At 48.6% G+C, this 71,686-nt stretch overlaps 1 protein-coding gene across 1 annotated transcript; it reads left to right on the forward strand.

Annotated features, from left to right (window-relative positions):
• Positions 1-1,292: 1,292 nt before the first annotated feature.
• Positions 1,293-48,158, forward strand: LOC144671495 (exocyst complex component 3-like protein 2). The gene is made up of 12 exons (XM_078533449.1): positions 1,293-1,342; positions 14,419-15,098; positions 17,016-17,652; positions 19,114-19,228; positions 20,529-20,633; positions 22,379-22,479; positions 28,500-28,610; positions 31,213-31,348; positions 32,123-32,245; positions 34,322-34,477; positions 38,187-38,308; positions 45,804-48,158. Exons 2-12 carry the CDS (start codon positions 14,441-14,443, stop codon positions 46,054-46,056), a joined length of 2,517 nt encoding a protein of 838 aa, XP_078389575.1. The 5' UTR covers positions 1,293-1,342; positions 14,419-14,440; the 3' UTR covers positions 46,057-48,158.
• Positions 48,159-71,686: the final 23,528 nt, after the last annotated feature.

Genomic DNA, 71,686 nt, shown 5'->3' on the forward strand with positions numbered 1-71,686 from the left:
CAACCAATCGGCACTCGTTTCTCCTGTGGTATAAATTGCTGTGATGGTTTGAAATTTGGCATTCTTGCATTTGTCCTGATGAGTGCGAGACCAAAAGCTTCAGCAATATGGCTCTCTTTGCAGCAAGTGCTTTCCAACATGGCCCCTGATCGGCTTGGCTCTAAGTTGCCTACCTACCTTGTTCTGGACTCCCTCACCAGGGGAGATAGTTTCTCTCTACCTCCCCCATCAAACCCTTCCAATAATTTAAAACCCTCAATCAGATCGCTCCTTGGTCTTCCGGACCCAAGGGATTACAAACCAGGTTTGTGCAACCAACCATCACAATTTAACCCTTTAATCCCTGGTTTCGTGCTGGTGAATCCTCATTGTAGCTCTGCCAAAGCTAACGAGGTGTGGTGCCCAAGAAGGCTAGAGCAATCATTTTTAAATTAATATAGGTCTCCTGCAACAGCACCTTTCAAACCCATGACCACTACCATTTAGAAGGACAAGGGCAGCAGATAGATGGGAACACCACCACCTGCAAGTTCCCCTCCAAACCCCTCACCACCCTGACTTGGAAATATATCGCTGTTCCTTCACTGTTGCTGGGTCAAAACCCTGGAACTCCCTCCCTAACAGCACTGTGGGTGTACCTACACCACACGGGACTGCAGCGGCTCAAGAAGGCGGCTCACCCACCACCTTCTCAAGGGGCAATTAGGGACGGGCAATAAATGCTGGCCCAGCCAGAGAAGCCCCACATCCCCTGTGATTGAGTTTTAGTTTCAAATGAAGGGGATTAAAAGAAAAATAAGGGTAGACGAAGAGCTAAATGAAAGGACAGCGGGGGTCAAGGCAGAGATAAAGGTGAAGAGGGGATCGAGATTGATAAGAATAGAGAAGAATTTGGAGAGGAGCAGAATTGAGAGGGGAGAGGATTTTGCGAGAGGCAAAGGGAGGGAGAGATGAGAGGAAAGGATTGAAAGAGGAAATGAAAGAAAGGGTATATACAGAAGAGAGTGGGGGTGGGTGGTGGGGTTGGGGGGCATTAAGAGAGCAGCACATGGGCTTGTGTCCCTCTGACAGGACATGTCACAGAGTTAAGCCCCACTCTAAGGAACCACAGACGCAATTGTTGCGTGTTTATTTGGGCACTGAGGAGTGCTCCAAACAATATACAAACTGTCTTCAAGACGGGTCATTGGGGTGGTGCCAAATGTGGAAAGCTCCGCTGACATCAGGGATACATTACAATCTTGACTGCACCAGGCACAGGCTCCTCCACAAACTCGCAGCCAGGGTTCCGAAGAAGTTTGACTTCTGCTTTCTTTCTCCACCTCTGCACTCTCCGATCCAGGTAAAGCAAACCCTCCTCTTGCATGCAATGTCCTGCCCGCGACTAAAGATTTTCTCTTTCTTTCTCTCTCTCTCTCTCTCTCTCTGTCGGAACTGTTGTTTGGAATTTAAATAGACGGCTCTCTGGAGTTCCCACTTCCCCCGAAACAGGAGTGGAAGAGCTCATTGAATTGATCTGAATGGAAAAAGCTGTGTGTTTCTCTCTCTCTCTCTCTCTCCTCCGTAGAGTTGGCAATTACCAGATAATTGGAGATGATTAAAAAAAAAAGGGTCATTCACCCACCTCCTAACCCTCGAGCATTGGAGAGTCTGATTGTCACTGAAATTATCCCAGACTTTGCTGCTGTCACTGGCTTCTTAAGCTCACTTTCTGTGCGAGGATTAATTCCCTGATGTCAACCCCAAATGCACCTGGATCCAAATCTGCTCCTCTCCTCTCTCTCTCATTTTAATTTAAAGAAACATTCGACCTTTTAAGTTTAACCATCCTGTGAGGCTGTTTCCCTCTAGCACACCCCCCCACCCCCGACCTTGCTGAAAAGCTCAGTCTTTTCTCTCCCTGCTGGGTCACTGGAGGGTGAGCCCTGCCAACCTGCGTTGCTCTGCCTCCAGTCACATCCCCTGGGCCTCCTTGACCAGTGACGGGGCCGGGGCTCTTAAAGCAGAGCTGTTTGATGGCGGCCTCCTCCAGCTGTCGGCCCTGGGTCAGCGGGTCGAGGGGCTCGAGTCCCGCTCCAGCCGCTCGAGCGCAAAATCCAGGCCGGCCCTCCCAGGGCGCGGGTGCTGCACTGTCAGGGGTGCCGTCTTTCGGGTGAGACGTTAACGCGAGCTGCCCTCCCAGGTGGGCGTCAAAGAGCTGACTGCAATATTTCGGAGAAGGGTCGGGGAGACCTCCCTGGTGCACTGGCCAATATTTATCCTTCAGCCAACATTGATAAACCAGTGGTCCTGGTGTTTTTTCCCCTCCCCATTGCTGCTTGTGGGATCTTGCTGTGCACAAATTGGCCGTCGCGTTCCCTTCGTTACGGCGGTTGTGCCGCAAAATCACTTCGCTGGCTGCTATTGGAGGCTGTGAAAGGCGCTATACAAATGCAAGCTCTTTCTTCCTTGGCAAAGCTGTCAGGAAGCATTCACTCATTGACTATTTCAAAACTATTTGTGAAGTTTGCCGGTCACCACCCCCCCGCCCCCTCCGTGTGTTTTTATTCATTCACGGGATGTGGGCTTTGCTGGCTGGGCCAGCATTTATTGCCCATCCCTAATTGCCCCTTGAGAAGGTGGTGGTGAGCCGCCTTCTTGAACCGCTGCAGTCCATGTGGTGTAGGTACACCCACAGTACTGTTAGGGAGGGAGTCCCAGGATTTTGGCCCAGCAACAGTGAAGGAACGGCCGATATATTTCCAAGTCAGGATGGTGAGTGACTTGGAGGGGAACTTGCAGGTGGTGGTGTTCCCATGTATCTGCTGCCCTCGTCCTTCTAGATGGTAGTGGTCATGGGTTTGGAAGATGCTGCCTAAGGAGCCTTGGTGAGTTGCTGCAGTGCATCTTGTAGATGGTACACACACTGCTGCTACTGTGCATCGGTGGTGGAGGGAGTGAATGTTTGTGGATGGGGTGCCAATCAAGCAGGCTGCTTTGTCCTGGACAGTGTCAAGCTACTTCAGTGATGTGGGAGCTGCACTGATCCAGGCAAGTGGAGAGTATCCCATCACACTCCTGACTTGTGCCTTGCAGATGGTGGACAGGCTTCGGGGAGTCAGGTGGTGAGTTACTTGTAGCAGGATTCCCAGCCTCTGACCTGCTCTTGTAGCCACAGTATTTATATGGCTGGTCCCAGTTCAGTTTCTGGTCAATGGTAACCCCCCAGGATTTTGATAGTGGGGGATTCAGTGATGGTAATGCCATTGAACATCAAGGGGCGATGGTTAGATTCTCTCTTGTTGGAGACGGTCATTGCCTGGCACTTGTGTGGCACGAATGTTACTTGCCACTTGTCAGCCCAAGTTTGGATATTGTCCAGGTCTTGCTGCATTTGGACATGGACTGTTTCAGTATCCGTCTCTGGCACCTTACCTCAACCAGCCTCAACCTCCACCTGCTATTGTTCTGCCCAGTTGCAGGTTGTGCCCACACATTCCCTGATTTCTGAACTGCGTCCTCTGATGTTAGTTCCTATCGTTTGGTGCTCTTAGTCCGATGATGTAAATCTGGAAATATCACAGAAAATGCTTTGTTCGAACCAGCAAGAAAAACCTACATTTCTATAGCACCTTTCACCTCCACAGGGCACCACCAAAGCACTTTACAGCCAATGAAAACACTCTGACGCGCAGTCACCCTTGTGGTTTGGAAACGCAGCAGCCAATCTGTGCACAGCAAGATCCCGCAAGGTGCAGTGTGGTAACGATCAGATATTCTGGGTTTTTTTTCTGATATTGTTTGAGGGATGAATATTGGCCCCCATATTAGAACCGGGGGATAACCACCCCCTGATTTTGTTCAAAACAGTGGCTGTGGGATCTCTCACATCCACCTGGGGGGGTGGGGGGGTGAATGAGGCCTCGGTTTAGCATCCCATCCCAAAGACGGCACCTCTGGCAGTGCAGCACTCCCTCAGTGCTGCGCTTGGGAACATTCTGGCCATAGAAACCTGAAATGACGAAGGCACTAAAAAGGGTCTTTTACATCATCCACACTGGAACGCTTTCCTTTATTACTTTTGAAAATCTTGGCGATGCGGAGAAAGGGCTGTTCGACCAAGTAGGGCATTTGGAGGTGGGGATGTCAGGCGGTGAAACCTCCAGGAATATGTCCCATCAGGTGTTGGCAACCTCGCATCGCCCACTGCGGTGCAGATGAATTCAGAATACAGGCTCCCTCCTGACACAATACAAAGTTTAAGCAACCCCTCTTGTAACCGAGTCTTGGTACAACTCCTGTGACCCAACAGCGAAACTCCAGCTGTTTCGGGATGTCGGTGGGGGAAGCCACACCCTGCACGCCCAGGAGGGGCGTACGATGCTCTTAGTCTCACTTACGCAGTAACCCACAGCTGAGGAACAAGACCAGGGGCTATCAGCTCGCAAATGTCCAACACAGTGTAACTTGCTCTCAAGTACTCTCTTCCTTGCTAAGGTCCGCATGCAGGAACTGAGTGAGTGCATTGTATGTTTCCAGGTTCAGGCTATTGGTCTCACCCATAAAAAGCAGAAAGTAAAACTCCACTGAGTTAAGAAGGGTTAAAATCAGTCAGCATAATCTACCCTGATTGCTATCTAATGACTTCTGCTCTATGTGTGTTTGTGCACGTGTGCTTCTATGCCCATGTATGTGTGGTTGGGTGCACATGTGTATAGTCATATGTGTGCATGTTTGTGCATGGTTGTCCTGCGTAGTTGTGTGTGTGTGTGTGTGTGTGCGAGTGTGTGAGTGTGTGTGTGTGAGTGTGCGTGTGTGTGAGTGTGTGTGTGAGTGTGCGTGTGTGCGTGCGAGTGTGCGTGTGTGTGTACGTGCGAGTGTGCGTGTGTGCGTGTGAGTGTGTGTGTGTGTGAGTGTGCATGTGTGCGTGTGTGAGTGTGAGTTTGTGTGTGAATGCGTCTGTGAGTGAGCATGAGTGCGTGTGTGTATGTGTGAGTAAGTGTGTTTGAGTGAGTGTGAGTTGTGAGTGAGTGTGAGTGTATATGTATGTATGTGAGAATGTGAGTGTGTTTGAATATACATGAATGTGTGTATTTATGGATGAGTGTGTATACGCGTGTGTACATGTGAGTGTCTGTGTTTGTGAATGTGGGTATGAGTATCTGTGAGTGAGTGCATACGTGCGTGTGTGTGTCTGTGTGAGTTTGTGTTTGTGTGTGTGTGAGTTTGTGTGTGTGTGAGTTTGTGTGTTTGTGTGTGTGTGAGTGAGTGCATACGTGTGTGTGTGTCTGTGTGAGTTTGTGTTTGTGTGTGTGTGAGTTTGTGTGTGTGTGAGTTTGTGTGTTTGTGTGTGTGTGAGTTTGTGTGTTTGTGTGTGTGTGAGTTTAAGTTTGTGTGTGTGTGTTTGTGTGTGTGTGAGTTTGAGTGTGTGTGTGTTTGTGTGTGTGTGAGTTTGTGTGTTTGTGTGTGTGTGAGTTTAAGTTTGTGTGTGTGTGTTTGTGTGTGTGTGAGTTTGAGTGTGTGTGTGTTTGTGTGTGTGTGAGTTTGAGTGTGTGTGTGTTTGTGTGTGTGTGAGTTTAAGTTTGTGTGTGTGTGTGTGAGTTTGTGTGTGTGTGTGTTTGTGTGTGTGTGAGTTTGAGTGTGTGTGTGTTTGTGTGTGTGTGAGTTTGAGTTTGTGTGTGTGTGTGTTTGTGTGTTTGTGTGTACACCAGGTAAGCACTAGACTCCACTGCCCTCTGTTGCCACTGTCCAGACCCCTGTATTGAGGACAGTTACTGATAAATGGCCCGTGCTCTGGATTCCAGTGGGGATTAGTGTCTTCAGGAGGGGAGTGAAGGGGGTGGGTGCCAAAAGCTGGCAAAATCACCAGGTGCTTTCTCATTCCCTCTGTCTGTGAGGTTCTCACAATGAGGTGAAAGTGAAAGTATTCTTTGTGGTTAAAGATTAACATTCAGCAGCTTTTTGTCAGTCAGTGTTCCTGCTTCTCCAGAAGGTAAGATCCATCTACACCTCTTTGCAAAAAATGTTGATTGTAGAAATTCAATTCTTTCAGTAAATCTCAGCGACAGAGTCTGAATTGAAACTCAGCACGAAGAGAGGGATGGAGTTAGGGTTAGAGATCTCTTTTTCACTTCTTCCTTATATCTCTCCTATTCCACTTTCTCTTTCCTGCTCTCTCTCTCTCTCTCCTCTCCATTGTCTGTCCATCTAGCTCTCCTCTTCACTTTCTCTGACTGCTCTCTGTCTCTCTCCATTTCCCTCTCACTCTCCCTCTCTCTCTTCCTGTTTCACATTCTACCGCTCTCTGCCTTGTTTTCGCTCATATTCTCCCCGTGTCCATCGATTTACTTCTCGTTCTCTGAGTTGCTCTCGCCTGCTGCCTGTCTCTCTCTCTCTCTCTCTCCCTCTCTCTCTGCCCCCCTCCTGCACCGCTGACTCCGCCCGATGCACAATAGGGGCTGAGTGGCCCCTTTAACCGCAGCCCTGCGGCTGAGGGGTGTCAAGGTCTGTGCTTTGTGAGCAGGGCTCAGCGGCCACGGGTTTAATGATTAAACAGTTTATCAAAGTGGTTTTGTCTGAGGCGCTACAGGATTGTGGCCGGGTGGTGGGGGGGTTGGTGGGGGGACGTGTGGGGGGCAAATGTTCTGTCAACGTGGATTGGGAGGGAGTCCCTGAAGATTATAGCCTGCGGGAGAGGGAGAGATGAAAGATGGAGGGCTGGATTTTTCAATGGGCCGAGGGATCCCAGGGTCGGGACTAAAGGTGGGGGGTGGGGTGGGGGGGTGCGCGCCCAGAGCCCAACACCAGGGGCAGCAGCTCTGAAGCCTCAGCAGCCCCAATGGGAGAGAGGAGGGTGCTGCTGAGGCAGGCTGGGGATCTGGAAGGCACCCCCCCTCCCCGCTCCCCCCTGCCCCCCCCACAACAAGGAGGCTCCTTATGCACCTTCAAAGAGGGGAGTTAAAAGTAATCACTCGGTGGGGCCTGGCCGGAAGGCCCCCTCTGATCGGAAGGGAAACCCCCTCCGGATGACTCGTTCGGGCTGTGTGGGTGCGGGCGTTCCTGCCCATGGCCCCCCTCTCTGGGAGTGGGAGCCTCTGGCTCCAACGGAACCCTGGACTGCCGAGGGGAGGCCCACCTCCATTCAGCAGCTGGCCAAGCCATCTCGTTGGCCCCTGGCGCCAGGAAAATCCAGACCAGCGAATCAGAGAAGAGAGCGAGAGAGAAAGAAGGAACAGTGGAATTAACAGGGTGGTGAATATCTATGATGCACCATGCAGAGGTTTAGCAGAGGAAAGGCATAATACAGATGAACCCATGAATGCAGTACCCCTTTAAGAAGTTAGTACCCCTTTAATAAGACAGTGCCCCTTTAAGAAGACAATGACCTTTAATAAGACAGTGCCCCTTTAAGAAGACAGTGACCCTTTAATAAGACAGTGCCCCTTTAAGAAAACAGTGACCCTTTAATAAGACAGTGCCCCTTTAGGAAGACAGTGACCCTTTAAGAAGCCAGTGCCCCTTTAAAAAGACAGCGTCCCTTTAAGAAGACAGTGACCCTTTAATAAGACAGTGTCCCTTTAATAAGACCGTACCCCTTTAAGAAGACAGTAACCCTTTAATAAGACAGACCCTTTAAGAAGCCAGTGCCCCTTTACGAAGCCAGTGCCCATTTAAGAAGACAGTGACCCTTTAAGAAGCCAGTGCCCCTTTAATAAGACAGTGCCCCTTTAATAAGACAGTGTTCCTTTAATAAGACAGTGCCCTTTTAAGAAGATAGTGACCCTTTAATAAGACAGAGCCTTTAATAAGACAGTGCCCCTTTAGGAAGACAGTGCCCCTTTAAGAAGACAGTGATCCTTTAAGAAGCCAGTGCCCCTTTAATAAGCTAATGGCCCTTTAATAAATCAGTGCCCCTTTAAGAAGACAGTGCCCCTTTAAGAAGACAGTGCCCTGTGACATTGGGGCTTGACATTTGCTAGCCAATAGTCAAAAATATGTCAACAGCCCAACATTCAGCCATCAGCTGAGGCACATTTCTGGGAAATGACGTGGTGTGTAGACTTTGTACAATTTGTCAACAATGTTCATATATCTCAACATCTTAAGTCAACGATGATTGATCTCAAATTGCGCTGTTTGGGTTTGCTGGCAAGGTAAGGCTGCAACATGTTTGGAAAACCAAACCGACTGGTTGGATCCGAAACATCGAATAGCGCCCAACAGCACTTTGCATTTATGTAGTGCCTTCACCGCGGACGTTGTGGGACCCAGGAGAGCTGGAGCAGGTTGCAGAGAGGAGGAGGGAGGGAGGCGAGGCGAGGCAATGGTGGGATTTGAACACAGGGATGAGAATCTGAAAAATCAAAACGTCACCGGACCAGGAGCCACAGCACAGAGGGGCAGAAACAAAGTGGGGGTACAGAATTTTTTTCCCAGTCGTTAGCCAGTGATAATGGCATAGCAGGAGGCAATTCAGCCCATCGAGTCCATACTAGCCCCCCTGTAGAGCAATCCAGTGAGTCCCACCCTTAACAGGTTTTCAGGTGAAATGGTAAATACTTTTGGGTCAAAATTGTTTTTTTTTATATATTCGTTGACGGGACGTGGGCGTCGCTGGCTGGGCCAGCATTTGTTGCCCATCCCTAATTGCCTCTCGTTGAGAGGGCATTTAAGAGTCAATCACATGGCTGTGGGGTCTGGAGTCACCTGTAGGCCAGACCGGGTAAGGACGGCAGATTTCCCTCCCTAAAGGGGCATGAGTGAACCAGATGGGGTTTTTACGACAACCGGCGATGGTTCCATGGTCATCATCAGACTTTTAATTCCAGATTTTTATTGAATTCAAATTTCACTATCTGCCCGTGGTGGGGTTCGAACCCAGGTCCAAGGAGCATCGCCCTGAGTCTCTGGAATACTGTAGCCCGGTAACAACGAATTTGTTTTCAAAATCTACCCATTTCATGTTGTTACTAATCTGATCTCCCCAGGGAAGCGCGATGCAGGCATTTTTTTTTTATATTTCGGGATCAGTTCGTTCTGAGTGATAAGGGAAAAATGTAAGGAATTAAAATAAAACGAGGTGAGCTATGACAGCCCTGATGGCATGGTAAGGCTTTACAAAATCTGTTCAGATCGTCACGAAATGCTTGAGCGAGCAAATTTCTTCCTGTCCTGTGGGAAGGTCATCTCAAGTCTTTTATGCTTAGTCACATGGCGAGGGGGGAGAAAAATACTTTATCAAACCCACATCCATCAGGTTCCCTACCCAGCACCACGGGAACAGGAGGAGGCTGTTCAGCCCACTCGGGCCCCTTCTGCCATTCAACTGAATCATAGCCAATCTGCATCTTAACTCCAATTTACCCACCCCGTTTCTGTTAGCCCTGAATAACCCCCACCAAAATCAAATCTCCATTTTGACATTTTTCAATTGACCTCCGCCCGCACACCGACCCCCCACCCCACCCCAGCCCCAGCAGCTTTTTTAGGGGAGAGAGTTCCAGATTATCACTAGCCTTTGTGTGAAGAAGTGCTTCCTGACATCACCCCTGAACGGCCTGGCTCGAATTTTAAGGTCCTGGGCTTCCCCCAGCTAGAGGAAATAGTTTCTCTCTAGCTATCCTATCAAATCCTTTGACCTTCCAAACCCATGACCTCTACCACCTAGAAGGACGAGGGCAGCAGACACAGGGGGAACACCGCCCCCTGCAAGTTCCCCTCCGAGCCACTCACCATCCTGACTTGGAAATATATCGGCTGTTCCTTCACTGTCGCTGGGTCAAAATCCTGGAACGCCTTCCCTAATGTTATCATTCTCTGCTCAGTCACTGGAGCCAGTCTTCCCTTAACATAGGCTTATTCACAAAGCCTCAAGAACCCAGGCACAGACTCCTTTTCCCTTTCCCCACACGGGTGGAAACCGGCTCTTATATATACTTAAGAATAATGCCCTAATGTTACCCAGTTTAGTAACATCTGTTCTCACTCACACTGAGGACATGCATTTCATTGTGAGAGGATTGCGATATTGACACTTAACAGCGCTGCGGGTGTAACCTACACCACAGGGACTGCAGCGGTTCAAGAAGGCGGCTCACCACCACCCTCTCAAGGGGCAATTAGGGGTGGGCAATAAATGCTGGGCCCAGCCAGCGACGCCCACACCCCTTGAACAAATTTTTTAAAAAGTCATGGAAAATATTTCAGTGAGATCACCATTTATCTCTTTATACTCCAGGCAGTAAAACTTAATGGGCGGAATTCTATGGCCCCTCTCGCCGGTGGGATTTTCCCGCTCGCGCCGAAATCAAGGGACTTTTGAACAGCGTTTTACATCCCCCTCCCCTGCCCCGGTGGGGGCAGTAAAATTCCGCCCTGTAAGCGGAGCATTTAATGAGGGAATGTGCTCACTTCCTTGCGAGGTCCCTGTGGGTTGGGGTCATCAGGTTGCTCTGCAAGGCGTCCAAGGGCAGGGCTAACGTTTCATTGAAATAGCACCATGGGATCTTTTACACCCACCCAAGAGGGCAGGCAGAACGTCAGTTTAATGCCTCATCTTAAAGATGGCACCTCCGACAGTCCAGGCATGAGAACGGTTTTGTGCTCAAAGTCTCTGGAGTGGGATTTGAACCCGACGAACTTCCCGATGGAGAAGAGAAGGTGCTACCAACTGAGCCAAGCTGGGCACGAAACATGGAGGTGAAAGGCCCGGGGGTGGGGGGAAGGTGATCGCCTTGATCCCATCCCGAGTTCGGTGGAAAATATCTCCCTTTACTGTTCCTCCCCTGGTCCTCCCTGAACCATGCATGCCAGTCACATCCCAGCGCTCCCCCATTGTGGGCATTCCCCTAGCCGCTGAGTGTCGGTGGGATATTCACCCATGCGGTGATCCAATCCCGCCTTCACCAGGAACGTGTACTTTCCACCTTCCATCGCCAGCCTTTCCCCCTCATTAGCCACAACTTCTAAACTCTCATCCTTCCTTTTTCAAATCCCTCGCCGCCCAACCACCACCTCCCCCCCATCTCTGTGACATCCTCCAGCCCCACGACCCTCTGAGGTCTCTGCGCTCCTTCAATTCTGGCCCCTTGCACATCCCCGATTTTAATCGCTCCATCACTGGCGGCCATCTCTTTAGCTGCCTGGGGCCTAAACCCCTCCCCCTCTCTCTCCTCCTTTAAGACGCTCCTTAGGGCCTACCTCCTGACCCAAGCTTTTGTTCATCTGTCCTAATGTCTCCTTTTTAGTGGTTCAGCGTCAAATTTTATCTGATAATGGTTTCAAGAAGCTCCCCGGGACTTGTTACAGCTTTAAAGGTGCTATATAAATGCAAGTTGTTGTTGTTGTTGTTGGCGGGCATTCACTGCTACCTCACGGCAATGACCGTTCTCTTTGATTATGGACATCGGCAGGTTGGCCCAGCCATGAAGAGTGGCGAGGGCAAGCCGCTAAATCTGGGACACGTTCCATTAGGGAACGGCAAACATCTTCTCCTCTTCCATAAACCCTGGATGAGGGCTGGTCCGGTAGAGGCGGATAAAATTGTGAAAGGTTTCAACCGGGTTGAGAATGCTACAACTCAGATAGCCAGATGGTGGAGGATAGGACTCGTGCTGAATCTGTTTACACATCGCTTATGTTTGCGGAGACGCGTATGCACCTCCTATCTAAGGCCCAGCTCGGAGTACTCTTGCCTCCGCCTGGATCTGGGTACAAGTCCTGCTCCAGAGCTTGAGCACAGGATTCAAGGCTGTAATGCTCCCGATGCAGCAGTGAGGGAGTGCTGCATTGTCGGAGGTGCTGCCTTTTAGGTGAGGTGTTAAATCACGTCCGCCTGCTCGGGTGGTCGTAAGAGGTTCCGCGGCCACCATTTCGGAGGAGAGCAGAGGAGCTCTTCCCAACCTTGGCCCAATATTTATCCCTCAATCAACAGCACTGCGGGTGCACCTACACCACATGGACTGCAGCGCTTCAAGAAGGCGGCTCACCACCACCTTCTCAAGGGCAATAAATGCTGGCCCAGCCAGCGACGCTCACACCCCACGAACGAGAAAAAAATTCAACCTCACAACAAAAGCAGATTGTCCGACGGGAGCTTGCTGTGCGCAAATTGGCTGCTGAGTTTCCTACATAACAACGGTGACTACACTTCCAAAAAATACTTCATTGGCTGTAAAGACGTCTGGTGGTCATGAAGAGCGCTATATAAATGCAAATTTTCCTTTTCTGACAAGCACAGTTTCAGTCTGCTCCTCAATATAGGAGCGTAGGCGAGTCCCCAATTAATACCCACCAGCCAAACACAATGAAGCACCCAATTATTATATGATTAACAGAGTACGGCCAATACATCAGCATGCAGCAGATGGGCTGAATGGCCTGTTTCTGTGCTGTAAATTCTGTGTAATTGTTATTGCTGGAAAGGGAGACATGTTGCCGAAGTTTTTCATCTTGCACTCATCAGGACAAATACAAGAATGCCAAATTTCAAACGATCACAACAATTTATGCTTGAGGAGAAAAGGGTTCTGATTCAACGCTGATTGGCTGAGGCATTGCCATGGAGAAATCAACAGGGAACTATAGGCTCCCGGGAATTCAAAAAAGGCGCAGGGCTTGGACATATTCCTTTAGTTTGCAGGGGACAGGTCCCTCCGTATGAATGCATGTCACTTCTAGCAAGCATAAATGAGCCACATTATGAGCTCAACTGATTATCTTGAATTGGTGGTTAGTGTAGCTATTAGCGCACTCGGGATTGTTCAGCAGGTGCTCCCCAATCGCGGGTTCACATTATAACTGTTCCTCCAGACGTGCACTTGCTGCTCAATGGCTGCTCCTCGCAGTCACCTCTCCCAGGATTCCCTTCCTCCCACCATCCCCCAACTTACGCCACCCACGGCTGGTGTTGCGAAACCCGCGACCTAATCGCTTTCCCTGTCCGCCAAGTTTCGCCTGTTTAACCCTGTGTTGCGGATGGGACATTGCTCAGCAAGAGGTTTCACCCCGGAGTTTGGTCAGGGCTTGCCGGGGCAGAGGCGTGGTGACTGTCTAACAGCCTGTTGTCCGCACAGCCTTGGATAACTCAAGCTCATTGCAGTTTCGTGGAAGTCTAACCCACGTTGGTGGCAATTTGGGATCACAGACTGTGTGAATTCTCTCACACAGCAGTGAGTCCAGACACACCATACATCCTATATTGGTTTGGGTAACAGGCTATATCCTCTTCCAGCCCAAGAAAAGCCCAGTTCAGTTCCTTAGCTAAGGAATTCAAACCAGGCAGGTGTTTTGGTACCACCTTGCTGTTACTTTCAGGCCCTATTTCAGCCATATTACCCACTCTGTAAATTTCAGCTCATCTCAAACTCTGCTGTCCATATCTTAATGTTAATATCTTGTTAATTACCTTGTTAATATTTGTTAATGTCATTGTTAAGGTTAGGAGAAACAGGTGATGGGTATTAATTGTCTCTGCACACATAAAATTAGGGGTTAGCTGGGACACTGGGGTGAATGGGAGGAGAGTTTTTCACCTGCATGCGGGTCAGAAAAACCTCCCTCTCTCCCAGAGACTGTGACCTTTCCCTCCCTCCACGTAATACAGAGGGAGTAGCACACCATAGATCCAGACACAATGACTTGCATATATATAGCACCTTTAATGTTTCAAAACACCCAAGGGTGCTTCACAAGAGACAAAACCACAGAGATATATTGGGACAGTTGAACAAAAGTCTGCTCAAAGAGGTTGGTTTTAAGGAGTATCTTAACAGAAATGAGAGAGAGGCAGAAAGGTTTAGGGAGGGAGCTCCAGAGCTTAGGGCCCAGACAGATAAAACACCAATGGTGGAGCAATTAAAATTGGGGACGCACAAGAGGCCAGGATTGGAGGAGCCCAGATATCTTGGAGAGTTGTGAGGCTGGAGGAGTTAGAGATAGGGGGCGGGTAGATTCCTAGAGAGATTTGAACAGGTGGGTGAGAATTTTAAAATGGTGGACTGGGAATCAGTGGAGGTCAGGAAGCACAGTGGGGTAATGGGACTCAGTGTGAGTTAGGTGTTCTTAGGATTCAAGCCAGTTGGTGAGGCCAGAACCAGGACACGGAGTTTTTCTTTATTGAGAGACTTGTCCAGTCTCACAGCTCTCCTCCCACTCAACCCAGTGTCCCAGCTATACCCTAATTTTATGTGCTCAAAGGCAATTAATACTCATCACCTGTTTCGCCTAATCTTAACAATGACATTAACAAATGTTAGCAATGTAATGAACAAGATATTAACACTGGGATATGGACAGCAGACTTTTGAGATGAGCTGAGGTTTACAGAGTGTGTAATATGGCAGGCCACTGAGCATTGCAATCTCTGAGCCTGAAGGGGAGAACAGGTCATTGTGAAAAGAAAAAGCAGGTTAATGAATGGTTCTTTCTTTCTTTGTGCAGGGGGTGCCCACGTGGCAATCTGATGCCAATCTTGAAGAGTAGCTTGACCAGGCTGAGCCCCTCCAAACTGTATGGGGGGCCAGTAAAACTGCACAAGGAAATAATATTGGGCAGCAGCATGGCTGCTGGATCCAACCCTTTCGATGAAGACATGTGCGCTGAGATGAACCCCTTGGCAGGGGACTCAAGCCCGGAGAAGAACCCTTTCAACGAAGAGGAGGAGGAAGAGAAGGAGACAGCAGAGACTCTCAACAGAAGTCCGCGATCAGAGGAGGCCACCTCACCAAAGAGGAATGGCAGTGACAAATCTGGGACATTGACGTTGACGCTGAAGAAGGTGTTGGGGAAGAGCAAGGGTAAAAGAAGACTCTCCATCGAGGAGAAAAGCGAAGAGAAGAAGTCACTCTTCAGACTCCCGTCGCCCCTGTCGGACCAGGACTTGCCTTGGAAGACCCAGGAGAAGAGGAAAGGACACAGGCAGTCGGGGGAGTTCGCCTCACCAGTGAAGCTCGGCAATGGGCCAGATAAGGAGGGCCCCGTGGAGGTGGAGTTGAGAAAGAAGGTGCCCTTCCTTAAACGGAACAAGGCTAAAACAGAGCCGTCGCCAGAGAAACCGGTACCGGGGGGCAAGTCGGAGAAGCAGGCGGAGACAGTGCCCAAAGTCAAGGAGCCCCTGTCAGGTATGACTCCCCCTCATAGACACACGCGGCCTGGATCATGTTCACAGCCTTAGTGGGGGTATGACACAGATTGTGGGGAGGGTGTATAGACAGAGTAAATGCGAGTAGGCTCTTTCCACTTAGATTAGGAGAGATAAACACGAGAGGACATGGCTTTAGGGTGAAAGGGGAAAGGTTTAGGGGGAACATTAGGGGGAACTTCTTCACTCAGAGAATGGTGAGAGTGTGGAACAAGCTACCAACTGACGTGGTAAATGCGGGCTCACTCTTAAGTTTTAAGAATAAATTAGATAGATACATGGATGGGAGAGGTCTGGAGGGTTTTGGACTGGGTGCAGGTCAATGGGATTAGCGGAATAATATTTCGGCACAGACTAGAAGGGCCGAATGGCCTGTTTTCTGTGCTGTAGGGTTCTATGGTTCTATGCTGGGTGGGCGATGTCCGAAATGAGGGGCTTTGAATATAAGTCATGAATTGGGAATTCATGAGAAACCTCTTTACCCAGGCAGATACAGTGAGAACGTGGGGCTCACTACCACAGGGAGTGTCTGAGGCAAATATAGAAAAGCTGGAGCAAGAATTAAACCCACAACCTTCTAGCTCAGAGAGCGCCCTCCCACTGAGCCACAGCAAGCTATACGATGAATGCAGCAGGTAGCAACTGCGTAAGATCTGGGGGGCATGATGCTGATAGAATCGCCAGTGAATTGAAGTGCTATATTTAACAGAGAGCGCTTTAATGTTCTACCGCGGAGAATGCTGCTGGGCCCTGCATTCTAACCAGGCCCCTGTACAGCAGTAGCAACACTTCCCTAATTTTATGCTCGATTTCCCCTTGCAAACCTGCCTCTTACCTCCCTGACCATTAGCTGTACCTGCTTGCTAACTTTTTGGCGATGCAGGTACAGCAGCACGGGGCCTACGTTCTCCCGAGTGCAGGAGATCAAAGTTCCAATCCAATCGGCGCGCTTAAGATGATGAAAGGATTCAGTGGGGTCGATGGAGAGAAACTACATCCCCCTGTCGGGGGAAGGGGTAGGGAGGGGTTGGGGGCGGGTGACAGAACCACAGGGCCATAATCTTAGAGTTCGAATCAGGTCGTTCAGAGGGTGAGGTCAGGGAGCGCTTCCTCACGCCAAAGGGGAGTGGAAATCTGGAACTCTCTCTCCCCCAGAAAAAGCTGTTGAGGCTGGGGGGAATCAATTGAAAGTGCCAAAAGCGGGACTGATAGAATTTTGCTGGGTAAGGATATTGAGGGATAGGTAACCAAAGCAGGTAGATAGAGTTAAGATACAAAAGAGCCATGATCTAATTGAAGGGCAGAACAGGCTTGATGGGGCTTAATGGCCTCCTCCTATTCCTATGTAACCTGTAGTTAATCAAGGTTAGACATCAAACCCCATTTGAAACCATCAGAGCTTACATTTCTTAAAATGGTTGCTTGGTAGCACCGAACTTGAGTATTGCTGAAAAAAAGAGACATGCTGTTGAAGTTTTTTGCCTTGCACTCATCAGGACAAATTCACAAGAATACCAAATCTCAAAGGGAACAACAATTCATACTGCATGAGAAGAGGGTGCTGATTGGTTGGCAAGTGGACTCTGATTGGGAGAGGTGTTGCCATGGGAGAATACACCAGGGAACAGTTAACTGCCAAGCTTTGTTCAAATTCAAACACTGATTGGTCAATTTGCCAGGCCAAATGAGATTTGGTATTCTTGCGAATCTGTCCTGATGAGTGTAAGACAAAAAGCTTCAACAGAATGTCTCTTTCTCCAGCAATTTCTTCAAACGTTGTATTATGCAATCGGGCTACTGGAAACCAAATCCGAATTTGGTAAATTGGGATTATGGTGTAGGGTTTGCGTTATATCACCGTTAGTTAACTTTGGGCCGTTAATGTTTCTTTTTTCAGTTCTTGAGATCAACAACTTAATTCAGAAGAGGGAACTGGTGGTGGCCGATAGCCACATCATCGAGTTGGAGGAAGAGTGCGGGAGGGTGAAGCAGCAGAGCCCAGAAGGCACCAACACTAACAAGGACAGCGGGAGGAAGGAAAAGGACGTGGCGCTCCTCTACGCAGCGCTGGAGAGCGAGCTGGGGAAAATCGTGGGGGAATCGCTGAGCCCAGCCCTCACGGTCACGCACCTGGAGCAAATGGTGCAGACAATCGAGGAGGAGGAGAAGGTGGACAAGGCGTGGGCCGGTCAGGGAGGGGTGCCTGGGGGCACCGACGGCGGACGACCCAGGGAGCTGAGGAGAAAATGGAGGGAAGCGGTGAAGGGATCGGTGGCCAAGAGGTTGTCACAGTGCCAGGGCAACGGGCCGATTGCTCAGTGCTTGAGAGAGCTGAGAGAGCAAACTGTTAGTGACTTGATCTCCGTCCGAAAGAACCTTATTCCGGCCTACCCGAAGGTTTATGAGGTATTCAGTGTCTATGTAAGGAGCTACCACGAAGAGGTGTCTTCCTGTCTCTCGGTGATGGGCCAGAAAGATTTGAAAATTCAGGAGCTCTACAGCTTTCTCCAGTGGTGCCACAATGATTACTTCAGGTAAGAGTATCCCTGAATTGACAAGAAAGCTGACTGAGAGGCCATTGGCAGGTCCTGTGAGGCCATAGCAATGGCAGGGTGTGTCATTGGTTCGCACCGGGTAACCATGGCGACCAGTGGTCTAGCTACCTGGGCCAGTTGCCATGGCAGCGCCACTAATAGGCAAACCCGCTTGCCAACTGTTGTGGACACTAAAGGAATCAAGGGGATATGGGGGTAGTGCAGGAAAGTGGAGGTGAGATAGAATGTCAGCTATGATCTTATTGAATGGAGCAGCTTAGACGAGGCTCCTAATCCTCACGTTCCTTTTTAATTATATGGGATTGCACTGCCAAGCGTATAAACGTCTCTGGTGGGCAGATCTCCATTGCACCTAACTCCACGGGGATTTTGCAATGGGCCACTTCACACATGCACTCAACTTATCCCCTCAAATGGTGCCCGCGGGAAGGCTGTGGTCGGCGAGGTACCCATCCAATGCATCAAGTGGCTATTTTTCATTCACACATCCTGCAATTGAATTCTTTGTCCCTGGGCTAGCGAGGTGGGGGGGGTTACTAAAGCAGCCAAGGTACACACCTTGATCACTATCCATTAATCCCAAATGGAAGGCGTGTCTGTATAAAATGCTGCGATGAGTGGGTGATTGGCAAATGCTCCCCCCCTACCCACTATGGACAATCAGCTCACCAGTATTTAATGTCTAGGCCCATAACTGAGATACCAAAGCTTTTCATGGGATGTGGATGTCACTGGCAAGGGTCAGTATTTGTTGCCCATCCCTAATTGTCCTTCAACTGAGTGGCTTGCCAGACCATTTCTGAGGGCAGTTAAGAGTCAACCACATTGCTGTGGATCTGAAGTCACATGTAGGCCAGACCAGGTAAGGATGGCAGGATTCCTTCCCTAAAGGGGCATTAGTGAACCAGATGGGTTTTTACAACTATCAATGGTAGCTGTCATGGTCACCTGGTTTCCTGTGGAGCCACAAGCCATTGAGTTGGCTGGCTCCTGTAAATGGCAGAGACAACTGGGAAAGAAAGGCTTTCATTTACATAGCACCTTGCACAACCTTTGGCCCAAAGCACTTTACAGGCAATGAAGTACTTTCCTTGTGACATGGGAAACAGATGTTACATTTGTACACAGCAGCAGGGTCCTACAAACAGCATTGGGATCATCAGCAGAGTTACTGATGTTGGTTGAGGAATGAATTGTACCTCACTCCCACTGTGCCATGTTTTATGTCCACATTAGCAGGCCTCAGTTTAACATCTCTTTCAAGGGGCAACGTGACTGGGCAGCACTCCCTCAGTACTGTACTGGAGGATGAGCCATGCAATTTTTTGTTCAGGGTTCTGGAGTGGGACTTGAACCCACAACCTTTGGACTCAGAGGCAAAGATGCTACCCACTGGGCCACAGCTGACACTTACCACTGCCCCTATTGTTCTTTTTTAAGAGATGTGATGGGACACAAGGAGCTCACTGCACATATCAGCAAACAACAGCTGGGACCATTGTTACCAACAGAAACCGTTCAGAGGTTGGAGGATATCTGTGTCTCCATGGTGAAGGTAAGGTCGGGCGTTTACTCAATCCGGCACTCCAGAAAAAAAAACCTCCCAGAAATTGGAAGTTACCGGCATCTAACCTATCTTAACCTCCGTAACCTCCTTCCAACCTGGAACTCTGGGATCTTCGCGCTCTCCCAACTCAGGCACCTTCCCCGATTTTAATCGCTCCACCATGGGCGGCCATGCCTTCAGCTGCCTGGGCCCTAAGCTCTGGAATTCCCTCCCTAAACCCCCCTTCCTCTATCTCTCTTTCCCCTCTTAAGACGCTCCTTCAAAACTACCTCTTTGACCAAACCTTTGGTCACCTGACGTAACATCTCCTTATATGGCTCGGTGTCATTATCTTGTGTGATGATGTTCCGGTGAAGCGCCTCGGGTACATTTTCCGATGTTAAGGATGCTACATCAATGAAGATTGTTGTTGTATTCGGGCAGTTATTGGGCACCCCACCCCCACCCCACACCAGGGGCAATAGAGCTGGTGATGGCGTGCATACTTAGCGGTACTCTCAGCTCTTACATGCTGGAGTCGGGAGTTTGTTCTTAGTCTTGGCCTAGTTCCCAATGAGCAGGTGAGCACAGTACAAGCCAACTAGCAGTGGTGTGTCATAGGTCACTTAGGAAGCCTGAGGGCAAAAGATCATGGCAGCAAGTGCTTTTCACATGCACGTTGTAGTCTGGAGCTATGGATAGTGATGGTAGAGGCTCCAACGCTCTTTCCATTGCATGGCCGACCGGGAATCTCTCCCGCTCTTACCACCCGCCATTGGCGTGTGTGGGAAGGACTTAGAGATTAATACTCAACCCGTTTGGCCGCGTTATGAACGCGCCTTCCTTGGCCATCAAGTCCTGGGGCGGGACTCAAACCTGGAGCTTTTACCTCAAGAGGGAGGGATCGTACCCGCTGAGTCAAAGGATCTAAGCAACTTGGTGCTAAGAGAGACCAAACTGTGCAAAAATTGGGAAAAGACAGTGTGAACCAGTAACTCTTTCGAGTTATCAACAGTCACAGATTGTAACTCTTTCGAGTACATTCACAGTTCTTGGTTTCCGGGAGTGGGACATGAACCCACAACCTTCTGATTCAAAGGCGAGGGTGCTATGAACTAGAGGCACTTATCAGAGTCTAGGGTTAAGGGGCGTTGTTGAGACAAGAAGGAACATTATTCTACACACCTGACCTGAGAGCGCTGGGAGGTGCTGTTGGGGATCTGAATTGGGGAGAGTGCTGTTCCTCATCACTACGCAAAGTTAACCAAACGATGCTTCTGACTGTTTTATTTCCTTTTGTGATTTGAAGACGCAGATTACAAAAGACATGGCACAGGAGCTCTCCGCAGGGCAGGAGAAATGGGAGCAGGGAAGCGAAATGTTTCAATCGGAGCTGGCGAACAGGGTGATTCAGGTAATGTCATTTGTCGAGGGCTTGAAGGGGGGAGATGCTGGGAAGCTGTTGCTCCTGACTGGGGAGTTAGGATTAGATTTGGAACTCGGGGGGGACACGGTTTAAGAATAAGGGGTCTCTCATTCAAATTGGGAATGAGGAGACATTTTTTATCTCTCAGTGAGTCATTAGTCCGTGGAATTCTCTTCCCCAGAGAACAGTGGGGCTGGGCTATTGACTATACTCAAGGCGGGAGTTTGGTTGACAAGGGAGTCAAGGGTTATGCGGGGTGGGTGGTGTCAGATAGGAAAGTGGAGTTGAGACCACAGCCAGATCAGCCATGATCTTATTGTGAATGGCGGAGCAGACTCGAAGGGCCGAACGGCCTCCTCCTGCTCCTAAATCCTATGGAGAGCGGAGAACTCTTTGAATTAATATTTGTTCTTGAAATGTAGAGTGCCATTGGCAAGGCCAACGTTTACTGCCCATCTCCCTCCCTCGAGAAGGAGGTGCGGAAATGCTGTTTCAGTTGGTGTGGTGTAGGTACGCCCACAGTGCTTTCTTCCTGCAGTGGTTTGATACAACTGAGTGTCTTGCTCGGCCATTTCAGAGGGGCAGTTAAGGGTCAACCACATTGCTGTGGGTCTGGAGTCACATGTAGGCCAGACCGGGTAAGGATGGCGAACGTCCTCTTCTGAAGGACATTAGGAAACCAGTTGGGTTTTTACAACAATACAGCAGCTTCATGGTAATTACCAACATTTTATTATTAATTAATTGAATTAAAATCGCCCCCTTTTGCCATGGTGGCATCTGATCGCATGGCCTCAGTGTTACTGGTCCAGCAACACTAACACTATGGCGCCATCCCCGAGGGGTGACAGGCTCAGGATAAGGGGGGTCGGCCATTTTAGGACTGAGATGAGGAGAAATTTCTTCACTCAGAGGGTGGTGGATCTTTGGAATTCTCTAGCCCGGGGAGCTGTGGATGCTGTTGAGTATAAAGAGATGGATTTTTAAAAAAATCATACCAGATTATAATTCAAAAAAATTGACTTTAAAAGGTTGGTGAGCCAAAAGGGGTGATGGTGACTGCCTCTTTAAAAGGGGTCCCTGACGGGGAGACTCCCTCTTTATAAGGGGTCCCCGACGGAGAGACACCGTCTTTAAACAGGGTCCCTGACGGAGAGACTCCCTCTTTAACAGGGGTCCCTGATGGGGAGACTCCCTCTTTAACAGGGGTCCCTGACGGAGAGACTCCCTCTTTAACAGGGGTCCCTGATGGGGAGACTCCCTCTTTAACAGGGGTCCCTGACGGAGAGACTCCCTCTTTAACAGGGGTCCCTGACGGAGAGACTCCCTCTTTAACAGGGGTCCCTGACGGAGAGACTCCCTCTTTAACAGGGGTCCCTGACAGAGAGACTCCCTCTTTAACAGGGGTCCCTGACGGGGAGACTCCCTCTTTAAAAGGGGTCCCCGACGAGGAGACTCCCTCTTTAACAGGGGTCCCTGACGGAGAGACTCCCTCTTTAACAGGGGTCCCTGACGGAGAGACTCCCTCTTTAAAAGGGGTCCCTGACGGAGAGACTCCCTCTTTAACAGGGGTCCCTGACGGAGAGACTCCCTCTTTAACAGGGGTCCCTGACGGAGAGACTCCCTCTTTAACCGGGGGTCCATGACGGAGAGACTCCCTCTTTAACCGGGGGGTACCGATGAAGAGGTTTCCATTTAAAAGCTCTACAAAGACGTTTGTATTATTTCCGCAGCTCCTGAAGGAACACGTTGAAAACTCTGCTGCCACCACACAAGAGCTGGGGTCTCGAGTTGCTCTCTGCTGCCTCTGCGGCCTGGCTGACTTCCTGCAAAGGTACTTGTCACAGAGCCTGCTGGCTAGGGTAGGGAGAAAATGTGAGAGAAGTGGAGTTGGGGGCAGGGGGGGGTGCGGGGGGGGTTCGAGGGATAACCTCCCTAGGGAGGGATCTTGAGGGGCTGCTCCCGGACAGCCACGCAAACCTCCTGTAAAAGAATCACCTCCAGGGTAAGCAAACGCTCAAAACTGACAGGCGCTAGGGGGCACAGAGTCAGTCACTTCATCAGCCAGGTGTTCATATTGAATTTTATAGACTGACGGGAGCCTCTGTTCTTAAGGCGTGGACGTGTGAATGGTCTCAGGGTCTATCCCACTTTGTCGCCATGCCTTTGTCTGTCTACCGAACAACCGAGAGTACTTCATTGGCTGCAAAGCCCCTTGAGACGTCCAGTGGAAGGGCACTATGTAAATGCAAGTCTCCCTTATTTTGCTTGCCATAAGTCCCCAAAGTATTTCCCTCTCACTCTCAGTCTCTTTGACTAACGTTTGACCTCGGAGGAATGTTCTCAAAGACATGCACGGGCAGAGCCTGTGTTCTGAGGGGGGGAGGGCGGGGCAATTCATTTATTTTATGTTTATTTGGCATGGAACGCACTTGGCAAAGGGCCAAGGACAAAGCAGAGGGTTGGCAAGGATTGGAGAGAAGGCTCATTGAACCAGGGATCTGATGTGCAGATTTGTGGAAGGAATGGGGAAGAGTTGAATGTGGTGAAAGTGCTGAGCTGGGGTGAGAAGATTATGGGGCTTTGGCCTCCATCTTTGGACATGTCCCTGGAGGGTCTGTTGCGTGACCTCCCACCTCCAATTGCCCCGCCCCCCCCACACCCCCACTATTGGCCAACCTGCACATCCATCACCCCGTTGTCCCGCCTTCCCACACCAAGCTGAAAGCTAATAGGCATTTCATTATCCAATGGGATAATCCTTGAAGGGCATGCAACAGTCTTCGCCCCCACCTCCCCCGCCCCATCCCAATATTTTGATCACTAATAAACTAGAGTCTTCAAATAACTGGGTTTTTAAGGCCTCCCCCGCACCCCCCTCTGTGGTTTCTCTCCTGGGTCTTTGCTCACAATCCAGGCTCCAGAAGATTAATCCTGGAGACTCCAGGGTAATCCCTGTGATGAAGGTTCCTTTTGATGTGGTGAGGATGTGGGGGAGGAGGAAGGGCGTGTAGGCCGGGGCATTAGAAAGAAGGAGAGATAAAGGTTCAGAGGAATCCAGAAAGAGAGAGACAGAGAGCGAGGGCTTCCCCTGGAATCCAGTCATTATCAGGGTGATAATGAGGGGAACAAAAAGCACCTGCATTTATATAGCACCTTTCACAACCACCGGACGTCTTACTTTACAGCCAATGAGGTACGTTTTGAAGTGCGTTCACTGTTGTATTGCAGGAAACGCGGCAGCCAATTTGTGCACAGCAAGCTCCCACAGACGCCAATATGGAAATGACCAGGTCGTCTGTTTTTTTGTGATGTTGGTTGAGGGCTAAACATTGGCCAGGGCACCAGGGAGAACTCCCCAGCTCTTCTTCAACATAGTGCCGCGGGATCTAATACATTAACCAACATCACAGCAACAAATTATCAGGCCTTCGTCATTATCAATGCTTCTGGGATCTTTCGTTCTTTCTGTCATACTGGGATGTGGGCATCATTGAGAAGACCAGCATTTATTGCCCATCCCTAAATGCCCTTGAGCAGGTGGTGGTGAGCCACCTACAACTGAGTAGCTGGGCCATTTTAAAGAGCAGTTAAGAGTCAATCACTGCCATGGATCATACTGTTATGACCGACGCAGTTGCTAAAGCTGAGTTATTTAAAAATCCCAGAGGGAAACTTTAAACAACTGTCATAACCTATAATTTTAAGTGTTATGTTTGAGATGCGACTCTAAATTCAGGAATCAGACCACCAGTTCTCGAGATTTTACATTAAACTAAATGAAATATTTTATTAATTTACGCAGGTTGAAATATATATACACATGGCTACAAATCACTATGATCATAACTTTTAACAAATTCCCAAACTAATCTCCATTAGGGCAACAGCAACTCATAGACTTAACCAGACACCAGGCAAAGCATTTTCACCTTACGCATTCAAAATGAGGTTCTTTTCACTTTGGTTCCTGTGGAGACAGTTGGAGGTTTACAGCTGCTTTGCATCTCACATTGCCTCTGCCCTGCACACACACAACTGCTGAGGTTATACCTACCACCCCCATTGAATGTAAATTCTCATCGTATCACCAACCTCTGAACTAAACCTCCCTAACAATAAAACCCCTTTCATAGCACCAATTTTATTAGTAATATAAACATATTTTAAAAATGCAAATGCGCTCTATCTCTCTTACATCTCAAAACTAATACACATCAAAGCACCCAGACTAGCTGGCTTTAATCCAATTAAGACGCACCCACAGACTAAACCTCCATTTTAAAAGAAAAATATTTTCCAATAATATTATATACATTAATAGCTTCACCACACATATGAACATACGAAATAGTAGCAGGAGTAGGCCATTCGGCCCCTCGAGCCTGCTCCGCCATGCATTAATATCATGGCTGATCTGTTCGTATTTCGAATTCCACATTCCTATCTAACCCCGATAACCTTTGATTCCCTCGCCTAACAAGGATCTATCTACCTCCGCCTTAAAAATATTCAGTGACCCCGCCTCCAGCACCTTCTGAGACAGAGAGTTCCAAAGTCGCACAACCCTCGGAGAGAAAAAAATTCTCCTCATCTCTGTCCTAAAAGGGCGACCCCTAATTTTAAGACACTGGACTCATCCACAAGAGGAAACATCCTTTCCATGTCCACCTTGTCAAGGCCGTTCAGGGTCTTATACTTCAATCAAATCACCCCTCACTCTTCTAAATGCCAGTGGAAACAAGCCCAGTCTGTCTGGAGTCACATATAGGCCAGGGTGGTAGATTTCTTTCCCGGAAGGACATGAGTGAACCAGGTGGGTTTTTAACAACACGATCAAACGAGTACTTTATTCCAGATTTATTAATTAATTCAATTTACCCAGCCACCGTGATGGGATTTGAACTCTCGTCAGTGGACTATTTCTTAGGGCCTCAGAGTTAGCATTACCACTATACTGCTGTCGTCTGGGATTGGGCTGCTTTACAATTCCTCTTTTCTAAAACAGCACCTCAGGTAAATAAATCTGAGGTCGGAAGACTCACAACGAATTAAAGCTAAACAAATCTCGAAACACGTAACTGACCCCATGCCCTCCCCTGCCTCCAACTTGCTCCTTGACTTTGAAGTTGCCACACCTCTTTGTGTCAGTTCGAAGCTGCCTCCTTGTTGCTAGACAGTACACTAGGCCAGTCCCTAAATTGTAACTTATAGGAATTCACATTATTTCCCAGAAGGCAAGACCATTTCGGACCAGTACTCTTATTTCCCAGTGTTTACTGGTGTTCCATTTTAAGATATACAAGACCAGTTCGGACCAGTACTCTTATTTCCCAGATTTTACTGCTTTTCCCTTCTGGATCCTTGGATCTCCCTGCCAAGTGCCCCATGTCGCAATAGCCAACAATGGCTTTAATTCTTTGTTCAGGTCCAACGGCGGAATTAAACTCGAGGCCCAAACCTCAGTCTGCCTCTCAGCTGTGTTCAGAACGAAATCCAGATTCCGTTTCCTCATCAGTCACATTCCCAGGGTGGGATTTGTTTGGCCCCGTCCACCTCCGGGATCGTCCTGGCCCGCCGAAAGCCAATGGACTTTTGGCTGGGCTGCCAAACCCTTCCAAAGCGGGTCCTGCCATGATAGCAGTGGAAAGTCCTAGTGGTGGCACAGTGGTATTATCACTGATAATCTAGAGGACCCCGGGTAATGCTCTGGGAACCCAGGTTCAAATCCCATCATGGCCGGTGACGAAATTTGAATCCAATCAATGTTTGTAGTTAAAAGTCTGGCGATGAAACCATTTTGTTGTAAAAACCCATCCGGTTCACTAATGCCCTTTGGGGAAGGAAATCTGCTGTCCTTACCCAGTCTGACCTACGCGTGACTCTAGATCAGGAGCAATGTGGTTGACTCTGAAATGATCTAGCAACACGCTCAGTCGTATCAGGCCACTACAAAGTCTGCACTTTGGATGTAGCTACAGCAGTTCAAGCAGACAGCTCACCCCCACCTTCTCAAGAGCAATTAGGAACGGGCAATAAACGCTGGCCCAGCCAGCAACACCCACTTCCCGTAAATGAATTAAAAAAAATTCCTTCCATCACGTGGCCAAACAGGAATTTCTCCTGCCATTGGCATTTTCTGGAGAGATTGCATAACCCATGTGGCTACATTACAAATGCCAACGTTTCAATTCCACACAACACAGAAAGGCCCTGGGCTCTCAGAATGCATCACTCATTGCTCTAATGTACAGTTCCTGTTCTGCCTTGTTAGCATTGAGTACTGTTGCTTACACGCCTCATTAACCCTTAACCCAGTGACCTGTGCAATTCTTTTCAAATATAGAGCCTTGGAGGCATTACGACAGAGAAGGAGTCCATTCGGCCCATTGGGTCCCAGCTGCTCTCTCCCTGTAACCCTGCAAGTTCATTTCCCTTGAATGCCCATCCCATTTCCTTTTCAAATCATTCATCGCCTCCACTACCACCGCCCTCGTGGGCAGCTCAACAACTTGCATCTATGTAGCGCCTTTAACACAGTAAAGCAAGCCGACGTCCTTTTTGATTGCCTCGGGGGACCTGGGGTTTTGTGGAATCATTGGGGGCATCATATTTCTCTGTTTTGCCATGTCTGTTGATTTCCCCAGAACAATACCTCTGCTCCCGAGTACAAAGGAGAAGGGTTTTCCACAATCCTAACACTGCTTTTCCCCGGTTAGTTGAGATTGTCTTTCAGAAGAAGAGAGATTTGTAATTCCATAGCATCTTTCACGACATCCCAAACCTTCCGGCCAAGTGTAGTCACCGTTGTAATGTTGGAAACGCGACTGCGAATCTGCGCACAGCAAGCTCCCACAAACAGCAAAGTGAAAATGACCAGACAATCTGCTTGTGTGTCGTTGATAGAGGGGTTAGGCATTGGCTCGGACACCGGGGAGAACTCCTCTGCTGCTCTTTGAAATAGCACCCATGGGGTCTCTCGCATCAACCTGGGAGGGCCGATGGGGTCTCAGTTCAACCTCCCATCCAGGAGACTCCCTCAGTGCTACTACTGGGCGTGTCAGCCTGGATTGCTGTGCCTGGTCACCCGCAGTGGGACTTGAACTCCCAACCTTCTGACTTAGAGGTGAGATTGCTACCAAGTGAGCCTTGGTTGGCGATGGTGCTTCAGGCATGTATCGATATTTACAACAGTTGCCTGGAAGACGCCAGCATTAACAGGGGCTCTTTAAGGAGAGGACCAATGTTTGCAGAGGATTCGCCAGGAGGGTATTCATAATCCTTGGTAGTTCCTGAGAAGATGGTAGTATGTGCAGGAGGTCCCCAGCTGGGGCTTTTGCTATATAAACGCAGTTTTGCTGAAAAAAGAGACATTCGCAAGAAAATACCCACGTTAGGAAAGCCAACTAAAGGTGCCTCTACCAACCAGAGTCCACTCATCAACCAATCAGCAATGTCGTCTCATGCAGTATAAATATGTTGTTTCCTCTGATATCGGTATTTTCTTGCGAATTGTTCTGATGAGTGCAAGATGAAAAGCTTCAACAAAAAAAGTCTCTTTTTTCAGCAATTCTCAAGTCCTGCACTGCCAAACAACTATTTGCATAAATGCAGTTACTGTTGTTGAAAAGGCTCTGATGACGGCGCCCACACTGGGTAAGGTACGGTTTGGGTCATTAATTTTTAAGAAATCACATTCTCTTTCATCCTGTTATCAGGCTCAGTGCCCGGTTAACATGCCTCAGCAATCTCGGATTGCACCATCCCGCACTTAGTTTATCTCCTCAATCTGCCCAAGCTCATCTTCGAGGGCTCTGATGTCTGGGCTGATCCCACTCTCTCTTGTTTTTGCAGTTTTCAGACAAGCGTGCAGAGGTTTTATGACCAATGCTCTGAAAGTACAAGCCAGACGGAACGGGTAGTTGCTCAAACGATTGCAATGGTGAATTGTTGCCCGGCCTTCAGGTAACTCCACATTTCTGCCCCTATACACTAGATCCAGAAGTCTGCAACCTGCAGTTTAGTAAGGACTTGGGTGCGGCTCCCAACCTGATCACCCGAACACATTTGGATGATAATTTAAGAAGCTCCTTTTGTTTTCTTTTAAAAACTTTATTAACACTGTACTCGTGAGAAAGTATAACTTAGTTAACAGCGTTTTTGTAAAAATCTTTAGAACGTTGCTAAAAAAAAACATGCTGCTGAAGCTTTTCAATGCACACGCAACAGGACAAATGCCTCAGCCAATCAGAATTGACTTGCCAGCCAATCAGCACTCGCCTCTCCTTGCAGTATAAATTGTTGTGATCGTTTGAAATTTGGCATTCTTGCATTTGTCCTGATGAGTGCAAGGCGAAAAACTTCAACAACATGGCTCTCATTTCAGCAAGATTCAAGTTCTGCACTACCAAGTGACTGTTTGAAATGTTGCTGAAATGTGTCTCTGCCTTGTTTTTCAATATTATTGCCATTTGAGTAACAGCATTGCAGCTCATAAGATATTGTGTTTTTGGCTAAATTTTTAAAAAATGGCTCCTCGTGTTTATTAAGGTTGCCAAATCCCGCACTAGGTGATGTACTGTATATCATATACAAATAGTCTGTTACTCCCTGTCAGGCAAACAGGGCAGTTACTCTACAATACGCATAGGCCAATTGCGCTCTATCATGGATCTTGGGCTCTGTAAATAGAGGCATTGAGTACAAAAGTGGAGAAGCTATGGGGGAGGCAGTGGCATAGTGCTATTGTCACTGGACTAGTAATCCAGAGACCCAGGGTAATACTCTAGTGACCCGGGTTTGAACCCCACCATAGCATTCTTAATCTGGAAGAACATGGACAGACAATATGAAATAAGGGGTGAAATTTTGAAGGGGGTGCAGAAGCAGAAAGACCTGGGTGTAAATGTGCATAGGTCATTGAAGGTGGCAGGACAGGTGGGGAGAGCAGTTAATAAAATATATAGTATCCTGGGCTTTATTAATAGGGGCATTGAGTACAAGAGCAGGGAGGTTATGCTGAATTTCTATAAGACACTTGTTAGACCTCAGCTGGAATATTGTGTACAGTTCTGGGCACCATATCATAGGAAGGATGTGAACACATTGGAGAGAGTACAGAAGAGGTTTACAAGAATGGTTCCGGGGTGAGAAACTTCAGCTATGAGGATAGATTGGAGAGGGTGGAGAGTGTTCTCCTTGGAGAGGAGAAGGCTGAGAGGAGATTTGATAGAGATGTTCAAAATCATGAGGGGGCTGGACAGAGTAGATAGGGAGAAGCTGTTCCCGCTCGTAAAAGAATCAAGAACAGATTTAAAGTGATTTGTAAAAGAAGCAAATGTGACATTTGAGAAAGCTTTTTCACACAATGAGTGGTTCGGGTCTGGAATGCGCTGCCTGGAAGTGTGGTGGAGGCAGGTTCAATCGAGGCATTCCAGAGGACATTAGATGATTATTTGAATGGAAACAATGTGCAGGGTTACGGGGAAAAGGCAGGGCGATGGCACTAGGCCATATTGCTCATTTGGAGAGCCAGTGCAGACACGATGGGCCGAATGGCCTCCTTCTGTGCCATTAAGATTCTGTGATTCAAAGACAGGAAAGACCTGTTTCCCCTAGCGGAGAGGTCTATTACCAGGGGGCACAGATTTAAGGCGATTGGGAGGAGGATTAGAGGGGACATGAGGAAAAACATTTTCACCCAGAGGGTGGTGGGTGTCTGGAATTCGCTGCCTAAGTTGGTGGTCGAGGCTGAAACGCTCAACTCATTTAAAAACTACCTGGATCTGCACCTGAAGCGCTGTAACCTGCAAGGCTACGAAGGGCTGAATGGTCTCTTTCTGTGCTGTAACTTTTCTATGGTTTCTGTGGAGAAGCTGGGGTTGTTCTCCTTGGAGCAAAGGAGATTAGGGAGAAGATCTGACAGAGGTGGACAAGATGATGACAGGTTTGGACAAGGTAGACAGGGAAAAGCTGTTCCCATTCGCTGATGGAGAGGACTAGGGAACACAGATTTCAGGCTTTGGGCAAGAGATATGGCGAGGGTGGGTGCGGGGGGTGGGGGTGGGGGGATGTGAGGAAGAATTTTATTTTAACCACTTGTTACAGTGAATGGCAACAACCAGGAACTCGCTGCCTGAGCGGGTGGTGGAAGCAGAGGCGATGAATGATTTCAAAAGGAAATTAGATGGGCACTTGAGGGAAATGGGGGTAGAGTAGGGGAATGGGGTTGACTGGATTGCTCTACAGAGAGGCAGCATGGACTCAATGGGCTGAATGGCCTCCCTCTGAGCCATTATGACTTTATGACTCAGTTACGCAAGATAGTTACAAGATAATAGACACAGGGTAATTACTGGTACATTGTACACAGGCCAGGTATTCGCTAACAAATACATAGGCAGTTACTCCAGAATAGACACAAGGCAGTTACTCTTTACCACATGTTTGTAGAATAGCAGGTAACCAGGAATGGGCCACAGGTTGGAAAGTAGCTGAGGGGCCAGAGGATGAAATCTCTATCCCTGTCGCTTTGCTCAGCCTCCTGATGCTGCCATGGTCTTTGCAGAGACTACATCGAACGCCTGGTACAGAAGGTCTCAGGTGACAGTGAAGAAAGGAAGAAGAGAGCGACGGCTCCTCTGGACAAAGTTACGAGAGGAGGCAACAAACTCTTAACAACGAAGCTGTTTGATGAACTAAAGGTGCGGGAACCCTGTCTTTCTTTTATTCATTGTCAAATTTCAGGTGAGTGCCTAGACACTGGCCAAGTTGCAACACCAGCGCGTGCATTATTATTGGAGTCACCACAACATTATTAATAGGATCTGAGCTGGTTGGTGAAGCCGCAACCAAGACACAGAACTTTTCTTTATTGAGAGAGTTTATTGACTTGTCTTGTCTTGTCTCACAGCTCTCCTCCCACTCAACCCAGTGTCCCAGCTATCCCCTGTTTATATGTGCTCTAGGACAATTAACACCCATCACCTTTTTCTCTTAACCATAATAATGTAATTGACATTAACAAGCCTGAACGATGTAATTGACAAGACATTAACCAACATGTTGGCATCAATGTTCTGAGCTTTCCTTGTGGCTCGGGAACAACCACAGGCCCATGTCATGTGTTACTCAATAGCTGGGCCAACATCTGGGTAACATCTGGGTCAACAGTTGGGGCATTACAATTGACTCCCAACAAAGTTGAGCAGGAGAACATCAATCTGGGTTCCCGCTCCTGTTCATTGGTTGGAAAGTGGACACGCGCGTGGATTTTTGGTTGAGCCCAGGGTCAAAGGTCAAAGGTCACAAGTGAAGAATGGGGTGAGGTACCAGGAGGTAATTCCTTTCAGGAAAGATGGGGAGAGGAAACAGATACTAAACCGATTGCCAGTCGACGGGAGGAAAGCTGCTTCTGTCACGGTTTCTGAGGATTTGTTTAAAAACCCTAGATTTATGTCTCTGCTTTTCATTTATAGCCAAACTTCTCAAAGCTGTTGAAAAAGAAACGATTGCAAAGCACAGAGAGTTTTGAAAGTATCACCACCATCATCAAGCAGCACTTCAACCAGTTCCGAAAAATGAAAACCCCACCGTACCAGGTAGGGTAACGTTAACTTGCCTCCTAAACCTCATCCTCAAATAGTTCCAATGGGGAGGGGAAAGTCAACCAGACTTCCTGATCCTGATTGCGTGTCATCAACTTGCAACAAGAAACACATCAGTCTCTCTATGTACAGTTTCAATGTGTAGTCTTGGCATGTACAGTCTCACTATGTGCAGTCTCACTGTGTACAGCCTCATTGTACACAATCTCACTATGCACAGTCTCACTGTGCACAGTCTCATTGTGTACAGTCTCACTGTGTACAGCCTCATTGTGTACAATTTTACAGTGTAGCATCTCTATGTGTACAATCTCACTATGCACAGTCTCACTGTGCGCAGTCTCATTGAATACAGTTTCACAGTGTAGAGTCTCATTGTGCACAGTCTCACTATATACAATCTCACTGTGTACAGTCTCAGTGTACACAGTCTCATTGCATACAGTTTCACTATGTACAGCCTCATTGAGTACAGTCTCACTTTGTACAGTCTGATTGTATACAGTCACCGATGTGCAGTCTGATTGTATACAGTCACCGATGTACAGTCTCATTGTATACAGTCACCGATGTGCAGTCTAGCTGTGGCTCAGTTGGTAGCACTCTTCTCCCTAAATCATCCACATTCCAGGTTCAAGTTCCACTCCTGGATTTGAGTGTCGAAATCAAAGCTGACATTCAAGCGCAGTACCGAGGGAGTGCTACACTTTTGGAGGTGCTGTCTTTTGGATGAGACATTAAGCTGAGGCCCCATTTGCCTCTTAGGTGGATGTAAAAGATCCTGTGGCCAGTATTTCAAAGAAAAGCAGAGCAGTTCTCCCCGGTGTCCTGGCCAATATTCATCCCTCAATTAACGTCACAAAAGCAGATTATCTGATCATTATCACATTGCTGTTTGTGGGAGCTTGCTGTGCACAAATTGCTAGCCACATTTATTACATTACAACAGTGACAACACTTCAAAAGTACTTAATTGGCTGTAAAGCGCTTTGGGACATCCTGAGGTCACTAAAGGTGCTTTATAAATGCAAGTCTTAATTTTACAGTTCCACTGTGTACAGTCCCAGTGTGTACAGTCTCACTGTGTACACTTCCAGTGTGTACAGTCTCACTGTGTACACTCCCATTGTGTGGAGTCTTACTGTGTACAGTCCCAGTGTGTACAGTCTCACTGTGTACACTCCCAGTGTGTACAATCTCACTATGTACAGTTCCAGTGTGTGCACTCTCGCTGTGTACACTCCCAGTGTGTACAATCTCACTATGTACAGTTCCAGTGTGTGCACTCTCACTGTGTACACTCCCAGTGTGTACAATCTCACTATGTACAGTTCCAGTATGTACAATCTCACTATGTACAGTCCCAGTGTGTACAGTTTCACTGTGTACAGTCCCAGTGTATGCCATCCCTATGTATACAGCCCCAGTGTGTACAGTCTCACTGTGTACAGCCCCAGTGTGTACAGTCTCACTGTGTACAGCCCCAGTTAGGGTTAGGGTTAGGGTTAGGGTTAGGGTTAGGGTCTCACTGTGTATAGCCCCAGCCTGTACAGTCTCACTGTGTACAGCCCCAGCCTGTACAGTCTCACTTTGTACAGCCCCAGTCTGTACAGTCTCACTGTGTACAGCCCCAGTGTGTACAGTCTCACTGTGTACAGCCCCAGTGTGTACAGTCTCACTGTGTACAGCCCCAGCCTGTACAGTCTCACTGTGTAAGGTCCCAGTCTGTACAGTCTCACTGTGTACAGCCCCAGTGTGTACAGTCTCACTGTGTACAGCTCCAGCCTGTACAGTCTCACTGTGTACAGCCCCAGTCTGTACAGTCTCACTGTGTACAGCCCCAGTGTGTACAGTCTCACTGTGTACAGCCCCAGTGTGTACAGTCTCACTGTGTACAGCCCCAGTGTGTGCAGTCCCTATGCCTACAGTCCCGACAGGCTCCTCATCTCCCCTCACACCCTTAATCCTGTAGCCGTAACGACGGGATGAGTAACCCTTCGACGATTTGAATCTTCTTTGCATCAGCCCACGTCAAAATAAACACAGAAACAAATGTTCCTTTTTACCCAGGAACTGGTAAACGACATTCACAAACATGTGGTCATCAAGTATCTGACAGCAGTGTTGCAGACGCGGATAACCTGCAACTCGTCTGAAATGCGGACCAAGTTAGCGGGGCGACTGAGCGACGAGAGTGCACAGCTGAAAGAGCTGTTCGAAAGTCTGGTGAGTTCACCGTTTGTTTATAACATTGTCAGGGCTGGGTGGCCAATTATGTTTCGATGTCTCCCTGGAGGTTTCAAAGCAGCGAACTTAGAAATATAGGAACAGGAGTAGGCCATTCGGCCCCTCGAGCCTGCTCCGCCATTTGGTAAGATCATGGCTGACCTGATTGGGGCCTCAACTCCACTTTCCTGTCTGCCCCCCTTTGACTCCCTTATTAATTGAGAATCTGTCTAACTCAGCCTTGGATATATTCAATGACCCAGCCTCCACTGCTCTCTGGGGAAGAGAATCCCACAGACTAGTGACCCTCTGAGAGAATAAAATGCTCCTCATCTTCATCTTAAATAGGAGACCCCTTATCTTTAAACTGTGATTCTTAAGTTCTAGATTCCCCCACAAGGGGAAACATCCTCTCAGCATCCACCCTGTCGAATCCCCCTCAGGATCTTATATATTTCAATATGTCTCTCAGTCTTCAAAACTCCAATGGATACAGGCCAAACCTGTCCAACCTTCCCTGATAAGATAACCCCCTCATCTCTGGAACGAGTCAAATGAATCTGCTTCTAATGTGTTATGATCCCAGCTGATGTCACTATTGGACAAGTCAGATCCCAGGGTAGGACACAGCTTGCTAGATCCTCACATTTATTTGTTGTTTAGAAACATGGAGGATGGCTACTGAGCAGAGTCACAGGAGTCAGCTGATGAACTTTTAACAAAAGAATATAACATTTATTAAACAAGAGAAAATAAATTATATTGCGCTACTCCTTCACCACAACTATACCTTTACAGATTATATACATGTTTGTAAGGATAACACAAGTTACAAAATTTGCCATATCCTCTAATGTTCACAATAAATTCACAGTCCATATAAACCAATAGGTGACCTCTGGTCAAACACACCACACTCTGAAACCAAGTGACAGATGCCACCCCAATCATGTGCTATGGATCTCCCATAAACTCCCCCCAGACGCATGTCACACCATAAGCCAACCGGTCTCACTGAATTCCGTCTTTCTCCTTGAGAGTTCCCAATCTCCGCTCTCAAAGAACTTGCCTTGGAATTTTCTCCCAAGTTACACTTTCACTTGGACGTCTTTAATAAGGATCCGTCTCCAAGGTTTCAACCTCTCCTTCTGATGTTCCTCTCCCCTTGTTCGCCATGAGCATTCAATCTTCATCTTCCACGTGCTCTCTCAGATACTCAGCCGTGCCACCAGAACACCACTGGTTCACAGGCCCGTAGTTAGGAGTCACCTATCTGTGGCTGTCTCCTCGGATCTCCTGGCTTCTTTCAAGCCCACTTTGCCTTAATTCTGCTCCCCACAGCTTTCTCTCTTTAATTCGGAGCACTTTCCTCTGCTCCTTACTTTAACTTCACTGAACAGGACCGGTTCAGATTCCTGTTCTTTTCCCTTGACTTTGCTGTCTTTCTGGGACCATCTTCTGCCAAACACCCTGGTTTCTGGGGCTTCCTGTTTCTCTTTGGGACCTGCTCCCTGCAGCTCCCTTCCTGCCTTCTCTGGTAGTTTCTGTGGAATGCTCCTATCAACTGAAATCAAACTGCTTTACTCTTTCCCCCTGTGTCTTTGTGGGGCCCTGTTGCCAGGCAACAGTACAGTTTTTTTCTACTTTGTTTTAACTTCCCCAAGCCACTTCAAGGGTCGTAAAACCTCATTAAAATGCAGGTATAGAAAAAAACCCACAGACTTGCAGGAAACATCCTAAAGTGAAACGAAAACTCAGGTTTCCCTTTTCTTAACACATACATACAAAATATAAATAAATCTTAAACTTTAAACTTGGCTTATTCCCAACACACACAAATAGCTGCAAATAAGGAGGTAAACGGGAGAAAGGAACTTGAAATTGAAATCACTAGGGAAATGGTACAGAGCAAATTGATGGAGCTGTAGGCTGGCAAGTCTCCGGGTCCTGATGGACTACATCCTAGAGTTTTAAAAGAGGTGGCTAATGAGGTAGTCGATGTGTTGGAGTTAATTTTCCAAAGCACGCTAGATTCTGGAAAGGTTTCATCAGATTTGAAAGTAGCAAATATAACCCCTCTATTCAAGAAGGGAGGGAAAACAGGAAACTATAGGCCAGTTAGCTTGGCGTCTGTCATGAGGAAGCTATTAGAATCGATTATTAAGGAGGTTATAGCTGGGCACTTAGAAGAGCTCAAGGCAATCGGGAAGAGCCAGCATGGTTTTGTGAAAGGAAAATCATGTTTAACCAATTTATTGGAGTTTTTTGACGGAGTAACATGCGCAGTGGATAAAGGGGAGCCTGTAGATGTGCTGTACTTGGATTTCCAGAAGGCATTTGATAAGGTGCCACATCAAAGATTATTACGGAAAATAAAAGTGCAAGGTGCATATTAGCATGGATATAAGATTGGCTGGCTGGCAGAAAGCAGTGAGTATGCATAAATGGGTCTTCTTCGGATTGGCAGGATGTGATGAGTGGAGTCCCACAGGGGTCTGTACTGGGGCCTTAACTTTTTACGATTTACATCAATGACTTAGATGAGGGGAGTAAAGGCATGGTAGCTAAATTTGCAGATGGCACAAAGATAGGTAGGAAAGTATGTTGGGAAGAGGACATGAGGACGTTGCAGATGGATATTGATAGGGTGAGTGAGTGGGCAAAGATCTGGCAAATGGAGTTTAATGTGGGAAAATGTGAAGTTGTTCACTTTGGCAGGAAGAACAAAAAAGCAGAGTACTAATTAAATGGAGGATGATTGTATAATTCTGAGGTGCAGAGGGATTTAAGTGTACTAGTACATGATTTGCAAAAAGTTAGTATGCAGATGCAGCAAGTAATTGAGAAGGCTAATGGAATGCTATCCTTTTATTACGAGAGGGATTGAACATAAAAGTAAGGATGTTCTGCTTCAGTTATACAGGGCATTGGTGAGATTGTATATCGAATACTATGTGCAATTTTGGTCTCCTTATTTAAGGAAGGATGTAAATGCATTGGAGGCAGTTCAGAGGTGGTTTACTAAATTGATAGCTAGAATGAGTGGATTGTCTTATAAAGAAAAATTGGGCTTGTTTCCACTGGAGTTTAGAAGAGTGAGGAGTGATTTGATTGAAGTATACAAGATCATGAACGACTTCGACAAGGTAGATGTCGAAAGGATGTTTCCTCTTGTGGATGAGTCCAGAACTAGAGGGCACTGTTTTAAAATTAGGGGTCGCCCTTTTAGGACAGAGATGAGGAGGAATGTTTTCTCCCAGGGGGCTGTGCGACTTTGGAACTCTCTGCCTCAGAAGGTGGTGGAGACGGGGTCATTGAATATTTTTAAGGTAGAGGTGGATAGATTCTTGTTAGGCGAGGGAATCAAAGGTTATCGAGGGTAGATGGGAATGTGGAAATCGAAACACGAGAAGATCAGCCATGATCTTATTGAATGGCGGAGCAGGCTTGAGGGGCCGAATGGCCTACTCCTGCTCCTATTTCTTATGTTCTTATAAATATACATATAACCTTACTTAAAACTACCTCTAGTTCCTAACAAATGCCATTATATCCTTTCTTAATCAAGGAGACCAAAACTGTACACGGTACAGGACTCTGGGATGAACAGCTCATCTAACGTGCCCAATATCAAGAACCCTGCTCTCAAGGTTTCATTCGGTGTGATGCTAATTGGTCTTTCCTGCTGTTCCTCCCCACTTTACCCCAGAATTCCACTGCGTCCTGGTTGGATCCTGCCATTGATCACCTGGCTGAGATTGTCAGGCTGAAGGATATCTCCACCATCCAGATGGAAGTCGGGGCCTTGGTGAGCAGTTACCCTGACGTCCGGTGAGTTAAGCCCTTCTCCTGTTTCCCTGACCCTCCTCAAGGGCCACAATTCCCGTGGGCAGGAAACAAGACAAAGAAAAAAAAACGTTTAGAGATTAACAGTTGGAGGTGGTTCAGAGGAGGTTTACTGGACTGATACCTGGGAATGAGCGGGTTGTCTTATGAGGGAAGGTTGGACAGACTGGGCTTGTTTCCACTGGAGTTTAGAAGAGTGAGGGGTGACATGACTGAAGTATGTAAGATCCTGAAAGGTCTCAAGATAGTGGACGTGGAAAGGATGTTTCCCCTTGTGAGTGAGTCCAGAACTAGGAGGCACTATTTTAAAATTAGGGGTCGCCCTTTTAGGACAGAGATGAGGAGAATTTCTTTCTCTCAGAGGGCTGTGCGACTTTGGAACTCTCTGCCTCAGAAGGTGGTGGAGGTGGGGTCATTGAATATTTTTAAGACATGGTTAGATAGATTCCTGTTAAGCCAAGAAATGAAAGATTATCGGGGGAAGATGGGAATATGGAATTCGAAACACAAACAGATCAGCCATGGTCTTATTGAATGGCGGAGCAGGCTCGAGGGGCCGAATGGCCTACTCCTGCTCCTATTTCGTCGGCTCACACGTTCGTATATTTATAACGCCGTCTGGTGCTGGATTCAGTTACCAAGAGCTTTTATAGAGACCAACCTTTCAAAGGGAAAGCAAAGCCCTCCACAAAAATCCAACACCCGGGACAGGATTTCCTCTCCGGGTGTGTGAAACAGAGGCCCGGGACGTTCCGGGATCCCAAATTCACTCCTCCTGTGGGGGTTGGGGGAGGGGGATCAGTCACTGACCCCGATTTTCGTGGGAGAGGAGGCACCCCCGCCTCTCTCCCCCCATGCCCCCGGTTAATTGGTCTGGAGACAGGTTGACTATCCAATTAAGGGCGGTAGGCGGGATCCTGAAGCTGGAGAGCCAATCAGATGCCTTCCAGCAGGTTGCAATAGAGGGTAAGTGATAGAGAGGGTGCTTCAAAATGGAGGCACCCTCTCTCCGACTATCTTAAATTTAACTTATGAAATGGACCTTGTAGCCAGGCAACCCCTGTGATGGGTGGGGTGGGTGGTGAGCCCCTCTACAGGGCTGATTGCAGCTGCCCCCTGATCCAGTAGGTGGGAAGGGCCCATAGGCCTGACTAGAGCGCTTGCACCCCACCCACACCCCTGGTCTCCCTTTGGGAGGATTCTCTTCAAATATTGAGTCGTAAGGCTGGATTTGACATGCTGCCCCCACCCCCAACCCCCCCACACAGCCCCCTGCTAGGGGGGTGATGGATGGCTAGACCCCCCCCCCGGCCTTCCAGCCCACCCCCAACCCAGTCCCCATAGAACACCTGCCAAAATGGGCATCCCGCCCTCCATTTTAAAAAAATAAGATTTAATGGGCAATTGAGTTTGTGAACAAGCCAATTGACCTGAATCTTAAACAAAAATTGCTGGAAAAACTTAGCGGGTCTGACAGCATCTGCGGAGAGGCAGCACCAGTTAACGTTTCAAGTCCGTATGACTCTTCATCAGAACTAAAGAGGAATAGAAATGTGGTGAAATATAAGCTGGTTGAAGGGGGGTGGGACAGGTAGAGCTGGATAGAGGGCCAGTGATAGGTGGAGGCAAAGGAGAGATTGCCAAAGTCATAGACAAAAGGTCAAAGGGAGGTTGAATATCATCACCGTCAACACCTCTTTGTCCTTTTGTCTATGGCATCTTTGGCAATCTCCACCTATCACTGGCCCTCTATCCAGCTCTACCTGTCCTACCCCACTTCAACCAGCTTATATTTCACCACATTACTATTCCTCTTTAGTTCTGATGAAGAGTCAAACGGACTCGAAATGTTAACTCTGTCTCCCTCTCTGCAGACGCTGTCAGACCCGCTGAGTTTTTCCAGCTATTTTTGTTTTTGTTTCAGATTTCCGGCGACCGCAGGGTTTTGCTTTTAGCTTCGACCTGAACACGACGCTGTCCACACCACCGTGTGGTTGGGTGTGCGCAGGCGGGCAAGAGTCCGAAATCCAGTGTTCAAACGATTGATTTAAAGGAGGGAAGGAAGCTCAGGGTACATTCTTTGAGGTGGTGGAGGGGGTGGGGGTGGGTGGTGGAGTCTGGTGACCACTGGGGGCACCCGTCCCTCTTGCACAAATGATAACCCCTCTTTTGCGCTGCCTCCGAAACCTGCCCCCCACCCTCCCCCGCTTGCCCCACCCCCACCCTCCCACCCCACTCCCTAGGATGCCTGATCCCTCCCCGCCCTAAAAGCCCGGGATTCGTCTTAGTCTGGGATCTTGCTTTTCATCCTGGTAGTGGGGGGTGGTGCTGAGCTCTGACATGCTGCTGGGATTGCTAGAGCTGCCGGCCAATCGGATCGGCTGGAAGCTCCAGTGGGCGGGCCTTCCTTCCGTTAATGGGCGGAAGCCCCGCCCTCTGTTTCTTTAGGCCGGCCCACCGCCCGCTATTGCTGTGGACTGGGCTTTTTTTTAAGCCGGTCGGTTTGAAAGCGCCTTTTGTCATTTAGTGGGGGGTGGCGGAGGGTCATGGGGGCGTGGTTGCCTGGTGGTGAGCAATACGCCTCACCCCCAGATTCAGCCCACAGAGAGTACTATCATAAAGGAGAAGGCCATTCAGCCCGTCGAGTCCATGCTGGCTGTCAGTCGAGCGACCCACTCAGTCCCGTTCCCCCACTCGATCCCCACCAGCCCCGCAGTTTCACCATTCATTGCCTCAACCGCCCTCATAGGCAACAAGTTGCAGCTCATTACCACTCACCGTGTACAAAAATTCCTCACATTCCCCCTTCACTCTTGTGCTCCTGCCCCTCTGCAACAAAAATTGGCATACCTTATGCCTTCCTAATTGCTTGCTGTAGCTATAGCTCTGAAAGAAGCCTTGTGGCGCAGTGGGTAGCATCCCTGCCTCTGAAGCCAGAAGCTCTGGGTTCAAGTCCCACTCTAGGACTTGATGGCTAAAGGAGTTGAGTTCATAATGTGGCCAAATAGGTTGAGTATCAACCTATAAACCCTTCCAACGCACACCAATGACAGGTATGGGAGAGATTCCTGGTCATCCATCATCCTGGATGGAAAGAATGTTACAGCCTCTACCATAGCTCCAAACTACAGCAAGTCAGGCTCATTGAATGAACTGTCACACACGTCTTTAACTAACTGTGATTCATCGAGACAAGGCAGTCTCTAGGAATTGAAGATCAATCTCCAGGATACTGCTGTGTGCAACCCTGGAGAAAAATCATCGGGACGTTAAAAAGGATTAGGTCATTTTGGGATTTTCCCTTTACCAGACTTAAAAATGGGGGAAAAAAGGCTGTTTGACTGACAGTCAAGCATCATCCAATTGGGTAATGAGTCCTTTTGCTTTCCGATTGGCGTAGGAAGGCCGTACGTCACAAGGATGGACGTGTTGGCCGACTAATGGCTGGAGCGTGAGGGGCGAGTCATGTGATGGAACCTCCAGGAACACATTTCATCACAGTTGGCAACCCTAGACAAGGTCAAAGGGGGTGGGGTCAGCGCCTCACCCCGGCACACGGCCCGAAAGACCTTCAACGCCTTCAGGAGAGGAGGGGCTTGTGGAGATTAGAACCCGACCCCAAGGCTGCACGGCATTTGTCTTCCTCGGCGTTCGAGGCCGCCTTGGGACAATCTGAGCGCTTCCTCCAGCCTGTGGAATGTGCAGACACGGGAACTGCTCCGCGCTGACCAAACCTTCCTGAACTTTAGTAAACTCCCCCAGCGCCTTCGGAGCCTGACCCCCCCGAGGAATGCGAGAGCTGTGTAAAAATATTCCCAACCCCTCCTTTCGGGACGCTCCTGGCCGTGGGACAGTGCGTCACCGAGGGAGGGGTTTCGGCCCACCGCTATCGATTGCCCTTTTATATTTTGTTGTTTATCCGGACCTTATTTCCTGACTGTCTCGGCATCCTGATGTTCCTGGTGTCACTGCTGATGAATGGTGTCAGGAGTTTCATTTTCCTGTTTGAATTTGAATCCCTACTTATAGCAGCGAGGAGGAAATGAGACGCTGGCAAGGTGCTGTTCACAGGAAGTGAAATTGGGAGCAGCTCCTGTCCCAGTGGCTATCCTGGGTACCAACCAGATACAAAAATGAATCAGCGCGAGGGGAAAACAGCCCGTGTAAAATTTTCTGCCTCATTTCCTAACACAATATCATGAATGGCTTCACCGTCGAGGGAGGAATCCTTCACAGGATTTATTTTAGAATAAAACAGGAGCTTAATGTCCCCCCCCACTCCCTCCCCCAGGGGGACTGTCACTTGCTCAGCACGACTTCCTGTACAGCTAAGCGCTTTACACAGGATATTTGGCCCTCGGAGGCATCACAGCCCAATCCCTGCTCTCATCCCACGGCCACATAGGCACCAGCGCTTGCCGATGGATGGAAGTAAAACACGGCGGGTGCTGGAAATCTGAAATAAAGTCAGAAACATTGCTGGGAGAGCTCATCAAGCCCGACCGCATCCATGGAGAGAGAGAAGCAGAGTTAACGTTTCGAGTCCGTCCGCCTCTTCCTCGGAGCTAAAGAGAAGTAGAAATGTGATGGATTTTATATTGTGTTCATCACATCTTCGACGGTCTCTCCTGAGCTCCCACCTACCCCTGACCTTCTATCCTACTCCACCTGCTCCACCCCCTCTTAAACAGTATAAAATCCCTCACATTTCTGCTTCTCCTTAGCTCCGAGGAAGAGTCACACGGACTCGAAACGTTAACTCTGTTTCTCTCTCCACGGACGCTGTCAGACCTGCTGAGTTTTCCCAGCATTTTCTGTTTTCATTTTAGATTTGATCATTGGGAGCAGGTGGTCACCAGACAATGACCAGGAGCAAGAATCTCAGGGGAGACTATGGTGTGGTGGTAATGTCGCTGGACCAGAGGCCCAGGCTAATGCCCTGGGGATACAGGTTCAAATCCCACCACGGCAGCTGATGGTGGAATGAGAATTTAATTAATAAAATCTGGAGATGGAAGCGAGTCTCAGTAATGGTGACCTGGAACTATCATCAATTGTTGTAAAAACCCATCTGGTTCTCTAATGCCCCTTTAGGGAAGGAAATGGCCTGGCCTACAGGCAATACAGCAGTGTGGTTGACTCTTAACTGCCCTCTGGAGTAGCCTAACAAGCCACTCAATTCAAGGACAATTAGGGATGGGCAATAAATGCTGTCCTTGCCAGTGATGCCCACATCCCATGAAAGAACGATTAAAAAAAACTATCCTGTGTTATGCAGAGGCACAGGCTTGGAGTCAGCTGTGATGCCCTTTGTAGTCAAGCAGCCTGACCATACTTCCCACCTGGGATATGTGCACCAAGAACTGATACTCCCCTTCTTGCATAGAGGAGTTGGTGCCTGTGCAGGCAACCGCGTTTGCATTCATGTAGCACCTTTCAGGACCTCCCAAAACTTTACAGCCCTGCCGATGTACTGCATGGGACGTAGCAGCCAATTTGCGGAGATGGAAGCTCCCATAAACAAGGAGAGTTTTGATGAGATTCTTGTTTGCTGCTTAGTGATGCAGGATATCCAATCATGCGAGATTCCACAATATAAACTCAATCCCGTAACTAAGGAAACTGCTAATTAACAGCTGTGTTTAGTCTAAATGGTGGAGATCCGATCGGAAAATAAATTCCTAACTTTCCTATCATTGGTCGAAGCAAAGGAGGCAAACTGAAGTTGTCATTTGCACTTTGTCTGACTGATGCTAATCAAACTCGTTTTAGCACCAACGCCAGGAAGTTCCCCTCCGAGCCACTCACCATCCTGACTTGGGAACATATCGGCCGTTCCTTCACTGTCGCTGGGTCAAAATCCTGGAACTCCCTTCCTAACAGCGCTGTGGGTGTAACCACACCGTACGGACTGCAGCGGTTCAAGAAGGCAGCTCACCACCACCTTCTGAAGGGCAACTAGGGATGGGCAACAAATGCTGGGCCCAGCCAGCATCCCGTGAAAGAATACATTTTTTTAAAAAAGTTAAAAACACATTTAAAGCCCCACTTTCGTTCTGCTGGTTGCGATATGAACGGGCAGTCAATCAAAAATGGCTTTACAGGCAAAGTAATAAATACAGCATTCACATAGAAAGAAAGACCCGCATTTACATAGCGCCTTTCATGGCCCCAGGACATCCCAAAGTGCTTTGCAGCCAATCAAGTACTTTTTGACACGTAGTCACTGTTGCAATTTTGGGAAGGCCCTGCAGCCAATTTGTGTACAGCTTCTCCCACAAACAGTAATGCAATAAATGACCAGATAGCCGCTTGATATTGGTCAAGGAATAAAATGTTGGTCAGGATGCCAGGCAGAACTTGCCCCTGTTCTTCCGGGTCTTTTGTGAAAGGGTTTAACAACTTGCGCAGAAGTCCGCTGCTCCAACAGTGCAGCACTCCCTCAGGACTGCACTAGAGACGTCAGCCTGGATTTTTGGGGTGGGATTTTTCGGGCCTGGCGCTCCACGTTTTCCCATCCCGCCCACGACAATGCCTGCCGGTGTCGGAGCCGGGACATCCCACCCCACGGAACTGGGTCTCCGGAGTGGGATTTGGACTCAGAGCCTCCCGACTCAGAAGGCACAGAGGGCCAGCCACTGAACTACAACCAGCACCTGTGAATCCACACGTCCCGGAGAGGGACCATAATCCAAAAATTTTGCGATGGTAATGACAGCAAAAGTGTCAGCGTGCGCCATCAATACTCCACGGAAACCGGCCGCAATTTCGGGAGGCCGCACATGCATAGAATAATCCAGAAGATCCTGTCAGAGGGTCTACATTCCTCTGTTGGCTGTGCTGTTGATGTTTTCCCAGGCTGCATATCCCCATCACAATCAAGAATTGACAAGAACTTCCACTCTTATACTGTTAGTTTCACTCTTAAAAAGCCCTTGAAAAGTTACACCTTTTTAAAGAGGTTTTCAACCACACACTAACTTCATATAATTACTGATGCACAACATCTCTGGCCCTGAAAAAGATGGAGAGTTAAATTCCTGGCCAATGATTTTTAAAAATCCACATATTTTAATAGTCATCAGTTCTTTTAAAAAAGATGTTTGTTTATCTTTATTTTAAGCTTCTATCTTAATTGCTTACTTCGCTATCCAAAAACTGAAATTAAAAAGTAAGGATTTTAAGCGCCTTTAACTTCCCTGCTTTGCTGTTGGTTTGAATACTTCAACGTGATTGGCTGCTTACCTTGCTTGCTGACATCACTGCTGCTGCACAGCTGGGGATCCCCTGACTTGAGCCTTAAGATTTAAACTGCTTTTGAGAAAAGGGGAAATCCCCGCCGCAGATATTGTGCGATCTTTATGGGAGGCTCTCGCTAAGGTCGGCGACGAGAGCGCCGCTGTCGGCCGCAAAATCTGAAATTACGCGTTTTGCGATAGAATTCTAACTTTCGTTCTCCCCCTGCTCCCCACACGCACAGGAAGAACCACATCTCGGCCCTGTTGAGCGTGAGAGGGGATGTCAGCCAAGCGGACCGCCAGAGCATCTTAGAGACCCTGCAAGACTTCAACGGCAACGAGGGTGGGCCCGGCCCTTCCCGCGACAGAGCGCTCTTCACCGAGATTGACGTGGTCCCGGAAATGCGGTGCATCAGCCTCAGCGGGAGCCGTGGCTCCAGCCGCCGGGTGGGATGTTTCTCCGTGTTCCGCCAGCGTAAAGTCCGCTCCAGGTGACCGGCGGGAAGGCGGAGGTGGGGGTCGTGGTGGAAACCCCTCCGTCCGTCTGGGCACAGGAAGAGAATAACCGGGGAAATAACTAATGCCTGTTGCCCGATGTGCTGAGACTTGAGATCGTCGAGGTACGCTCGCGATTTATTGGGACTCTCGGAGGCTGACCCTTTAACCGTCCCATTAAAGGAGGGTGTCCGGACATTGAGGATCGAACGGCTTCCCAACCTGGAGAGGCAAGCGCTGCCCCTTCACCTCTGACCCCATCAGTAAATCCATCCCAGGTGATTGGGATGCCCAACGCAGCACTAATTGGCAACCGTGCCCAGTGAGGGTAATGGCACAGCTACAGTCGATTGAGTTGGAGGCTTGACTGAAACCTGAGGGGCCTTGACAGGGTGGATGTGGAGAGGATGTTTCCTCTTGTGGGAGAATCGAGAACCAAGGGGTCACTGTTTAAAAATAAGAGGTCGCCCATTTAGGACAGAGTTGAGGAGAAATTTTTCCTCCCAGAGGAATGTGAGTCTTTGGAACTCTCTTCCTCAAAGAGCGGTGGAAGCAGAGTCTTTGAATATTTTTAAGGCAGAGCTGGATAGACTCTTGATAAACAAGGGGGTGAAAAGTTATCGGGGGTCGGCAATCTTATTGAATGGCAGAGCAGGCTCGAGGGGCTGAGTGGCCTACTCCTGCTCCCAATTTGCCTGTTTGTATGTTTGAGACTGAGGCAAAGTGTTGGGGCAGCATTAGGACTCCGAACAGAGGCTGTAACTGTCCTGGGAGGTGCCCTGATCGCAGATATCAAAATTGACATAGGGGAGGATCCTCCCCACGTCAGGTGGGTGCAGCGGGCAAGCCCGGGAGCGACCACGCAAAGATCGAGCCCTGACCGCGATTCCAATGAGCCCAGCGTGAACTGCGCGCTGAAGCACTCAGCGCTGCCTGGGTTGGGGGTTGAGCCCGGGGGGCAGCGGTGTGGAGGGTGAGCGTGGATGTCAGTGCAGACGGGTCGGGGGTGAACGCTCGGCGAAAGCTCCCTGAGGCACAGAGTTGCCTCGGGGAGCTGAAGATTCTTCACGTTTGAAAATAAAAGTTACCAAAAAAAAAGGAAAACCCCTCTCCTCATGTGACTCTGTCTCAAGGACGGGGACGTGTTAAGAATGAGTTTTAAAAGTGTTTTTTTTTTAAATCACTGGTCGAAATCTCTTCCCGCCCGTGGATGAGGTTTCGCCGCTCAGCCTCATCGCCCGCCCGCCAACTGAACAATTGGACAGGCAGCGAAAAATTCCATTTAATTAATTGGTCTGGCCCACTATCCAGCTCTACCTGTCCCACCGCACCCCCTTAAACCAGCTTAGATTTCACCTCTTTTCTATTTTTACTTAGCTGAAGAGTCATGCAGACTCGAAAGGTTAACTGTCTCCCTCTCCGCAGATGCTGTCAGACCTGCTGAGTTTTTCCAGCTATTTTTATTTTTCTTATACAGCTCTGGTTAGGCCACAACCAGAGGACTGGGCTCAGTTCTGGTCACTGCACTTTAGGGAGGATGCGAGGGTCCTGGAGAGGGTACGGAGGAGATTGACCAGAATGATTCCAGGGATGGGTGCGGGGTGGGTGCGCGGAAGGGTTTTAGCTGCAAGGTTGGGTTGGAGAAGCTGAGGTTGTTTTCCTCGGATTTGGGGGGGGGATTTGATCGCGTTGTACAGGATTTGGAGGAGGTAGACAGGGAAGAGCTGTTCCCATTAGCTGATGGGAAGGACCCGGGGGGGGTCACAGATTTAAGGTTCGGGATTAGTGTTGGGCCTAGCGTTCCAAATCTCCCCTGCTGTTAGCATCCAATGATGCGAGGAGTTTAACTTTGGGTAGGAGCCTGCACAAGAGGCCCACACTTAACAAACCGGACACTCATAACGCTGCGGGAGTCCCAGTAATCGACCTCCAGAGTCAGCAGTGAAACGAGCTGTATCTTGATGTGCCTCTACATACATATAAAGGAAATCCCGGGGAAGCTCTTTGATGTATAACTGCCAGGTCTAATCATTAGAGATTGTGTAAATTCAGATTGTGAAAACCCAGTTATAATAGGAATTAAATAAAGTTTGTTTATCTTTTCCACGTCCTGTCTCCCTTCTTTCGAACGACTCCAGGGACGAGGGGTTGCGTAGGGATGAGGAGGTATTGAAACATGTGGGGCTCTGAGGGGGGCCTCGACAGAGTGCGGGTGCTGGGATTTTCTGCACCCCCGCTCACCGTTGGGATCTTCCGGTCTTGTCGCGAGTCAATGGGGTTCAGGCTGGGAGGCCGCCTCTCCCCGCGGCAGGTCCCTCTCGCGACAGGGCCGGAAAATCCCGGCCGATGTACCCCCTTGCCGGGTGGGTGGAATCTAGAACTAGGGGGCACAATTTAAGAATAAGAGGTCTCCCTTTTAAGATGGAGATGGGAACAAATTTATTTTCTCTCCGTGGCTCATTATCCTGTGGAATTCTCTTCCCCGGTGAGAGCAGTGGAACCTGGGTCACCGAATTTATTCGAGGCTTCGTTAGGCCGATTTTTGTTTGACAAGGGGAGTCAAGGGTTATGGGAGGGGCGGGCGGGAATGTGGAGTTGAGGCCACAATCAGATCAGCCATGACCTTATTGAAGGGCGGAGCAGGCTCAAAGGGCCGAATGGCCTACTCCTGCTCCTATGTCCTACTTTCCGACATTCTCCTTAGAGCAGAGAATGTTAAGAGGCGGTTTGACAGAGGTGTTTGAAATCGCGAAGGGTTTAGATAATGTAAGGAAGGAGAAACTGTTTCCAATGGCTGAAGGGTTGATAACCAAAGGACGCGGATTTGTTTGGCTAAAGGACCAGACATAAGGAAAGATTTATTTACGTGGGAGCAGAGGTCGGGATTTGGGATGCCCTGCCCGACAGGGTGGTGGATACAGGTTCAATATTAACCTTCAAAAGAGAATTGGATTGATTTGAAGGTGAAATAAATTGTGGGACTATGGGGAAGTAGTGAGAAAACGAACAAACCAGATCGCTCTTTGAAAGAGCTGGCACAGAGCCGATGGGCTGAATGGCCTCCTTCAGTACAGTGTCATTCGATGATTCTTTGCCTCGAGCAAGGCTTTGCTAAAATGGCCCCCCTTTTGGGGAAGGGGACAGAAAGGAGGGCCAAAAGCACTGGCAACTTGCATTTGCGTAGCGCCTAAATGCAGCAAAACATCCCAGGGTGCTTCACAGGAGCATCACCAATGAAACGCTTGGCACTGAGCGATGGGAGGAGATAGCAGGACAGAAAGAGACAGAAAGCTTTAAGGCGCCTCTGACAGGAGGGAAGAGAGGTGGAGAGGTTCAGGGAGGGAGCTCCAGAGCTTGGGGGGCCCCAGGCAGCTGAAGGCACGGCCGCCAATGGCGGAGCGACAGGAACCGGGGATGCTGAAGAAGACCGGGTTGGAGGAGCGCAGAGGTGGTGGAGGCTGGAGGAGAAGCACCGAGGGCCATTTCTGGGCGTGAGGGATTGACGTTGTGAGGGGAGGTTAAGGAAGCTGGGTTTGTATTCAGGGAAAGGGAGCTGAATTTTGATGTGAACCCTGTGCTGTTTTCAGGATTATTGAAGGAATTGACAAAAGATGATTCAGGCAAATTATTTCCTGTGCTGAACTTTCCAAATCCCATTGGACACAAATTTAGAAACAGACATAGTTTAGGAAGGGAAGTTGCTGGAACATTTTCACACAAATATTGTGACAAACATGATCAAGGAAGGACATTGAGGCAGACGCTATATAGATTCCATTCCAACTCACCCCTCGTAGACTGGCCAACCCTCCAGGATCGGAGCCTCCGGGAAGTGAATTTAATAGGACAGCACTCCGAGCAAAAGCCAGGAGAAAAATCATTGGAGCATTAAAAGAATTGAGTTTATGACCAAAAAAATCCTCTTTAAACGCTTTTTAATCTAACAGTTTTGTTAAAATAAATTTGGAAGAAAGGCTGTTTGACTGATACCACCACCCCTTCTGGGCTCTTGTGATTGCCAATCCCTTGTGGTTGCCAACGCTCCAGGATTAGCCTGGAGTCTCCAGGAATTGAAGATCAATCTCCGGGAGACTGCTGTGGGCCACCCTGGAGACAAATCATTGGGACATTCAAAAAGATTGTTTTTTTTTGGTCATTTTCTTTGAACATTTCTCTTTACCAGATATAAAAATATTGAAAATGGGGGGAATAAAAGTCTGTTTGGCTGAGAGTCGAGCATCAGCCAATTGGGTAATGAGTCTTTTTGCTTCCCGATTGGCGTAGGAAAGCCGTACGTCACAAGGATGGACGTGTTGGCCGACTAATGGCTGGGGCATAGTTCCAAATAAGGGTCGTACATTTAAGACGGAGAGGAGGAGGAATTTTTTCTGAGTCGTGAATCTTTGGAATTCTCTTGACAGAATCACAGAATCACAGTGAAGAAGAGGCCCTTTGGCCCATCGAGTCTGCACCAACATGTGAGAAACACCTGACCTACCGACCTAATCCCATTTACCAGCACTTGGTCCATAGCCTTGAATGTTATGATGTACCAAGTGCTCATCCAGGTACTTTTTAAAGGATGTGAGGCAACCCACCTCCACCACCCTCCCTGGCAGCGCATTCCAGACCCTCACCACCCTCTGGGTAAAAAAGTTTTTCCTCACATCCCCCCCTAAACCTCCTGCCCCTCACCTTGAGTTTATGTCCCCTTGTGACTGACCCTTCAACTAAGGGGAACAGCTGCTCCCTATCCAACCTGTCCATGCCCCTCATAATCTTGTACACCTCGATCAGGTCACCCCTCAGTCTTCTCTGCTCCAAAAAAGTAACCCAAGTCTATCCAACCTCTCTTCATAACTTAAATGTTTCATCCCAGGCAACATCCTAGTGAATCTCCTCTGCACCCCCTCCAGTGCAATCACATCCTTCCTATAATGTGGCAACCGGAACTGCACACAGTACTCCAGCTGTGGCCTCACCAAGGTTCTATACAACTCCAACATGACCTCCGTACTTTTGTAATCTATGCCTCGATTGAGAAAGGCAAGTGTCCCATATGCCTTTTTCACCACTCCACTGACATGCCCCTCCGCCTTCAGAGATCTATGGACACACACGCCAAGGTCCCTTTGTTCCTCAGAACTCCCTAGTGTCATGCCGTTCATTGAATACTTCCTTGTCAAATTACTCCTTCCAAAATGTGTCACCTCACACTTCTCAGGGTTGAATTCCATCTGGCACTTATCTGCCCATTTGACCATCCCGTCTATATCTTCCTGTAGCCCAAGACACTCAAACTCACTGTTAACCACCCGGCTAATCTTTGTGTCATCCGCAAACTTACTAATCCTACCCCCCACATAGTTATCTATGTCATTTATATAAATGACGAATAATAGGGGACCGAGCACAGATCCCTGTGGTACGCCACTGGACACTGGCTTCCAGTCACTAAAGCAGCCTTCTGTCATCACCCTCTGTCTCCTACAACTAAGACAATTTTGAATCCACCTTATCAAATTACCCTGTATCCCATGTGCATTTGCCTTCTTTATAAGTCTTCCATTTGGGACCTTGTCAAATGCTTTGCTGAAATCCATATAAACTACATCAACTGCACTACCCTCATCTAGTCACCCAGTCACCCCCTCAAAAAATTCAATCAAATTTGTTAGGCATGACCTCCCTCTGACAAAGCCATGCTGACTATCCCTGATCAAACCTTGCCTCTCCAAGTGGAGATAGATTCTCTCCTTCAGAATTTTCTCCAATAGTTTCCCTACCACTGACGTGAGACTCACTGGCCTGTAGTTCCCTGGCTTATCTCTACAACCCTTCTTAAATAGTGGAACCACATTAGCTGTTCTCCAGTCCTCTGGCATCTCCCCCGTGGCCAGAGAAGAATTAAAAATTTGGGTCAGAGCCCCTGCGATCTCCTCCCTTGCCTCCCTCAGCAGTCTGGGGCACAAATCATCCAGGTCTGGAGATCTGTCCACTTTTAAGCCTGTCAACACCTCCAATACCTCGTCACTCCCTATATCAATTTGCTCAAGAACCTCGCAGTCTCTCTCCCCGAGTTCCATACCTTCATCCTCATTCTCTTGGGTGAAGACGGATGTGAAGTATTCGTTCAACACTCTGGCGATGTCCTCTGGCTCCACCCATAGATTTCCCCCTTGGCCCCTAATGGGCCCTACTCTTTCCCTGGTTATCCTCTTCCCATTGATATATTTATAGAATATCTTGGGATTTTCCCTACTTTTACCAGCCAGAGCTTTCTCATATCCCCTCTTTGCTCTCCTAATTGCTTTCTTAAGCTCCACCCTGCACTTTCTGTACTCCACTAATGCCTCTGCTGATTTGCTTCCCTTGTACCTGCTAAAAGCCTCTCTTTTCCTTCTCATCGTAACCTGAATATCTCTGGTCACCCATGGTTCTCTGGGCTTGTTACTCCTTCCTATCACCCTAGAGGGAACATGTTGATCCTGTACCCTCCCCATTTCCTTTTTGAACACCCCCCACTGTTCCTCTGTAGATATCCCCACAAGTAGCTGTTCCCAGTCTACCTTGCCTAGATCCTGCCTTATTTTACTAAAATCCACTCTCCCCCCAATCCAAAACATTTGTTTGCAACTTGTCTATTTCTTTGTCCATAACAAACTTAAATTTTACCATGTTGTGGTCACTAACACTAAAATGCTCACCCACCACCACCTCAGTCACCTGTCCAGCCTCATTCCCCAGAATTAGGTCCAGCACTGCGCCATCCCTTGTTGGACCCTCTACATATTGACCTAAAATGTTCTCCTGTACACATTTCAAGAAATCCACTCCATCCAAGCCCTTAACACTATGTCTATCCCAATTAATGTTGGGAAAGTTGAAATCACTGAATATAATTACCCTATTGTTCTTGTTTTTACACACCTCCACGAATTGTGCACATATTTGTTCCTCAATTTCCCGCTGACTATCTGGGGATCTATAATAATCACCTAACAATGTGGCTGCCCCTTTTTTATTCCTAAGCTCTACCCACAAAGCTTCATTCGATAACCCCTCCAAGATATGATCTCTCCTTACTGCAGTAACTGACTCCTTAACTAATAATGCAACACCTCCTCCTCTTTTACCCCCTCCCCTGTCTCACCTGAAGATTCTATATCCCGGAATGTTGAGCTGCCAATCCTGTCCCTCCCTCAACCATGTCTCTGTGATGGCTACTATACCACAATTCCATGTGTCAATCCTCACCCTTAACTCATCCGTTTTACCTGTAATACTCCTGGCATTAAAATAGAGGCCATCCAGCCTTGCCTTACTCCCTTGAAGCTTAATGCAGCTGTACTCCCTCTGACGTGTTTGTTTTACTGTATTATGATGTGTCCCCATCCTGCTAACATTCTGTGTCCCCTCTCCCTGCCAAATTAGTTTAAGCTCCTCCAAACAGCACTAGCGATCCCACCCGCAAGGATGTTAGTCCCGCTCTGGTTTAGATGTGGACTGTCCCACTTGTACAGGTCCCACCTTCCCCAGAAATGGTCCCAGTGATCCAGGAATCTAAAACCCTCCCTCCTGCACCAACTCTTAAGCCACGTATTCATCTGCACTATTCTCCTATTTCTGTGCTCGCTAGCACGTGGCACTGGGAGTAATCCAGAGATTACAGCCCGAGAGGTCTTGCTTTTTAGTCTAATGCCTAACTCCCTAAATTCTTGATGCAAGACCTCATCCCTCTTTCTCCCTATGTCATTGGTACCAACATGTACCATGACCTCTGCCTTATCACCCTCCCCCTTCAGGATGCCCTGCAGCCATTCAGTGACATCCCGGACCCTGGCACCAGGGAGGCAACACACCATCCTGGAGTCATGTTGACAGCCACAGTAGCGCCTATCTGTTCTCCTGATTATAGAATCCCCTATTACTATTGCTCTTCCTCCCCTCCTGTACAGACAGGCTGCTTATGGTGCCAGAAGTTTGGCTCTGTCTGCACTCCCTGGAGGAACCTGCGCCCTCATCAGCCTCCAAAATGGAATACCGATTTGCGCGCGGGACCCCAGGGGACTTCTGAACTACTTGCCTGTTTCTCTTGGACTGCCTGGTGGTCACCCATTCCCTTCCTTCCTCAAGTCCCCTCAGCTGCAGTGTGACCACCTCTCTAAACGTGCTATCCACGATGCTCTCAGACTCGCGGATGCTCCACAGTGTCCCCAGCCGCCGTTCCAGCTCTGAAACCCGAGCTTCCAGGAGCTGCAGCTGGACACACTTCCTGCACACATGCTGGTCCCGGGCACTGGAAATGTACCCGGTTTCCCACATGGAGCACGAGGAGCACACCACGGCTTTGAGCTCTCCTGCCATGACTTATCCCTTTAAATTAAACCTTTTAAATCAATTACTCTAGGGCCCTTCTTTCTTGATCCTCGTTACTACAGAATGAACAAACTATAAACCACAAAAAGACCTTAAACTGTAAGCAATAAAAGTAGTAAATACTTACCTGACTTTACCCACTACTTACCAGTCATTCCTCTCCCTTGTAGCCTCTACTGCTACAGCAGGTCAAGACCACTCTCTGAAGATTTGAGAAGTTGGATAGCAAAGAAAAAGTGTAAAGAGCACCTCTTCCCCTCTGCACCGAATTCCCACTGTGCACCAAATTGCCAATACCCACACTCACTCTGGCTGTGTCTCACTCAGGATGAGGTCTCTCCCCTGCTCGTGTGCAACCACACTGATATATCTCTTCCCCAGAGATCAGTGGAGGGTGGGTCATTGAATATATTCAAGACTGAGTTAGACAGATTTTTGATTGACAAGGGATTCAAGGGTTATGGGGTGGGGGGGGGTGGGGCAGGAAAGTGGAGTTAAGGCAACATCAGATCAGCCATGATCTTATTGAATGGCGGAGCAGGCTTGAGGGGCCGAATGGCCTACTCCTGCTCCTAATTCTTTTGTTCTTATATCCTTGCGGCCCAGTTGGGTCAGGTGTTCTACTCCGAGACTCACAAGGCCTCTCTTGCCCCCACACTCTATGATTGTGTCCAGAGCCCCCTGCCTCATGTTCCCCAGCTTTGAACGCCTGGCTGCTGGATTCCAGCTCCCATCTATCAGTTAGGCGGTGGTCCTGGCTACGCTCAGGCAGGCCTCTGAGAAAGTGAATGGAAATGAAGCCCAGCTCTTAAGATAAGACGGATTTCACATCCTCAGACTCTTCACCCCCTACCCACCCCCACCCTCTCATTTTCTCCCTCCCCACTTTAAGGCTCTCACATGCACCATGCTGAATGCCCCTTTAAAATAGGGGCCAAGGGGCAGTTAGATGTGCCAATGAATGAAGAAGGGAATCAAGCATATAAGCAGAAGGTGGGATCGAGGAATATGGAGAGAAGGTGGGATTGAGGGATCTGGTAAGAAGGTGGGTAGTTGGGATTTAGGGATATGGGGAGAAGGTGGGATTGAGGGAAACGGGGAGAAGGTGGGTAGTTGGGACTTAGGGATATGGGGAGAAGGTGGGATTGAGGGATATGGGGAGAAGGTGGGATCGAGGGATATGGGAGAAGGTGGGATTGAGGGATATGGGGAGAAGGTGGGATTGAGGGAAACGGGGAGAAGGTGGGTAGTTGGGATTTAGGGATATGGAGAGAAGGTGGGATTGAGGGATATGGGGAGAAGGTGGGATTGAGGGATATGGGGAGAAGTTGGGATTGAGGGAAACGGGGAGAAGGTGGGTAGTTGGGATTTAGGGATATGGAGAGAAGGTGGGATTGAGGGATATGGGGAGAAGGTGGGATTGAGGGATATGTGGAGAAGATGGGTAGGTGGGATTTAGGGATATGGAGAGAAGGTGGGATTGAGGGATATGGGGAGAAGATGGGTAGGTGGGATTTAGGAAAATGAGAAAAACATGATCTGTAAAATTGGGCCTTTTAATATTTCCACAATGTCTCTAACTGTAAGTGCTGTGCGCTATTTATGTTCCACATTATGAGTCCATTCAAGGATCCAAATGAGTAACCTCACTGAATAAACAAAGGCACATTTGCCTTCCTGTTACTAATCTCTGGAAGAGAATTATCAGTCGTATTCAAACGCACTAACTTTGCATCTCGGTATCTCCTTCAGTTACTTTGCATTTGCTTCAGATTCTGCTGCAACACATTGGATGAACGTTCACCAGCCTTACAGGTGACATCACATCCTCTGGAATAGGTCACTTCCTGCGAATCATGGCAGTGGCGATGTTGGCCATTGTGCTAATTTGTTTCACGTCTGACTGGCTGACTTCATCTGTAAAGCTTTTTTCCCTAAATTTGAGAAATTCCTGTAAGGGTGATGTTCCCGACACTGTGTGGGGACTTTACTGAAATGTCCTTGTCACAGGGTCATTCGGGCAATGTAGGAGGCCATTTGGCCCTTTGAGTCATGTGTAGTTTTTTTTGCTTATTTTCACCTCTCAGTGTAATGCGGTGTCACGGGTCTCCCTCCCAGCACCCAAGTGGTCTCCTTCACGCTCAACCCAAGAGAGAGTGCGAGCAAATGTATTCAGCTGGTGGGTTCAAGTCCCACACCAGAGGCTTCAGCACAAAATCCAGGCTGACACTCCCCGTGCGTTACTAAGGGAGCACAAAATCTAGGCCACACTGGCAGAGGGTCACTACTGATGACGTTCCATATTTCAGATGAGACATTAAACAGAGGCCCTGTCTGCTCTCCCCGATGGATGTGAAAGATCCTGTGGCCACTATTTCGAAGAAGAGTGCGGGAGTGGTGTCCTGGCCGATATTTATCCGTCAGCCAACATCACAAAAACAGATTATCTGGTCGTTGTCACATTGCTGTTTGTGGGATCTTGCTGTGCGCAGTTTTGTAACTGTCACATGCCACATTTCAAAAGTACCTTAGTGGCTGTAAGTGTTTTGAGACGTCCTGAGGTTGTGAAAGGCGCTATATAAATGCAACTCTTGCTATACAAATATTGGATTGCAGGGGAGACAGTGGGGTAGGGGTAATGTCACTGGATTAGTAATCCGGAGGCCCAGGCTGGTGCTCTGGGGAATAAAAATGGAAAATGCTGGAAAAACTCAGCAGGTCTGGCAGCACCTGTGGGCCAGACAAGAGTAAGCATTTCGAGTCTGTATAGCTCTTCGTCAGAGCTGAAGGGAGGTGGAAATGTGATGGGTTTTATATTGTTGAAAAAGTAGGGAAGGGGAGGAAGAACAAAAGGGAAGATCTAGGAGAGGGTAGAGGGCTGGAGAGATTAAATGACAAAGATGTCATGGAACAAAAGGCAAAGGGAATGGGAATAATAGCATTAAAGGACAAAGCTTTGGTCCTGAGTAGGTATTAATAGCAGAATAAAGGTCATCACTGACCGAACGCAAAAACATGGGAACAAAATACGTCCTGGCACTTGGGAGAATAGAAAGTTCAAAATGGAGGACAATGTTCATGGTCTGAAGTTGTTGAACTCAATGTTGAGTCCGGAAGGCTGTACAGTGCCCAATCGGAAGATGAGGTGCTGTTCCTCCAGTTTGCGTTGGGTTTCACTGGAACCTTTCAGCAGGCCGAGGTCAGACAAGTGGGCATGAGAGCAAGATGGTGAATTGAAATGGCCAGCGACAGGAAGGTCAAACTTGTGGACTTTTTTTGATTCACTCATGGGATGTGGGTGTCGCTGGCTAGGTCAGCATTTATTGCCCATCCCTAATTGCCCCTTGAGAAGGTGGTGGTGAGCTGCCTTCTTGAACCGCTGCAGTCCATGTGGTGTAGGTACACCCACAGTGCTGTTAGAGCGGAAGTTCCAGGATTTTGACCCGGCGACAGTGAAGGAACGGCCGATATATTTCCAAGTCAGGATGGTGAGTGGCTTGGAGGGGAACTTGCAGGTGGTGATGTTCCCATCTATCTGCTGCCCTTGTCCTTCTAGGTGGTAGTAGTCGTGGGTTTGGAAGGTGCTGTCTAAGGAGTCTTGGTGAATTCCTGCAGTGCATCTTGTAGATGGTACACACTGCTGCTACTGTGCGTCGGTGGTGGAGGGAGTGAATTTTTGTGGATGTGGTGTCAATCAAGCGGGCTGCTTTGTCCTGGACGGTGTCAAGCTTCTTGAGTGCTGTGGGAGCTGCACTCATCCAGACAAGTGGGGAGTATTCCATCACACTCCTGACTTGTGCCTTGTAGACGGTGGACAGGCTTTGGGGAGTTAGGAGGTGAGTTACTCGTTGCAGGATTCCCTGCCTCTGACCTGCTCTTGTAGCCACAGCATTTATCTGGCTGGTCCAGTTCAGTTTCTGGTCAATGGTAACCCCCAGGATGTTGATACTGGGGGATTCAGTGATGGTAATGCCATTGAATGTCAAGGGGCGATGGTTGGGTTCTCTTTTGTTGGAGATGGTCATTGCCTAACACTTGTGTGGCGCGAATGTTACTTGCCACTTGTCAGCCCAAACTTGGATATTGTCCAGGTCTTGCTGCATTTGGTCATGGACTGCTTCAGTATCTGAGGAGTCGTGAATGGTGCTGAACATTGTGCAATCATCAGTGAACATCCGCACTTCTGACCTTATGATGGAAGGAAGATCATTGATGAAGCAGCTGAAGATGTTTGGGCCGAGGACACTACCCTGAGGAACTCCTGCAGTGATGTCCTGGAGCTGAGATGACTGACCTCCAACAACCACAATCATCTTCCTTTGTGCTAGGTATGACTCCAACCAGCGGAGAGTTTTCCCCCTGATTCCCATTGACTCCAGTACTTCTAGGGCCCCTTGATGCCACACTTGGTCAAATGCGGCCTTGATGTCAAGGGCAATCACTCACACCTCACCTTGAGAGTTCAGCTCTTTACCCATGTTTGAAGCAAAGATGTAATGAGGTCAGGAACTGAGTGGCCCTGGCAGAACCTAAATTGGGCATCAGTGAGTAGGTTATTGCTAAGCAAGTGCCGCTTGATAGCACTGTTGATGACCCTTTCCATTACTTTACTGATGTTGGAGAGTAGACTTATGGGGTGGTAACTGGACTGAGTGAAGGTGTTTCAAAATTGGTCACCCAGTCTGCGTTTGGTCTCCCCAGCGTAGAGGAGACCGCATTGTGAGCAGTGAATACAGTGAACTTTATTGAAAGAAGTGTAAGTAAATCACTGCTTCACCTGGAAGGAGTGTTTGGGGCCTTGGACGGTGAAGAGGTAAAGGGGGTAAAGGGGCAGGTGTTGCACCTCCTGCGATTGCATGGGAAAGTGCCATGGGAAGGGGTTGAGGAGTTGGGTGATGAAGGAGTGGACCAGGGTGTCCCGGAGGGAACGGTCCCTATGGAATGTTGACAGGGGATGTGAGAGGAAGATGTGTTTGGCAGTGACATCATGTTGGAGTTGGCGGAAATGGCGGAGGATGACCCTTTGAAGGCTGGTGGGGTGAAAAGTGAGGGAAAGGGGGGGCCCTATCATGGTTCTGGGAGGGAAAAGAAGGGGTGAGGGCAGAAGTGCGGATAATGGGTTGGACACGATTGAGGGCCCTGTCAACCACCGTGGGGGAGATCCCTTGGTTAAGGAAGAAGGAAGACATGTCAGAAGTGCCATCATGGAAGGTGGCATCATCGGAACAAATGCTATGGAGACAGAAAAACTCGGGGAATGGGATGGAGTCCTTACAGGAAGCGGGGTGTGAGAAGCTGTAGTCGAGGTAGCTGTGGGAGTCGGTAGGCTTGTAATGAATATTGGTGGACAGTCTATCACCAGAAATGGAGACAGAGAGGTCAAGGAAGAGGGAAGGGACATGTCGGAGATGGACCATGTGAAGCTGAGGGAGGGGTGGAAATTGGAACCAAAATCGATTAATTTTCCCGGTTCCAGATGAGAACATGAAGCGGCGTCGAAACAGTCATCGATGTACTGGAGAAAGAGTTGTGGAAGGGGGGCCTGAGTAGAACTGGAACAAGGAATGTTCCACATACCCCAAGGCAGAACTGGGGCCCATGTGGGTAACTATAGCCACACCTTTTATTTGGAGGAAATGAGACAAGCTAAAGGGGAAATTGTTCAGCGAGAGAACAAGTGCGGCCAGGCGGAGGAGGGTGGTGGCGGAATGCCGATTATTATTAGTGCTCTCAGGACAAGGGTTCAAACTTCACCACAACAACTGGTGGAGTTTATAATCAATTAATAAACCTGGAATTGAAAGCTATCCTCAGTAACCATGACAACTATCATCGAGCGTTGTAAAAACCCATCTGGTTCACTAATGCCCTTTAGGGAAGGAAATCTGCCGGCCTTACCTGACCCACACGTGACTCCAGACCCACAACAATGGGGTTGACTCTTAACTGCCCTCTGAATTGGCCGAGCAAGACACTCAGGTCAAGGACAATTAGGGATGGGCAACAAATGCTGGTCTTGCCAGCGACGCCCACATCCCATAAAATAAATAATTTTGCATCCAAGCTATTCATATCTTGACTGCTGATCTTTGTCTCTAAGGATTAGAGTGTGTGTTAATTATAAAAGCGAGTTACAAAAGAGTGAATGACAAATTCTGTCTGCCTTCCTCGCTTTGACCTCTGATGGGAAAGTTGGCGATTTATTTTTCAGTCTGATCTCCTTCCCTTAGACTAAACATCGTTTTCAATCAGCGGTTTGCTTAGTTACAGGATTGATGCACTTACGTTGAGGAGCCTCGCACGATGGGCATTCTGTGTCACCAAGAAGCAAGCGAGGTTCACGCCAAAACAGCATGCACCCTTATCGGGAATGCACACTGAGCTATTTTTGCTCTTTCACTGTTGACATTTTTCTCTTCCTTTCAACAGTTTCAGCTCCAGCTTGACTGAGATATTAACGACGCTGTCCTGTTATCAAAGGTTCATTGGCCAGAAACTCCAAGTAAACATGTTCGGCAGAGCACTGATCTTTACACAGGAGCTGGGGCTTTTAATGTGTCATCCTCCGGTGTTGAGCAAGGGACAAGACACATGGCTTCCCCTCTTTAATCACTGCAACATGGAGCTCCCATAGCCAAAGATACATCAACACTCGATGGGTCAGTCTTTTATACACCGCCCCCACCAGATGGTCTAAAAAGAAGTATCTTTCCTCGGCACCCATTGCCAGATTATACAAAGGACATAGAGGCACTGGAGAGGGTGCACAACATGGTTTACAAGGATGATACCAGAACTGTGGGGCTGGTCATACCTTTCAGGATAGGATGCACAGATGGGGTTTCTTAAAAAGAGAAGATGGAGAGGTAATCCATTGGAGGCTTTTCAAATGATGAAAGGTTTTGATAAGGTGGATACGGAGAGACCGTTTCCTCCTGAAGGAAAGAACATATTTAAGTTTTTTGTCAGGAATAGGAGCTGGAGTTGGCTATTCGGCCCATCGTGCTTGCTTCATCATTCAATAAGGTCAAGGGTGATCTTTCACCACAACTATCCAGATATCACTTAATTCCCATCAATCTCAGTTTTGAATATATGCAATGACTGAGCATACACAGTTCTTTGGGGAAGAGAATTCTAAAGATTCACAACTCTTTGAGTGAAGACATTTCTCCTCATCTCAGTCCAAAATATCTGGCTCCTTATCCTGAGACTATGGTCCCATGTTCTAGACTCTCCAGCTGGGGAAAAGCAGCCTCTCAGCTTCTACGCTGTCAATCCCTCTCAGAATGCGCAATGTTCAGCACCATTTGTGACTCTTCAGATACTGAAGCAGTCCATATCCAAATGCAGCAAGACCCAAACAATACCCACCAGGCTTGGGCTGATAAGTGGCAAGTAATATTCATGCCACACAAGTGTCAGGCAATGGCCATCTCCAACAAGAGAGAATCTAACAATTGCCCATTGACATTTAATGGCATTAACATCACTGAATCCCCCAATATCTACATCTGGGGGGGGTTACCATTGACCAGAAACTGAACTGGGACCAGCCATATAAATACTGTGGCTACAAGAGCAGGTCAGAGGCTAGGAATCGTGCAATGAATAACTTACCTCCTGACTCCCCAAAGCCTGTCCACCATCTACAAGGCACAAGTCCGGAGTGTGATGGAATACTCCCCACTTGTCTGGATGAGTGCAGCTCCCACAACACTCAAGAAGCTTGACACTGCCCAGGACAAAGCAGCCTGCTTGATTCTCATCCCATCCACAAACATTCACTCCCTCCACCACTGACGCACAGTAGCAGCAGTGTGTGTACCATCTACAAGATGCACTGCAGGAATTCACCAAGACTCCTTAGACAGCACCTTCCAAACCCATGACCATGACCATCTAGAAGGACAAGGGCAGCAGACACATGGGAACACCACCACCTGGAAGTTCCCCTCCAAGTCACTCACCATCCTGACTTGGAAATATATCGGCCGTTCCTTCACTGTCGCTGGGTCAAAATCCTGGAACTCCCTCCCTAACAGCACTGTGGGTGTACCTACACCACAGGGACTGCAGCGGTTCAAGAAGGCAGCTCACCACCACCTTCTCAAGAGCAACTAGGGATGGGCAATAAACGCTGGCCCGGCCAGTGACACCCACATCCCGTGAAAGAGTAAATAAAAAGAAAATGGGATAATTTGCCCCAACCCCTCCCAGATAAAGGACAAGAAAGAAAAATTTGGTTTGTCCCTGCTCGGAAAGTTCTCAAGGCTTATCCAAGACCAGAGACACCACATCTACCAACAATGACGAGTTACTCCATCAAAGCGGTGAAGAGAAAGCACATGGAATAGCTTTACAGAGTACAAACACAAAGATTTATGCTAAATCGTTATCATTCACAGGTTGGGCCACAGCTCAGCTATGGTCTCCAATTCTCGACACAACCCATTAGGAAGGATATTAAGTCCTTGGATTGGGCTCAGAGGAGAGTTCCCAGGGACTTCGGTTCACGTGGAGAGACTGGAGAAGCTGGGATTGTTCTCCTTCGAGCAGAGAAGAGTAAGGGGAGGTTTTATAGAGGGTTTTGGTGGAGTGAATAGGGCAAGTTGTATTCATTGGGAGGAGCGTTGGTAAACAGAGGATACAGAGGTAAGGCAATTGGTAAAGGAACTAGCAGGTTGTGGAGGTTAACATGTTTTTATGCAGCGAGCTGTTGTGATCTGGAAGGCGCTGCCTGAAAGGGCGGTGGAAGCAGATTCAATAGGAACTTTAAAAGGGAATTGGATAATACTTGAAAAGGAAAAAAGCTGCAGGGCTATGGGGAAAATGCAAGGGCAGTGGGGCTAATTGGATAGCATTCAAAGAGCCAACCCATGAACGATGGACTAAATGGCCTCCTTCTGTGCTGTATCATCCTATGATCTGTTCATTTATTGCGCCTCCCAACACCCCCCATCCCCCATTAAACTATCAACAAGCAGGTGGCCAATTTAGGAAGAAATTCTCAAGGGAAGTTCCTCTCCGAGCCCTCAGGCAACTGAGCACAATGTAAAAGGGCGGAGTGACAGGTGAGGCTAGTCACTGATAACCCCGCCTTAGCTTTTATAACTTGCTGAAGCTCGTCCAGCTTCCTCTGAAAGCATGAAGCTAAACCACACAGTCACGCACATTGGGACGCTATTTCAGAAGAGGGGGTGGGGATCGGAGGTGAGGGGTGTGGGGATGTGAGGCAGTGACTCCCTGTTCTAAATAGCACAGTCCCTACCATTTACAGTAGGTGCATTGGTTTCCACGCAATTCATGTCAGCTGTGTCTCAGTGGGTAGCACTTTTACCTCGAAATCAGAAGGTTGTGGGTTCAAGACCCACTCATGTGACTTGAGCACATCATCAATGCTGACACTTCCAGTGCAGTGCCGAGGGGGGGCTGCACTGTTGGAAGTGCCGTCTTTCAAAAGCGACGTTAAACCGAGGCCCCTGTCTGCCCTCTTGGGGTGGGGGGGGTGTAAAAGACCCCACGCCACTGTTTGGAAGAATAATAGGGGAGTTGTCCCCAGTGCCCTGGGCGATAGTGATCCCTCAAACAACATCACCAAAAAAAATGTTGATTATCTGGTCATTACCACATTGCTGTTTGTGGGAGCTTGCTGTGCGTAAATTGGCTGCGGCGGTTCCTACATTGCAACAGGGACAACGCTTCAGAAGTACTTCACTGGCTGAAAAAGCTTTTTGGGACATCATGGGGTGGTGAAAGGTGCTATATAAACGCAGGTCCTGTTACTTTTCCTCAGTAGGCGGAACCAGGTTGCCTGTGGTATGTTATAAAGCTGGAGTTTCCACCGATACCTGTTAACTACTGTGCGCTTATAAAGCGATTACATCGTTCCCTCCCCTCCTGGAGTCCGTACTTGGATCAGTCACAGCCGACACTGACTGACCCCAGCCCATAAAAGCCATTTTATAAAACGCGAAAAGGTTTCTTGAACGTGATGCAAGAATAAAATAGGGCGTGTGTGATGACAGTAGCTGCTGGGCTTTGAATTACCTGAGCTTGTTGGGGGGTTCCATATAACAGGCACCTTAGCGGTTGTCTCTTCTGGTGGTGACCAACAGTTAATGTTAGTTTTTTCAATCACTCTCGGGTACAAGTGTCACTTTCAGGACAGGCATTTGTTGCCCATCCCTAATTGCCCTTGAACTGAGTGGCTTGCTCGGCCATTTCAGAGGGCAGTTAGGAGTCAGCCACATGGCTGTGGGCCTGGAGTCACATGTAGGCCAGACCGGGTAAGGACAGCAGATTTCCTTCCCTAAATGGGGCAACGGTGAACCAGATGGGTTTTTATGGCAGTTCCATGATCATTATTAACGAGACTGGCATTTAATTCCTGATTTATTAATTAATTGAATTTAAAGTCCCGAGCTACCATGGTGGGATTTGGACTCATATCTCCAGAGCGTCCGTGCAGGCCTCCAGTAACATTGCCACTGCGCTGCCATAACCTTGATTGTCCAACTTAGCAGGCCATCCATCCACAAGCGCCAATGGTACAAGTGATGGTGATTCTACATCCTGTTGTCCAACCACAATCCAAAGCATCTTACTTTGTGCCGATTTCCACAGTCCTTCCCTCCCAATCCAACTCGGGGAACCCATTTTAAAGACTCAATCGTACTGAACCTCAGGACCATCCACATGACCTATGCCCTCTGGTCCCACATTCAGTCTACAAGTAGCCCTGCCTGAATGGGCGGAATGCAGTCAGTGAACTTCAAAACATAAAACCTGAAGAAATAGGAGCAGGTGCTTTTGGCTATTCGGCCACTCAAGCTTCATCCACCATTCAATAAGATCATGGCTGATCTGATTGTGGCCTTAACTCCACTTTCCTGTCTGCCCCCCTCCCATAACCCTTGACTCCCTTGTCGATCAAAAACCTGTCTCACTCAGCCTTGAGTATACTCAGTGACCCAGCCCCCACTGCTCCCTGGGGAAGAGAATTCCACAGACTAACGACCCTCTGAGAGAAGAAATTCCTCCGCATCTCCGTCTTAAACGGGAGACCCCTTATTTTGAATCTGTGCCCCCTGGTTCTAGACCCCCCCCCCACGAGGGGAAACATCCTTTCAGCATTCGCTCTGTCAAACCCCCTCAGAATCTTATACGTTTCAATAAGATCACCTCTCATTCTCCTGAACTCCAGTGAGTACCGATCCAACCTGCTCAACCTGTCCTCATAAGACAAGCCCCTTCGTCCCAGCTGAGTGAACCTTCTCTGAACAGCCTCCAATGCAAGTATATCCCTCCTTAACCAAAGCTGCACACAGTGCTTTTGAATCACACCAATGCCCTTTCCTGTTGTAGCAAGGCTTCCCTGCTTTTATACTCCATCCCCCTTGCAATAAATGCCAACACTCCATTTGCCTTCCTAAAAACCTGCTGTACCTGCGTGCTAACGTTTTGTGATTCATGTAACAAGACACCCAGGCCCCTCTGTACCTCCAGGCTCTGCACTCGCTCTCCAATGTCGCCATCTGCTAGCGCTGCCTCAGCTAGAATTTTTGCTCCACAGTTTGTTTTACATCTGGCCCGTCTCCTTCCTGGACGAAGCCTTCGGTGACTTAACCAGTGGTAACAAAGTGTGACATCTCGGGAATAAGCTTTGGTCTCTGAGACTCCCCCATCCTCACACTTGGCAGCCGGCCCAGCTGACAAGAGAGGCATCGTGAGGGCCAACTCTTGAGTTCATCCAAATTGAAGGTGGCTGCCAGGGAGCATTTTCAGTTCAAGTTTTTTGACTGATGGTGGAAAAACACAAGACAGAAATACCAGCGCTTGTGATAAACATTATTATCGCCCTGAAGGTTCTGTGAAATCCTGCCGGTGCACAATGCTGGGTGGGCAATCGGAAGATAAGGGTGGATTGAATCATTAATGTTATGAATGAAGCCCAGATAGGCCAGGGATCAAAATAATTTATCAGAGCAGTGAACTCCTCTGATTAACTCCGTGATGACCAACTGACAACCACTTGGACTCAGGGCACAATCGTTCTACATTTGCATTAAGCACGGGGAGAAATAAGTACGTTTTACCTGACGGCCGCAAGGGCAGCTTCTCAGGCCGCATCGTCCCGATCTCGCCTCAGTAACCATGCATTCCCGGGGAACACGCTGTTTCAATGGGGGGCAGCCTCTCACTTACCCACCACACTGTCACCTCAGCTTCCTCATGCCAGGCGCCATATTTAACTTGCAGCCACAAGCTCACCTCTCAGCGCTTCCAGCCCAGGACTGCGGCATGGAAGACATGGCCCCTAAAACCAAGAAGGCTTCAGCTCCCTGATTCAGCGACGCGTCCCTGGAAAGCCTTTTGGACGCAGTGGAGGCCCCACCCACAATGTCCTCTACCCCCCCTGCTCTGGGCGCAGAAGGGGCAGCAACATCACCAATCCAGCTCGGTAGGCGATGGCAGAGGGGGTCAGTGCCAATGCTGCACAGAAGAGGTTGGCCATCCAATGCAGATAGAGGATGAATGATTGAATGATCTCATCTATGCAGCCAGGGTAAGGCAACCATCTCATCACTCTAAACTCACACATTCACAAGCCCATCACACACTCACTGGCATCTCACTCACTGCCAACACAAGGGGCATCACCACTCACTCTCTCACACACACACCCTCACATCTCCACCTGACCTCATCTCCTCTGGAGACTGCCTCCTCAGCCCTCACCACCTTGAGGCTACTTGCACAGATCAACATGTGCCCCACACACACACCCTGGGATACCCTCCTTCCCCAGTACAGCCCTCGCCCTGCAGCCTCTTCCCTTGCATGAGGCCACTTCTCCCCCTTCCCCAAGCAAGCCCTAGCCCTGCAGCCGTTGAAAAGCCACCTCCGCCCCCCCCTAAAAGTGATGTGGTGCTGCCTGCGAAGCCTGGCGCTGATCACTGCGAGTGCTGCCCGAAGCGAGGAAACCTCGAAGTCCCGAGTGAAGTGCAGCCAGGTGCACGTCACTCACGTACAGTTGTGAAACACATCGGTGTGTGATCACACGGACATGCCCAGATGATCCAGTGTAGGGGGTGGTGGTTGCGGTGAGCTGGGCTTCTAATGATATACAGATGTATTACAATGAAGTTCCCAACATCCGATGATGGAAAATGCCACCCGCCATTGACGGGCAGAGCGGCCGATTGCAAACTGGTTTCACAACGTCATTAAACTGATTCTTGGCCTTCTCGCCATATAGCCCGCTCACCCTGCCAAACACACCCGAAGCCAGTGGGTATGGAAATCCCGTCCTCAGAGGCTAATTGGAGTCTTAGGAGGCAAGTCAGAGGCTGGGAATCCTGTGGAGAGTAACTCACCTCCTGACTCCCCAAAGCCTGTTCACCATCTACAAGGCACAAGTCAGGAGTGTGATGGAATACTCTCCACTTGCCTGGATGAGTGCAGGTCTCACAAGAAGCTCAACACCATCCAGGACAAAGCAGCCCACTTGATCAACACCCCATCCCCCACCTTAAACATTCATTCCCTCCACCACCGACGCACAGTAGCAGCAGTGTGTGTACCATCTACAAGATGCACTGCAGCAACTCACCAAGGCTCCTTAAGCAGCACCTTCCAAACCCATGACCACTACCATCTAGAAGGACAAGGGCAGCAGATAGATGGAAACACTACCATCTGGAAGTTACCCTCCAAGCCACTCACCATCCTGACTTGGAAATATATCTCCGTTCCTTCACTGTCGCTGGGTCAAAATCCTGGAACTCCCTCCCTAACAGCACCGTGGGTGTACCTACACCACAGGGACTGCAGCGGTTCAAGAAGGCGGCTCACCCACCACCTTCTCAAGGGGCAATTAGGGATGGGCAATAAAACTAGTTTTGCAAGCAATGCCCACAGCCCAGGAGTGAATTTAAAAAAGGCTCCAACTCAACAGTGGAGAAACAAAACACGACTATTCCAATGCTCTTCCAGCCTCTGTTAGTTTCTGTTCATTCAAATGTCTGCAGTCATTCCTGTTCACTGATCACCCCCTGTGCTCGTTGACCTACAATAACCCCCAACCCAGACACACCTCAATTTTAAAATTCTCATCCTTGTTTTAAATCCCTCTGTGGCCTTGTCCACCCCATCGCTCCCTATCTCTGTAACCTCCTCCAGCTACACAACCTTCCGAGATATCTGTGCTCCTCTATTTCTGGCCTCTTGTACAATCTGACTTCCATCGCTCCACCTTTGGGAGCCATACGTTCAGCTGCCTGGAAAGTTCCGGAATTCCCTCCCGAATTCCTCTGCCTCGTTTCTCCTTTAAGGTGTTGCTTAAAACCTACCTCTTTGACCAAGCTTTTGATCACCTGTCCTAATATCTATGTGGCTCCGCATCAATTCTGTCTGCTAATGCTCCTGAGAATGTTTTATTACATTAAAGGCGCTACATAGATGCAGGTTGTAGTTGCCTGTGCCGGATGTAATAGGAGTGTTTCCACCAAAATTGTGCGCATGGCCTCACTTTAACATCTCAACTAAAAGATGGCACCTTCAACTGTGCAGCACTCCGCCCGTCTTACCCTGAAGTTCTAGCTTAGGTTGTGAAGTCTCTAGGGTACAACTTGGACCCTTACCCTTCGGCCATGAAAGAGCTACCTCTTTACAAAGCAGAGTGTTGCTTAAACAGAGAATGACTGCAGGATTCCGAGGTGCAGAGGGATCTAGGTGTTCTCGTGCCTGAGTCACAAGGAGTTACTATGCAGGGACAGCGAGTAATTAAGAAGTCTAATGGAATGTTACCCTCCGTTACAAGAGGAATTGAACATAAAAGTAAGGATTTATGCTTCAGTTATACAGGGCTGCATTCCCAACACTGGGTGCAGTTTTGGTTTCCTTACTTAAGGAAGAATGTAAATGCATTGGAGGCGTTTCAGAGGAGATTTACCAGATTGATACCTGGAATGAGTGGGTTGTCTTATGAAGAAACGTTGGATAGACTGGGCTTTGTTTCCACTGGAGTTTAGAAGAGTGAGGGGTGGTTTGACTGAAGTATACAAGATCCTGAATGGCCTTGACAAGGTGGACGTGGAAAGGATGTTTCCCCTTGTGGGTGAGTCCAGAACTAGGGGGCACTGTTTTAAAATGAGGGGTCGCCCTTTTAGGACAGAGATAAAGAGGAATGTTTTCTCTCAGAGGGCTGAGCGACTTTGGAACTCTCTGCCTCAGAAGGCGATGGAGGCGGGGTCAGTGAATATTTTTAAGGCAGAGGTAGATAGATTCTTGTTAGGCGAGGGACTCTAGGGTTATGGGGGGAGCAGGGCAGGAAAGTGGAGTTGAGGCCACAATCAGATCAGCCATGATCTTATTGAATGGCAGAGCAGGCTTGAGGGGCCGAATGGCCTACTCCTGCTCCTATTTCCTATGTTTGTATGTACCCACGAAGCCAGGGTGGGTACAGTAAGCAGCAGTGGTGGGGGTGTGGGGAGTTGGTGGGGGGGAGGGTGGTGCAGCTATTAGGAAGTAAACAGTAGACGGCAATGGGACCTTTTTTTGGGGGAAGAGGGTGCTTTACCCCACATAGGGCCACTCCATCCAAGCTGGGGGGGTGGGGGTGGGAGGGGGGGGGGGGGTGCGGTGGGGCTCGATGCTGACAATGGGTGCTTGAAACGCTCCCCGGGGTCACCCCCCCACCCCTCACCTTAACCGAAGTAACCTTTCCCGAAGAAACGAATCGGTCATCCTTAAGGCAAAAGGTGGTGGAATGGAATCCAGGTCTGATTCCGTTGGCAGGATGTCGGACAAACAATCTTTTTTGTCCTATCAAATAAAAACACAAGCAAATAGCTTTCTGAAAACAAGGCCTAGTGACAAAGGAAATGGTTCTCTGAGTGTTGGGCTGCCAAGCCTTGGCATCCTGCCATGTCAAAAACACGCACTCCCCGCCATTGACCCACTTACAAACTGAGAGGCGAGTTTTTAGTTAGCATCATGAAGGTGACAGTAAGTCTGGAGAATGACCTCAGTCCCCACTTCCCCTCCTCCCCCAACCGTTTATTTGACTCTTCCTTGAACTAATAGAAGCTCCAAATACACAACAAAATGGCGGCCAAAATGCGTTCCCCCACCTCTCAATAGCTTATTGTTACAAAATATTTTTGAGCCAGCATTCATTCCCCTCCTGCGGAGAGCTTTAATGACCTTTGAACAATACTTTAATCTCTTCCTGATTTTGCTGTTTTAACCTTTATGGCACCTCGCTTGATTGTTCAACAAATTCAGTTGGATGACCTTACTGTCTGACTCATTGGATGTCGACTCTTTGACCGTCTCAAACTTCAAGCTAGGACCTTTCTCGACCACAACCTGCGTCTACATCAAATCTTTAGCATTGTGAAAAGCCCCAAGGGGGCTTCGCAATGAGCGTCACTGAGTGACACTTGACACTGATCCCCGTGAGAAGACATTAAGGGACGGTGACCAAAAGCTTGGCCAAATGGGCAGGCCTCAAAGAGGGCCGTAAAGGAGAGAGAGAGAGGTGGGGGGGAGAGAGAGAGAGGGGGAGAGGTTTAGGGAGGGAGCTCCAGAACTTCCAGGCAACTGAAGGCAGGGCCACGATGAAATATGGGGGTCGCGCAAGAGGCCAGAATTGGAGGAGTGCGGAGATCTCGGAGGGTCATCGGGTTGGGGGAGGTTACGGAGGTAATGAGGAGCAAGGATTTTGAATTTGAGAGGCTCCAGGAGCCAAAACAGGAGAGTGAGCACAGGGGGTAAGGGATGAGCCAGACTTGGTGTGAGTTAAGGAAGGAGGCAGAGTTTTTGCACCATCTCCCCACCTCATGTGCTCCCACCTCGCTGGCCCAAGCGGCCAGTCTTCACGTTTGGTGGCCTATTCAACAGGGGAGGCCATCGCAGGCAAGTTCAACCCACATCATTGGCTGGGAGCCGAACCAGTTCATCTTTTGTCGTTCTTATTAAAGAGGAATGATTTCTTGCTTCTAGGAGGTGAAGAATCCCATCTGGGGGATCTTCATCTGTGAAGGTGGGTCACTCACGGAATAGGCTTTTTACTTTATTCTTTCAGAGGACGTGAGTGTCATTGGCAAGGCCCAGCAATTGTTGCCCATCCCTAATTGCCCTTGAACTGAGAGGCTGGGTAGGCCATTTCAGAGGGGCAGTTAAGACTCAACCACATTGCTGTGGGTCTGGAGTCACATGTAGGCCAGACCGGGTAAGGACGGCA

This window comes from Cetorhinus maximus, chromosome 32 (assembly GCF_964194155.1).
Source record: "Cetorhinus maximus chromosome 32, sCetMax3.hap1.1, whole genome shotgun sequence".
NCBI classification, from domain to species: domain Eukaryota; kingdom Metazoa; phylum Chordata; class Chondrichthyes; order Lamniformes; family Cetorhinidae; genus Cetorhinus; species Cetorhinus maximus.

What these genes read in the sequence shown, in the direction of transcription:
- LOC144671495 (XM_078533449.1), top strand. Translation starts at nt 14,441, where the DNA reads ATGCCAATCTTGAAGAGTAGCTTGACCAGGCTGAGCCCCTCCAAACTG. An exon ending in TGCCACAATGATTACTTCAG is followed by an intron (nt 17,653 to 19,113) that starts GTAAGAGTATCC and finishes TTCTTTTTTAAG; the next exon opens with AGATGTGATGGGACACAAGG. An exon ending in TGGCGAACAGGGTGATTCAG is followed by an intron (nt 20,634 to 22,378) that starts GTAATGTCATTT and finishes TTATTTCCGCAG; the next exon opens with CTCCTGAAGGAACACGTTGA.